This window comes from Euprymna scolopes, chromosome 14 (genome assembly GCF_053919585.1).
Source record: "Euprymna scolopes isolate OS-2025 chromosome 14, ASM5391958v1, whole genome shotgun sequence".
Classification (NCBI taxonomy): Eukaryota; Metazoa; Mollusca; class Cephalopoda; order Sepiida; family Sepiolidae; genus Euprymna; species Euprymna scolopes.
This window is the reverse complement of record NC_136495.1, coordinates 111,430,837-111,498,824: the sequence shown is the minus strand read 5'-3', so window position 1 is coordinate 111,498,824 and position 67,988 is coordinate 111,430,837. Positions and strand designations below refer to the sequence as shown.

At 33.9% G+C, this 67,988-nt stretch overlaps 1 protein-coding gene across 2 annotated transcripts; it reads left to right on the top strand.

The window, feature by feature from the left end:
- The first annotated feature begins 7,265 nt into the window (after window positions 1–7,265).
- LOC145293219 (motile sperm domain-containing protein 1-like) lies at window positions 7,266–43,993 on the top strand. Of its 2 annotated transcripts, none has more exons than XM_080139760.1 (7): window positions 7,266–7,397; window positions 23,269–23,428; window positions 27,933–28,008; window positions 34,174–34,271; window positions 35,186–35,314; window positions 39,285–39,449; window positions 43,226–43,993. In XM_080139760.1, exons 2-7 carry the CDS (start codon window positions 23,287–23,289, stop codon window positions 43,261–43,263), a joined length of 648 nt encoding a protein of 215 aa, XP_079995886.1. In that variant the 5' UTR covers window positions 7,266–7,397; window positions 23,269–23,286; the 3' UTR covers window positions 43,264–43,993. The 2 variants fall into 2 exon arrangements, with proteins under 2 accessions (XP_079995886.1, XP_079995887.1); XM_080139761.1 differs by lacking the exon at window positions 7,266–7,397 and adding an exon at window positions 10,933–10,996.
- The last annotated feature ends 23,995 nt before the right edge of the window (window positions 43,994–67,988 follow it).

The following is a 67,988-nucleotide window of genomic DNA, read 5'->3' as shown; positions in this document are numbered from 1 at the left end:
TAGTGTTCCCAATGATGCTGAGTTAAACAGAGCTGAGAAGGAAAAGATAACGAAACACCAAATTCTTATGTATGACATGAAAAGAAACTGGAATCTTGGGAAGATCTCTATCATTCCAGTAATTATCGGAGCAACTTAATTCAAGCAGAAAATTATATAGATTATGTGAACTTTAGTGTGAATACTGACAAAGCATTTGCCCTTTTTAAAAGCAATTTGGCATTCAAAAATTGGACCTGGCTTTAACCTAATTAGAGTTCCCAATGATGCTTGGTCAAACAGAGCTGAGATGGAAAAGATAACGAAATAATAACGTTTTATGTATGACATGAAAAGAAACTGGAATCTTAGAAAGATCTCTATCATTCTAGTAATTATAGGAACAACTGGACTCATGAAAAAGAATTTCAAATCAACCTAGCGAATATACTCAGTGATTCAAGTGCAAGAGAGATTCAAATAATTGCACTTAAAAGGACAGTCAGAATTTTAAAAAGATCTCTTGGTTGGAATATAACGGGTGAATGTTTGGCATCTGGTAGGATGCCCCATCCCTGGCTTGAATAAAGTGATACAAAAATTTTTAAAAAGTGTTTTTCTTTCACTTTGCTATTTTCTTTTAGATCCGACACACATGTACGCGTCATAATCCAGCTTAGGCTCTTTGAGGATGAAGGTCCTTAACCAACAACAAATATTTACAAACTTGGAACACAACAAACAGCAACAAGCCATGAACAAGTTTATCCACTGCCAAAATTTTGCACAGAATATAAAAGCCAAAATACACAACTTCCTTTTTCTCTTTTCCAGTTTTTCTTCCATTGTCAGTACATGCAAGAATATGCAACAGAGTGCTGACGTGCGTATGCAAATGCGGAGACGTGTGCAAAGTATGTCATGGTAGCGAAAAAGAAAACGACTATAAAAAGAATTGTGTGTACAGACAGACGAGGTTGTTCAGGAGGACAGAGGTCAGGGAGAAGGAGCATGATCACGCTTTATTTAGGAAAGTACCTGGAAATAGATGTTGTTGTTACAAAAAAAAAAAAGTCGAGTTATTACTTGTCTTGTGTTCCTTGCGACATACTCTGTTACAATGTTACAATGTGTTGGATCCCAGGTATCTACATGTTAATGCGTGTGTAAACGTGTATAATGTTACAAATGGCCCTCACAGAAATAGACACTAACTAACAACCATATGCATATTGATTGCATATATACACCGAACTCACATACCCATGCACATACTCTCTCATTGACAAACTAATATGTACACACATTTGCAATGCCTACTGAAGTTTAAAACATGCTCACTCACAATAGAAATTAACACTGAACCCGTGGTGCAGTGGATAGAGGCGTTGAATCTTTATGATTCCAGGTAAGCATTGTCTGAAGATAGCGGTTTCAATCCTACCCAAAGCAGGCCAGAGGATTAGTTGGTTAAAATGTAGTGAGACAACAACTATGGAAGGTAGTAATTACTGGGGATACAGTTACAAGACTCAACATTCCTATACCATTGTGGTTAACCACCTGAAGAAGGCCAGAGGATGAGTTGATCAAACATGGTGAAACAACAACAACTATAAAGATGAGGATAACAGTCTGCACAAAAAAAAAAAAAAAATGAATACACCAATTATTAAGCCTCATCTCTAAGGAAAGTAGAAATTGGATTTTGGGTTTATTTTCGGCAGACTCATAATTCTCGCTTCCCTTCTGAGTGATGTTTCTGACAAGCATCACACCAACCATTCTACATAATGACATAAGTGTTTTTTCGGTTTTTTTTTTTACATAGGGGTCACCACTTCTTAAGGTTCGGAAGCCACTCGAGGATAAAGGTTATTGAGTATACAGTAATCAATGGGATATTGTAGTAATTGTTAGTAGTGGAAATTTGGTAAATTGGATTATATAAAGGGACGGTTCATCAAGAATTTATTTACGTTGGACTTGAAGACTACCAGATTGTAGTCAAATGGAAAACAGGTAAATGGAAGAGAGTTTGTGCCGTCACACACACACACACACACACACACACACACACACACACACACACACACACATACACACACACACACACACATACACACACACACACACACACACACACACACACACACACACACATGCTCGCGTGCAAATAAATGAACCTTTATTCATTTAAATTTTCCCTGTGCATTTTGCAAAAAAATATGTTTTGTCAGCAACGGCACAATTTCAAATACGCCCACACACTTTGCTCAAACAACAAAAGTAAAATGAACATATTTTTGGCGTATGTAGTTGAAAGCATCATCACGTGACACAAGCAACCAATGAGAAAATTAAGAAGATTGTCTTTTTAACGCTTTTCCAAAAACCAAAATATCAGCAGTAGCAATCGTGTTCTGGAGCTGCCCAAAATGTATAAAACAGTCATCTACTGAGAGATTTCAGCTTTTTCTCTCTCAGCCTGCTTCGACGGCGCAACGAGAACATGCCTCTCGTGTTCACAACATCGTCACTGTCAATACCGCCAACACCGCCATACACATGCCACGCGGACCCTCAAAAATCACTTATGCACACACGTATTCATTCCACACATCTTCTAAATTAATAACAACAAATAACTCTCTTCTCGAATTACTTTCCTCATGGGACTCTTTAAGTAAGGCAAACTTCGTCAGATAAACACAAACTTTAAATTAATCTTGTTATTTTCACACAGGACTTTAACCTTCAAAACTCATTAATTCCACGAAGGACTTTCACCTAACATTTTAATGATAATGACTTCGAAAGAACTCTCACCAATTGGACCTTTGTTTATTCACCTTATTGTTTTTGTTAAAAAATAAATATGGTGCACTTAAATCAGAAAGAGGTGTCGTTTTGTTTCATTCCTTTTTTATTATTTTGTTTGGGGCGAGGAAATTTAATTTTACTTAAACTTCGGGACCCCTACAAGTTCCACAGGTGTGCAGTTCTAAGAAAGAAGCTTTGTTCATGGTCATGTGCTACAAAAAAAAAAAAAAAATCCTATCTTTTTCTCTCCTGCTTTCCCTCTCTGTCCTGCTCTAACCAAGTCTGTCGACCTGTTCCACAAATCCCAAATCCTCAACATGAAATATCTCCAGAAAAAAATTACGAATAAACCTAGAACCCCATCCTCCACTGTAGACCCCTACTACCATGTCTCCTTCTCCAACATCAGGGGTTTATGTTCCAACCTTCCAGAGGTTGAAACCCAATTACAGAAGACGAAACCGGACATATTCTTTCTAAGTGAAACTGGAATAGGGCCGACCACTTCCCTAGACGAATTCATAATTAAAGGATACTCTAACTTAACATCTAAATCTGACCCCCAAGATCGCCATGGACATGGAATATGTGCCTACATTAAAGATGGCTTCTCATGTGGTAGGGATATCTCCAGTGAAGACCCTAATTTACCTTATATGTGCTTCCAGGTTGCACTTGCTTACACCACTGCATTTATAGTTGCCCTCTATCGCCCCCACAACAGCAGAGTTACTATCTTTCAGAGCATATCTGAGAAAATTGACCACATCCTCTCTGCTCATCCTTCGGCTAACATCCACATTTGTGGTGACTTCAATGTCCACAATGTGGAATGGCTGACCCACTCGAACAAGACAGATGATGAGGGGAGGTTCTGTCATGATTTTGCCATTGCCTATGACTTCACTCAAATTGTTCACGAACCCACCCGTGTGCCCAATACTTCCGGTCGGTACGCTAGCCTTCTAGACCTTTTTTTCACAACTTCCCCTGGGCTATGTTCATGTTCCGTTCTGTCCCCTCTGGGATCTTCCGATCACTCGGTTGTATCAGTTAAGATAAAAACGAAATGCAATAAGTCTTCAGACATACCTCTCCACTGTACAGTATATCCATACTCTATGGCTGACGTGGATAGCTTCCGTACATTTATATCTGATCTACCCCTACATTCCATGTTTAAAAAGGATGTGTCCTCCATAGTATCAGACCTGACCGAATGGTTAATTGTAGGCATAGACCGATTCATACCATCCAAAAAATTCCAACAAAAACCTAACAGTCAGCCATGGTTCCCCCAAAATGTGCTACTACCATCGCGCACAGAAATCACTTTTTCCATAGCTACCAACGTAATAGATACACTGTGACTAAAGCTGCTTTCAGGACTGCTAGCAACCACTGTAAAAGAGTAATAAAAAATGCAAGAGAGCTATATGCTCAGTCCGTTAAATCCAAAGTTGCTGAGCAGTAGTTTAGTTCCCACCAGTTTTGGCAAATAGCAAACAGGATCCTGAACAGAAGCATGCATTCTATCCCAACCATCATCAATGGACCTAAGGTTATCTCATCAGCATCAGATAAGGCCAAATTATTTGCCAAAAACTTTGCAGCTAATTCTACCCTGCATGACAAAAGCCATCAACTCCCCATATTTCCTCCTATAACAGACAACACACTATGCAACATACAAATATTTGTGCGTGATGCCGCTAAGCTAATCAAGAACCTTGATTCCAGTAAAGCAACTGGCCCTAACGACATTCCAATTATAGTGCTGAAAAAGCTTCAACCAGAACTTGCCCTCATACTTACAAAACTGTTTAAGTGTTGCCTTAAAGAGAAGTGCTTCCCAACACCCTGGAAAATCTCATCAGTATGCCCTGTATATAAGAATTCAGGTGATAAGTAATCCCTCTTTCAGTACAGACCAATAAGTCTCCTGTGTGTCATAAGTAAGTTGCTGGAATCCATATTAAATAGAGAAATAGTCAACCACCTCAGCAGAAATAACCTTCTTAGTGACATACAATATTGTTTCTGTTCTGCTAGATCTACAGCAGATGTGCTAACGGTTATATCTTATAGGATTAGTGAATCTCTTGACAAAGGCTTCTTTTCTAGGGTAATTGCTCTTGACATATCAAAGGCCTTCGATAAAGTATGGCATAAGGGCCTACTTCAAAAGATTTTCAGCTATGGTATAAATGGAAATGTTTTCTCGATCATTAAATCATTTCTCTCTAATAGGCTCATAAGAGTAGTGGTTGATGGGCAGAAATCAGAGGCCCTCAGTATTAATGCTGGAGTCCCTCAGGGGTCCATCCTGGGCCCAACTCTCTTCCTGATCTACATCACTGATCTCCCAAAACACATACTTAAATCATTTGTTGACATCTATGCTGATGACAAAACGATCTATAGCAACACATCGAAGGCTATAAATGACAAAGTTCTCTCTGATTCTGTCTCCTCTGATCTCGAGCGCATGGTATAGTGGGGGAAGAGGTGGCTGGTTACTTTTAATGCATCTAAAACAAATTCCTATCTTTACATCATCAACGCTCTGATCCCCATCTGGCATCAATTGAAATGGATGGCTCTCGACTAGAGGAAACTCCATGCTTTGATAAGCTTCTGAGCTTGACCTTTACTCCCGACCTGAAATGGAACACGTACATCGTCTATTGCGAAGGTCACTGGAAAAATGGTAGGATCCTTCTACCGCTCCAGAAGATATCTCACTGCTGATGCAATTCTATACTTATACAAAAGCCAAGTACATCCAAGGATAGAGTACTGTTGCCACATCTGGGCAGGAGCTGCTAAAAACACTCTATCCTGCCTTGACAGAGTACAAAATAGGCTTTGTGGCTTAGTGGAGGATGCCCTTTTCTCTTCCCTGCAACCTCTCTCCCACAGGAGAGATGTTGCAAGACTGTCTTTGTTTTATCGTTACTTCCACGGAAGGTGCTCGTCTGAAAGCTCCAATCCCTGGTCCCCCCTCGCCGATCTTTCACAAAAAACACCCATCTAGCTGAAATCACTGTCAAAAATTTTCCCCACTCTTTATCTGTGCCAAAACCAAAACATAGATTCCATGAACAAAGCTTCTTTCTTAGAAGTGCACGCCTGTGGAACTCTGTTCCGTCTGCCTGTTTCCCACCTGACTACAACTTGGATGTCTTCAAGTCCAAAATAAACAAATTCCTGATGAACCGCCCCCTTAAGTAGACACTTTATCAAATCTCAACATTAACATACTGTACACGCAATAACCCTTATCCCCGAGTGTCTTCCGGGCCTTGATAAGTGGTGATCACCTTGTAAAAAAAAAAAAAAAAAAATCCACGTTTAGGTTTAGGCACAAATAAAGAGTGGGGAAAATTATTGACAGTGGTTTCAGTTAGACGGGTATTTTTCATGAAAGTTTGATGAGCTGGGACCATAGATTGAAGCTCAGACGAGCACTTGCCATGAAAATAACATACGCAATGACTAATATTTATTATTCCATCCCTCAAACACACAAAATTTATTTCCCTTAAAAAAAAAAATTGCTATAGTTCTTTACAAACACTTCCTGGTCCGGAAGTAGGTGATGATTAATTTGTATATGCGTTCTAAGTTCTAAAATATTTTTTGTTGTATCTTTGCCTCCCATTCTTACAGGCTGTTCTAATGTAATCACCGAAAAAAGTAGAATCTCATTTTTGCCTGATGGGGAGAGAGGATTAGTAGAGAGAGTAAACGTAAGCTACAATTTTACTTTTGTAGCGTGTCATATCTGGTGAATTACCAAATATTACACGTCACATTTCTATCTTTGTAGGCTTAAATTAGGATTAATTAGGTTTAAATCCGGTTTGCTTTATTTCATATATATTTTATAATTATTTACAATGTTTATAGAAAATCCCCATTTAAAAAAAAAAAATGTTAGATTGATTTTAGTTTAGTTAATAATTAATAGGGCTATGGCAACAGAATATTCTTTTTATTGTTTTGACTCTTGAGTATATATCCGACACACGACACAGTTAGACATAGTTAATCAAACGAGAACCACATCATCTATATAAAAGCACATAAGATATCGGTACTAGCGCAGAGAGTGATCCGGACGTAAATAATACCGGTATTATTTAAAAAGCCATTCTTAACATGGGGAGGGTATTTTGTACCTATTCTATACTTCAACCTTACAATTGAATAAAAAACATATCATAAAACTTTAATTAAACTTGGAAATACGATTTTAAAAATAGCGCGGAACACTCTCTGCTGCACTAGCACCAAGATATCAACGGATACACACTCGAGAGTAAAAATAATGAAAAGATTATGCTGTTGTCATAGACCTAATAATTAATTACTAGAAGCAGTTGTTGTTACAAAAAGTGCCACGTAGAACGCATGTTTCCATCCCAAACAAGTGCGAGGATTTCACAAAACACATACTGACGAGTACACGTAAACACGTGACGAAGTACACATTATCGGGAATATCGCCAGATTTTCTATCACAACAACAAATACACGCAACTTATAAAAATAGAAGCTTATTTTTTTTTGTTTACTCCATCCATGAAGAGGTAAGAAGATAGCAAAACAAACAAAAAAATCTACTTGTTGTTAAGGGAATCCACCAAAAAATATGGCGTATTCTAAATAATTACTTAGCAAATGAATTTTATTCATTGTCTCTGCTTTTCTTGTTTTCTTTCTATTGTAAACAAACAGTGAAGTTAATAATATTCATTTTTTTTTTCTAGTTTTATTTATTTATTTATTTATTTTTACGGGCCTAAAAATCCACCCCATTTTTAAACGAGGCTTCTTTGTCTGGGTTGATTCATTTACTGATTGTGGTAAAAAAAAAAAAAAATTTGTTGACTCGTATTTCCATAAAAATAAATATTTTAAGACATCATTTAACCTAAATATTGTCCTATTAATTATCAATTTCGTTATTTTTAATTTATTTTTTCTTTTTCAGGATTGAAATTTAAATCGGTAAATTTGTCCCCCCCCCAATGTAATTCTTTTACTCTAAAAAAAAAAATAACTTGTCGGAAAGAATAAAAACAAATAAATAAAACAAAAACAATTATTTTATTACTTAGAGTGCAAGGGGGGAGGACCAGTTTCGCATATAAATTGGATGTAAATGATCCTCCTTTTTCGAGACATTTTAGCTTTTAGGGACAGTTAACCAGTTGGGAGCACAAAGCTAGTAAAGTAAAAGTTAGCCCCCCCCCTAGAATGCCCTACTCCACCCTAAGTCTGAGTGGCACCCCCTCAAAGCCCACACGTATTCACCTAAAAAGATAGACCCCCCAACTCGAAACGCGCACAGGAAAAAAAAAAAAAGTATTTATGTAGTATACGACGTGCTGAAATAACGTTAAGAAACCCATTTTTAACATGGGTTAGCGCGTATTGTAACTATTCTGTGTTTTCACCTAACAATCTGATAAACAAAAGATATAAAAATTGAAGGTATTGATTTTTATTTATTTATTTATTTTTTTTTTTTTACGACCTGCCCCAGCGACCAGCGTAGTATAAACACCCACAACCCACCCCATGTTAAGGACAGCTTTTGGAATACTCCCCAACCTCATGTTAAGAACGGCTTTCGAGGTTGAGGGTGTTTATTCCGAAAGCCGTTCTTAACATGGAAGTTGGGGCGTTTATAATACGCTGTGGAACGTCGTAAAAATTTACCAGAATTTAATTGAGAAACTCTCTTGTTTCACGAATTATCTCCCTTGTTTGATCTGTCGCCTTTGTACAAGCACCAACTTATGTATGCACTGCCAGCAAAACATAGTTTTTTTTTTATTCATGAGATGAAAATAAATAAATAAAAATTTAGTCTGAGTACTTTTGAACTGAATTTCATTCAAACATTCGTACATAAAATAAATTTCGTCTTTTTTTTTCTTATCAGTAAATTAATAAAACCTTACACGTCGTTAATAAAAAAACAAAACGTAAACAGATTTTTGTTGTTGGGAGATAGACCGTTTTAGTGTTTATTTACTCTAGCCTAAATATTTCAGATGACTTGTTTTTCGTTTTATTAACCACAAGCGCAATCCTTTCTTTAACAAGATTTTATTTTGTCAAGCGTTTTTATTTTTCGTCCGTCTACAAATGACAACAAATATTTTGACATTAAAAATCCGTTTGTTTTTATTTCTATAATTTTCGTTTAATTATTAATTCAGTACAGTAGACAGATCGATTACAAAAAACATGTTTTAAGAAAAAACATTTATCGATTTTCTTTTTTAATATTGTTTTAAGCAAGAGCAATATTACGTATTTGTCATGCCGAAAATAGTAATATATCTAAAAATTACGAAAAATCATTTATTTATAGTTAAAAGTAATTTTTACGGAAAATTGGGGGAAAATTGCATTTTTGTTAGAGTACTACTAAAGTACTACACACGGGACAACGAATATTTTATATTACTCGTGTCATCGCTGCAATATTTGTTGTCTATAGCGATAGACTTTTTTGGTACTATCATGCACTTATTGATCCGTGCTGAAATAATAACGTTATTTAAAAAGCCATTCTTAACATGGGGAGGGTGTTTTGTACCTATTATTCTGTACTTTAATCTTACAATTGAATAAAAAACATAAAACTTTAATTAAACTTGGAAATACGATTTTTAAAATAGCGCGGATCAGTAAGTGCATTTAGCACCTTTTTTTTTTTTTTTTTTTTTTTTTTTTTTTTTTTTTACTAAAGACACAATAGCAGTTATTCTACTCGATGAATTTTCGTAATTTTTGGATATATTACTATTTTCGACATGACAATTAAGTGCGCCATTTTGTTTTTGCTTCAAAACAATATATTTAAAAAATCGATTTGGCGACTATAGCAAACAAAAAAAAACTGTCTGAAGTCACCAGACTACAAGTGAAGTCCATGCATGCTTTGCTCCACTGAAACAGAAGCATGCATGTTCCCCGTGAGCGCCCCCCTCCCTTTAGCCCCCAAAGTCCCCAGGGGACGTCAAATCCGTGTGAAAATGAACAAACGGTGCAGTTTTAGGCCTTAACATATGTAAATTAGAATTCTGCACCGTGCCAAAAAAAAAAAAAAAAAAATTAAAAAAAATGACCAACTCCTTCATTTGCCCCCCCCTCCATTTAGCCTCAAAAGACTCCAAGGCCTTAACATATTTAAATTTGATTTCAGCACCATGCAAAACTGCTAAATAGACATACACAGAAAATTTGGGACAAATATGGTGAAATAATCCCAAAAATGGAGTGTTTTTATTAGCCCTATAAGAGCCCTGGAGCAGTGGGGAGTGCTCACTGCTCCAGTGCTCCACAGCACATCCAAGAGTTATCGCAAAGTATAGACAAACAAAATTATATAGAAATCAGTTAGTTACAACTTTTCAGAAAGTTTTATAAAAATCCAAGGTATCATTTTTTTTTTTTTTTTTAATAAGCACAAAAGTGTCAATTTTAGCCATTTTAACCCGAAAGGCACTGTTACTTTTTTACTCATATTTAATGTTTGTGCAAAATTTCAAAAAATTACAAGACGTAGTTATTGAGAAAAGTGCAGACAGATGAACGGACAAGTGAATTTATAGGTCCACCCTCCTTTTGTCGGGGGGGGGGGGTGACCAAAAATATAGACAGTATAAATGCAAATATTTCACTGTTCTTATTTATTTTCCTCCCCACGAGGGCAAAGTTAGACATATGGTAGCTTTTTTTTTTTTTTTAAATGAGGAGAGAATCCAGTTCCCTTAAAAGAGGCACTCTGGATTGAGACAAAAATAAAAATTGTCTCTGTCTAGAATGATATCTGACTTAGGACAGGAAAGAAGTATACACTTGAAAAACAATGTACTACCTGTACTTTGCATTCTTTATTCTCTATATAATAAAATAATGAAAAATTAGGCACAAGGCTATGAAAAATGGGACAGATTCTCCATTTTGCTTCAAGTCACAAACTGTCTATATTTATTGCCTCTCTACAATGACAAAATTAGACACTTGATCGTTTTTGAAAGGGAGGGGGTACCACCGTGGCTACCGAGAAAGCCGTGGTACCACTAATCACATCGTCATCAGTAAAGTGTGCGTCAGGCAGATTAAAGACGATACAGCCCCGACGGTCCCCGACCTCCACCGAAAAGAGGTAATATCTTACAGGATGTGCCGAGTTATTCTCCCTCCCTAGAGACGCTTTTAATTGAGGGAACCAAAAACTTGCCTCAGTCTAGGCAGATTATTATTTCATCAATAATAATCCACTGAAAAAATTGCACCCCCCCCAAAAAAAACGAAAGCCGTTCTTAATATGGGGAGGTTGAGGGTGTTTATTCCGAAAGCCGTTCTTGGGCGGGGGGGGGGGAAACTCTCGTTTCAGGTCCGCCGGATTTCTGTCCCTCACCCCCGAGGACCGGACAAATTTTCTATTATTACTAATTTAATTAGTCTTTTTTTTTTTTCTTTTTTTTGTGATAAAATGAAAACAAACCAACCCCAATTTTAAACGGTTGCCTTAAAGGTTATTCACATTTTTAAAGCTGAGTATTATTCAACTTAAAAAAAATTCAGAATTGTTTGTTTTGAAAATGATAAAATAAAAATTAATGTAAATAGAATAGCTGACGTGAACAGAAATGTAGAAAAATAAATGCTCCTAGCTTATCATCTAGTCATCATGATAAACATCTATTTCGTTACATATGTTGATTACTTAGATTTAATAATAGTCTACATTGTTTTTGTTATTGTTGCCATGTTGACCTTTTTCTTTTTTTCCTTTTTACTCTAATTTCGTCGAGCCCTCCTGAAGTAAACAACATTTTTTATGTTTTTTTTTTTACAGGAATTAAATGCTCATACAAACGATAATTGTTTCGGTAAATTAAATAATGGTGCTTGTAAAAAAAAAAAAAAAAAAAAAAAAAAATCAAAAAAGGAGATTTTTTTTTTTAAATTGTTAGGTGAAAGTACAGAATAGTTACACTCCTCTTCCCAATGTTAAGAATAGCTCTCAGAATAATAACGTTATTATTTCACCCTCGTACTGTTTGTACCACGCTGAAATAATAACGTTATTCTGAGAGCAATATTTAAAATGTTTACTGCATAAGCAAAAATTGGAAATAATCCAAAATATGCTTTCTAAAATAAGCAATCTTAGTTATGTCTCCTGTTTCTGCAATCTTTTTGTAAAATGGTAGGATCCTTCTTTCCTTCTACCGCTCCAGAAGATATATCACTGCTGATGCAATTCTCTATCTATATAAAAGCCAAGTACGTCCAAGGATGGGGTACTGCTGCCACATCTGGGCATGAAACTGCTAAAAATAGCCTATCCTGCCTTGACAGAGTACAAAATAGGCTTCGTGGCTTAGTGGGGGATGCCCTTTTCTCTTCCCTGCAACCTCTCTTACACAGGAGAGACGTTGCGAGCCTGTCTTTGTTTTATCGTTACTTCCATGGCAAATGCTCGCCTGAGCTACAATCTCTGGTTCCCCCCTCGCCAATCTTTCACGAAAAACACCAGTCTAGCTGAAACTCCCGCCAAAAATTTTCCCCACTCTTTATCTGTGCCAAAACCAAAACGTAGATTCCATGAACAAAGCTTCTTTCTTAGAAGTGCACGCCTGTGGTACTCTGTTCCGTTTGCCTGTTTCCCACCTGACTACAACCTGGATATCTTCAAGTCCAACATAAACAAATTCCTGATGAACCGCCCCTTAAGTGAGACACTTTATCAAATCTCCAATACTAACATACTGTACACACAATAACCCTTATCCCCGAGTGGCTTCCGGCCTTGGTAAGTGGTGACCACCTTGTAAAAAAAAAAAAAGAAAAATCTGTCGTCTGATTTGTACAAGCACCGAAATAACTTGTTTGTGTTCTTGTTTTTCTAAAGGAAACTAAACTAATCAAATCATCGAATTGAAAAAAAAAAAAAAAGAAAAAAAGTGCTTTAAAGAAACATTTAAAATTCAACCAAATTAAAAAAAGAAACAAAAATACAGGAGAATCTTTATGATGTACGTATCCGTCACGAAACGAAGATATCATATTCCAAAAATCATTTAAATTGATCAAATAGTTTTCTTTTTAACGAAGAAAATAAAATTTATGAGTAAGCAGAAGAGGACTGTCTCACGCCACCATCTTAAAGGGAAACAAGATCAAATAAGTCCACAATAATTTAAACTTAAGAGATCAGCCTTGTAATGCTACCAACTTCACATTAATTGCTTTAAATCGTTTAAAAATACTTTATATAAAAGTGTTTTTATTACAATCCACAGATTATGAAAAAGTTGTCAAAGAACAAATATATAACAAATAAATGTTACCAAAGGCACGATAAGTTACTTTTCTACCTAATTGTATACATTTTTAGTGACTTTATTTAATGTAAAATGTTTATTCGGTTAAAAAAAACAAGTAATATTTAGTGCTACCGAAGAACAAGAAAAAATGGCTGTGATGTCTTTGAAGTTTTGACAAAGACTTCAAAATAAGAAATAAAACAAAATGGCAGTAGGAACCCACCCAATAAATGTTAGCATAACATTTATTGGGTGGGCTTCTACCACCGTTTTGTTTTATTTCTTTTTTGAAGTGATTATCAAGACTGTAAAGATGTAAAGAGACATTGAAGCCATTTTTTCTTGTTCTCCGGTAGTGCTCAATATTACTTGTTTTTCGAGCTGAATAAACAAACATTTTACATTAAATAAAAACACTAAAATCTTATCCAGTCAAGTAGAAAAGTAACTTATTAAAATATATTGAGTTACTTATCTTGCCTTTGATAACATTTGTTATATACTTGTTTTTGACAACTTAGTGCAGCAGTGCACCACTGCACCATTGGTCTTTTGGTTAGGAACAACATGTAGTATCTGTTCTGATACTACACTTCACCTTTTCTGTCCTCGGTCAGTGGATGAGAAATCCTTCTTGACTGAGACAATTTTTATTTTTGTTCCTATCCAGAGTGCCCCCTGGATTTTCCCCACATTAAAAACCGACCTTGTGTCTAACTCTGCCCTCGTGGGGAGGCAAGTAAAGAGGAACTTTTTCGTACCGCTTTGGATTGTAATACAAACTCAATTATATATATATATATATATATATATATATATATTTTAGCGGCGAGAGGACAGACATTGGTTCACGTGACGATCGGTACCCCCCCTCCCCCATATATTTTATTTTGTCTTTTTAATTTTTTCAGCAAATTATTATCGAGTGGACACTAATCTACCAGATTATATAAAAAAAAAAAAAAAAAAAAAAAATGAAACAATACAAATATTTGTAGGGGTACTCCGTTTCTAAGGCAACATTTTAATAAATCGATCACCCTTTTAGAATCACTCAATGTTTTCAGGCAAAATTTCGTGAATTTAGTCCTTTTTTTTAAGCAGTTTGACTTTTTTAATTTTGCTTTCTCCGATTATTTTATATACGTATTTATGGTTATCTTCAAGTTTTGTCACCTGACTTACAAAGGTTTTGTTTGGACAAATTTTTTTTTGTTTTTATTTTTATACGCATTTTTCAAGTTTCATCATCTGACATTTACGATCTAATGGCAATAAATGTGGTAGAGTATCAACTAAAGACTTACCTTTAAAAAGATGATTTTTAGTTATCTTCGGGTCTGTATTGCGTATTGTTTTCACTGGTCGCTATGTTTGTTTTCGTGCACGCATTCTTTTTTTTTTTTTTTTTTTTTTTTTTTTGACCAGTGAAATCAGTTCGATATAAAGACACGAATACCCCTAAAATCAACTTTTTAAAGGTAAATATTTAGTTGGTACTCTAGCGCACATGAAAAATCCTTTACGTAAAAGAGGTGTGAACGAGTGGTTCCAATATAGGGGATCGATTTTATGGCATTAGAAACTGTGCACACATTTAAGTATACCAAAGAGTTTTGCTGTTAATTTCAAAATTGTAAATGTCGGGAAACTTGAAAATAACCAAAAATATGTAAATAAAATAATCGGAAAAGGGCAAATTTCAAGCAAAATTCAAAAGGCCAAACTGCTTACAAAGGACCAAAGTTGCGAAATTTGGCCTAAAAACGTCAAGTATTTCTAAAATGGGTGATCGATTTATTAGAACGCTGCTTCAGAAACGGAGCACCCCTTAGAAATATTTAAATATTGACTTTTTTTTTTTTTTTCATTATTTTTGATAATTTTATAGAATAATGTCTATTCAATAATCCATTGAAAAAAAAAAAGACGAAACTAAAAAATATACTATTAGCACCATAGATAATATGTATATATATATATTTTTTGGGGCCCCCGACAAAAGGAGGGTGGGCCTGTAAATTCACCCTTGTCTGTTTGCACTTTTCTCAATATCTACGCCTTGGAATTTTTTGTAAATTTTACTCCAACATTAAACATATGAATAAAAAAAGTAACAGAATGGATTTTCCGGGAAAACTCTGACTGCCCCCTTAGAAGTGCCTTTCAGGTTAAAATGGCTAAAGTTTTGTGCTTATTAAAAAAAAATTGTCTTTAATTTTTATAAAACTTTCTTAAAAGTTGTAACTAACTGATTTCTATATAATTTTGTTTGTCTATACTTCGTGATAACTCTTGGGTGTGCACCAGCAACTCTTTTAGGGCTAATAAAAACACTCCATTTTTGGGACTATTTTACCATATTTGTACAAAATTTTCTGTGTTTGTCTATTTAGCAGTATTGTATGGTGCTGAACTTAAATTTAAATATGTTAAGGCCTTGGGGACTTTTGGAGCTAAATGGGGTAGGTGGGTGCAAATGATGGACTTATAATTTTTTTTTTTTTTTTTTTTTTTTTTTTGCATGGTGCAGAACTCAAATTTACATGTTAAGGCCTAAAACTGCACTGTTTGTCCATTTTCACCAGGATTTGACGTCCCCTGGGAACTTTTAGGGCTAAATGGAGGTGGGGGGAGGAGCAAATGCTGAAATGCTGAACTTAGACATTTTTTTATGCCTTGTTCACTGTGCACCCATGAGGGGCCATGCATGCTTCACTTGTTTTTTTTTTTGTTTTTTTTTATATATAATTTGATAGAGTAATGTCCATTTGATAATAATCCATTGAAAAAATTGAATAAAAGATGAAACTAAAAAAATATATGAGGGGGGGGTACACGTTAACCAATCTTTAGTTAAAAATGATGACAAGAAAAGAAGTTACATTCTAAGATTTAAAAGTAACAATTGGTTATCTTCGTTAGTAAGAATAAAGTGTAAGGAAACGAGTTGTATAGAAAAAGGGTTAAATGTTGAAAGCGTTCCTGTGTGGAAATCTAGATTAAATATTAGACATGCCTGTTGAAAGGGAGAAGAGTTTAGTGGACACATGTTGAAGTTGGTAGTAGGAGCATTCGTCCATGTATGGGCGGGGGAAAAAGATTAAAGAGTCCTGGGGTAAAAAAGAGTGTGTGTGTGTGTACCACATGTGGAAGTCCGTGTTTGGGAGATAGCTATGTTGACTTGTTTGTATTAATGCTAGCCCAGGACCCAGTCTGCTGCCAGCAAGAGCTGGGAAGAGAGAAAAAGAGTGTTGCCGGTTAAACGTTTTATACACTCAGTCATGTGACTGAGAGCTGACTTCTGATTAGATAAGCCAGGAAGAAAGTGGACTCAAAATCTCCAGCCATGAGAATTCGCTCCTGCTTTTGTTTGTTGCAATTTTCGTCTGCTACAAATCTCTGTCCTTTCTCTGCTATTAGCACCATATAAAATATATATATATATATATATATATATATATATATATATTTTTATTTTTTTATTTAAATCATTAAAAAATGGCTTTAAAAAATCAAAACGGTGTATTTAAAATATATACCATCCCCAAAAGTATTAAAAGATTTTTTTAAATAATTAAATATGGTATAATAGAATAAAATTAAAAATTGTATTTAAAAAAAAAAAATAAATAAACGGTAGAGCCTTATGCAGATGGACCTACCATTTCTTTTTTTTTCTTTTAGAAAGGACTTTCAAGTTATATTCGGTATCTTTTGTTTATGAAATTGTTAGATGAAAGTATAGAATAGTTACAAAACGTCCCTCTCTTTCCATGTGAAGAATGGACTTCTCAATAGTAACATTATTTCAACACGGTCCATATTTAGCATAGGTATTTTGAAAATATAAAAAAAAATAAATGAAAACGGTATTAAAAAAAAAAAAAATCAGAAATGGTAAGGATGTTTACAAAAAATATATCTCTAAGGCACTTTGTGTGAATTTGTTTGTTCCCTGTTTACTCCGGAAAAAAAAAAAAAAAAAAAAAAAATATATATATATATATATATATATATATATATATATATATAAGAAAGAAAAGAGCTAGATACCGAGAGAAAGGTAAAATTTAAAGTTTGGAAAAGTCGAAATATTCAGATTATAATGTGATAAAAACTTATATTAAAAAAAATATTGAAAAATTTATGTGCGGAGTTTGAACCTACAGATCATGTCATGCAAAAAAAAAAAAAAATGTAAATTTTCAAGTCTTATAAAATTCTTTGAAGTTAACGAAAAAAATTAAGAAATTTACATGCAGAGTTTGAACCTACAGTCCACGTCATGCAAAAACAAAAAAAACCCACAGTAGAATTTTCACGACCTGTTGTTCTATCATTGCTGCTAAACGACATGAAAAAATGGCTTTACCGCTGATAGATGCATTAAAATAACGGTTTCGATTATTGGTTATCTGTAATTATCGGGGGTATTTTGAGACAAAACTTCACTAAGATCATTCCCAGACTTATACACTAAAGTTCTGTAAATTTTAAAGAAAATCTGTTCAGCTATTTCGGAGTCTATAAGGAACGAACTCGCACACACAAAGTTGCAATTATATAATTCTAGAGATACTAGCAGGCTGCTTGGCATTGCCTGGTCATAAAATATGCATAAATATTATATTTTAAGAAACTGAGACATGTGCATGCGAGTATTATGTTTTTTCTAAACAGTTCACTTCTTGCAAGTAGAAAAAAAAATACTCGAGCTGAGATCGAAACGAAAACCTAAAGACAGTGAGTAAAGTACGATAAACATTAGGCCAGTTTGACACTGTTTAAAAAATGTTTTTAAACCTACTTATTCTTAGCATAAGGAATCAGTCACGTGAACCATTCACACATTCCTGAAACGGTTCATAAACTGATAAAAATCAGATGACCCTTCCCTCACACACATACCAATTTTTCAGTTTGGACCTCTTACTGGCCCTTTTTTCCGGGTGAAAACCAATTAAAGTTTTCCACATGTCTGAATATCCTACATACCAAATTTCAAGTCTGTAGATGAAAAATTCGTTGAGTATATAGGTTGAGAAGTGGCTTCACACACACATTCTAATTTTATAGATATATAGATAGATTATATATTGATTGATGTTACTATTAATATTTTTGGCCATTTAACTCCTTATATCAATTTCTATAACTGACAAGCCAACAAATAAATTTCCTCTTTTAAAGTACAATAATGAATGTTTCTGTTTTGAGCACAATTGAACCATGATACTTGACCTTTGCATTTTAAACTTTAATTGAAGTTATAGAAAAATAATTTTATAAAATCAACAGTAGGTTCTCTACAGTGCAATGTAGACTACAATGTATTATGGACTGTCATTGCGGGAAAGCATGTGAAGCTTCTTCTTGGTGCACTGCAGTGGGTCCCCGACTAGACCAAGCAATCAATCGATTTGATTGAAAAATAATCGATTTCACCGAGTTTGATGATAAAAGTAATAGGAGTGTTGGAACATTTGCTGATTCTCATTCAATCCCGGGCAACGTCGGGTCTCTCTGCTAGTAGTAAAATAAAATGATAAATGTATTCTAGGTGAGGGGGAATAAAGATGTTTTGTGGTTGGTGGGGGAACAAATAAAGAGTTATTGTAGAGAAATAATTACAGCCATTGTGCCGTGAAAAAATGTATTGTAAAAAAAAACAACAAAAAAAACTATTTGGACATATTTTTTTAATCCTTTTTTTGTTTCTTTATAACTGGACATTTTTTTTTCTTTTTGGCACTGATATTTAATCAAAGAATTTATCCGTATTTTTATTTATGAAAAATAGTCTGTCAAGTAATCCTTTGTTGTAGATATTTAGCTTAGCCAAGTTAACAATGGTACCCTTTCACGCATGGCCGGCTGTACTGGGTAGGGGCAAAACTAAACCAAACTGCCTTTTATGGCAGAGGGGGCTCAGACGTCACCACCAAGAGACGTGGCCTGTTAACTGAATCATAGATCAGTTAATCGGCGTTGTCTCTTGGTGGTGACAGCTCAGACATCAGGGACTGACTTTGGCTTGTCTCCTTTTGTTTCTATTAATGGGAAGGTGATACTTGGGAGAACTTCTCCTCTGGGACTGGCATAATACCTAAAAGGTAAGCAGCCTGAATTTTCCAAAGCAGATCTGGCACAAAAGTTTAGAAACAAAAGCGAATGTGTATGTTTATTTGGTTGGGTGTTTGCCAGGTCCAAGTTATCCCTTAAACAAAATAAGCAGATGTTTAGGGCATCAAGAAAATAGGAGGTTTTCCATCATTGGGGTTTACTATTGATCTTATAATGTAGCTGGTGTACTTGTATTATATGGTACAGTCATGCTAACACACCAGTTTTGGTTAGATCACGGAAGTTAAGCAATATTGACTCTGGTCTTGCGGTGATCATTTTGCAATACTAGGTGCTGTATGTAGGAGTTTAACAGTCATAAATAAAGACATTGATTATAGTCTGCTAACGTACTTCCTAACTTTTGACGCAGCACCACAGGAAGCGGTGACAAAGCAAATCAGTTACTTCACTTTTATTGTTCTTCAGTATTTCTATTGTGAAGCGATTTATTGAAATAAAATATAAGGAAAGGACATTATTAGAAAAAGTATACAATAAAAATTAACAAAATTATATGCATATAAATAACATAATTAGTCTTCATTTGCACTTTTAATAACAAATTTAAAAAACAAGTTTTTATTTCATATGAAATTTTATAAGAAATATGTTTATAAGCTTCCCAAAATAGTTTTACATGATTTTAAAATGTATTTTCAATAATTCTTTAAAAAAAAAAAAAAAATCAACTAATTTCAATAATTCTTAATTAAAATAAGACCAAAAAAACTTTTCAAAGATTATTAAATAAAAAAACAATGATCAGAACAAACGTAATAATAAAAAAGTACATGCAGAGGGGAGATGTAGGCGTGAGAGAAAAAAGGGAAGAAAAAAAAAATCACTCTTTCTGTAGTACTAAATTTTGATATGGAAGGCGAGAAAAAAAAAACAAATAAAAAAAAAACCAGATGGGGTTTGTATTACTGTACACATAGATTTGAAAAAGTTGTCAAAAAACAAATATATAACAAATAAATGTTATCAAAGGCATGATAAGTTACTTTTCTACCTAACTGGATATGTTTTCAGTGTTTTTATTTAATGTAACATGTTTATTCAGCTCGAAAAACATACTGTGTTTACCGATGTATTGGAAAATTCAAAATGCCGCCCGACTCTCTTTTACACGGTAAGTTTGGGAAAAGGTGCTATAAATATAAAACTAGACAAAATACTGTTAGAAACTCGCTCAATATATATTACCGTGACATAGGTTGACATATATTCGGTGTTTCTTTTTAATAGTATTTTGTCTAGTTTATTATTTATAATACCTTTTCCCGAACTTACCTTGTTAAAGAGAGTCGGGCGCCATTTTGAATTTTCCAATACATCAGTAAACAATGTATGTTTTTCGAGCTGAATAAACATGTTACATTGAATAAAAACACGAAAAATATATCCAGTTTGGTAGAAAAGTAACTTATCTTGCTTTTGATAACATTTATTTGTTATATATTTGTTTTGTGATAACTTTTTCGAATATATGTGTACAGTAATACAAACCCAACAGATGTTTACCTGTCCATAATAATTCTATAAAAACCCGGTAGTGGGTGCACATTTTAAATTAAATTTATATAGAAAACTGAACTTCCACTGTAAAGCTTGAAATGCAAATTTCTTTTTTTTTCATTAATATGGTTTTTATTTAAAATTCAATCATCGGTGACGCTCGGCATAGTCTGGCAGTTGGCATCATGTTCTGAGCAAGACTGAGTGAACTCTTAGATATGTCCGGTTCAAAATCTGCATACGTACCGAAATACCCACTAGAATCTTCATATAGGCAAAGATCCAGATGCCTATGGAAAGAACCATAGTGGAGTTAAGTTTGGAACCAGAAACACTGAAAAGGAAAGAATACTGAAATATGCGTTGGTCAATACTTTAGTAATTGTTAACTCTTGGTTCAGGAAGAGTGAGGTCACATGATCTCATAGGATAATAAAGGAGTAAAAACACAGGTTGAGGAGATCATGTTTGATGACTTATACACATAAAGAAGGTCGGAGGTTACATCGACCAAGACGTTGTGCAAATAACATTCAAGATGAGAACATTAGACCGATTAATCCAAATAGTACAAACAAAAATTGATTTGTTTAAATTTGAGATTGGTCAGAACGGTTTAAGTTATGGAACGTTATAAGATTTGTATAATAACTTTAAGATGATAAAAATAATGTTCAATATTATACAAATCAGAATGTACATCCTCTGCTATAAATTACAAAAGAAAAATTCTTTGTTAGCGTTTGCACTAATATTATTTGTTGATGCGTAGGAATACAAAATGTCTTTTTAAAATAAAATCTTTTATTTATTTATTTTTTATTTTTTATTTTTTTTGAAAGAAATAAATTTCTGTTCATTCCTATGCCCTTACTCGGTATATTGAGAGGTGTGTGCATGGGTGGGTGGGGGGAGAGGGTGATAACAAAGGGTAACGAAATACAGTCAATGAGATGAAGAAATATTTACATTTAACTCTTGTGTGTGCATCACAGCATCTTTACACTCAAAGATATCAGTAATGTGAGTTTTGTTGTGGCCTTTTTCCAAAACAGGAGTGGGGCCATAAAATGTTATAAAATGTATAAAAAGAAAAAAAAAAAAGGCTGAAGAATGGCCAAAAATTTTGTTCTTTCATAAAAACCAGTTATTGCCCTCCCCCCTCCCTCCAACAAAGGAGGAATTGGACCTAGTAATGCACTCCTGTTCGTCCATTTGCATATTTCTCAATAACCACACCTTCGATTTTTTTTTTTTTTTTTTTTTTTTTTTATATTTTGCACATGGTGAATGTCAATTTTTGATAGAACGAATTTCCCGGGATAACTCTGGTTGTCCTTCTCCCCCAGGGGGCATTATAGGAGTAAAATTACCCCCAGATCGTTCCCTCATGGAGGGAGACTCCACATACTCAACTTCTTTAAAAAATTTAAGGCATTTTGTATTACTATATGTCAGCAAATAAGAAATAGAGAAAAGATGTAAAAATTTATATATTCTTCATATTAATTTTTAATACATACACATGCATCCAGGGAACTCTACAGTGAAAAGGGTGGGATTTTGCTGTTGGTCAGGTGGGTTGGGAGTACTTCTGTTGGACAGGAAATCCAGATGTAAATACATGCATTAATGAAGTGTGCAATCAATTGCAAGTAATTAAGAGGTAATTAGAGGCAGGATGCAGATTCTAAGATCAGTTTAATATACACTTTATATGGGTGTAGTTTATTTATTCTTTAACATGAATCAATTGTACAAATATAAGCCTAGAAACAAATGCATAGGCTTTGAGATTTATAGACCATCTAAAATATAAAGTCCAATTGTCTGTATGTTTGCATGTCCGACTGTATTTCAGTAGAGGATCCAGTCATTCTCGTAGACAGGTATCTTTTATGTCTCTAAGCTGATGGACTGTGTTTGGTTGGGCTCAGCGTTTGTATTGCAAGCCTGTCATTGTTGATTTATCACTATGGAAGCCTCTGTTCAGTCTCTAAAGATAATGGATAACCCCTGTAAATTACGAGGCAAGGCTTGCACGATCCACAACCACACCTCTCCTGAATTGGCACTGCTTGGTTCCGGTGGCAAGGAGAGGTCCAGGATGAGTGGAAACAATGTTGAGATAAGCAGAGAGAGGACATATAAAGGTCACCCATTTTAGTACTGACTAGGCTCAATGTTGCTTAACTTTGGTGATCTAACGGGAACAGGTGTGTCAACATGATTAAGCCATATCATTATAACTGCTAGAAATAAAGCATTTCTATTTGTTAGATATATTGCTGGATACTATCATAAACTATGGAGAAAGTATACAAACAATATGTAATTATAAGTCTGCTTTTCATAGATAAATACTTGGAAGTAAACTTCAGTGTGATCCAATACTTTTTTCATGCTTATTTAAATCGAAATCAATAATTTCCTGATTTTTTACTTTTGTTTGCAGAATTTCCATTCCGAACAGATGTTTCGATTGGCCTTGGACGAAGGCAACCTTCCTGTTTTTGTCTTCCCACAATCTGTTGCATTTTACCTAGACGACCACATCTCGCACAAACAAGTGTTAACCCTCTACAATCCGTATGACTTTCCCTTTAGATTCAAAGGTAAGATCAAAACCAAAATGTCACTTTTTAAAAAATTATTTTATTACAAAAAATTAAAAAAAAAAGAAAGATCTATTGTTCCTATTTACAATGCCTCCCCACGGGACAGTTAGACACCAGGGTCGTTTTTTAACGTGGAGAAAAGGAACAAAAATAAAAATTGTCTCAGTCGTGAAGGATTTCTTCTCCACTGACAGAGAACAAGAAATTGAAGTGCAGCATCTGAAGAACAGATACTACACTTTGAGGTATTTATTTGCTCCCCCACTGAGCAAATTAGGCACAAGGCTGATTTTTAAAGTGAGGAGTGAAGGGGAAATGGGGACCAACTCCCCGGGGAGCAGGGGAGCTGGACAGCGACAATTGGTATTAAGGGCCGCCCCCACACTGACCAAGGTCTCATCTGTGGGGCTGCCCCCACATAGAGTCTCTGCTTGCAGCATCTGTCGTAACAGATACTACACTTTGATCTTGTCCCGAAGGCCAAGTTTGTTACTCAAGAACAATAACTACAAATTTAAAAAAAAATTTATAAAATGTTTCCCTCTCGTGTTTTTTGCTTCCAAGTATTTATGAAAAGCAAACTTAATCATGTTGACACACCTGTTCCCGTTAGATCACCAAAGTTAAGCAACATTGAACCTGGTCAGTACTAAAATGGGTGACCTCTATATGTCCTCTCTCTGCTTATCTCAACATTGTTTCCACTCATCCTGGCCCCCTCCCTGTCACCGGAATCAAGCGGTGCCAATTCAGGAGAGGTGTGGTTGTGGATTGTGCAAGCCTTGCCTCATAATTTACATGTGCATCTACCCTTACAGGGGTTATCCATTGTGTTTAGAGACTGAACAGAGGCTTCCTTAGTGATAAATCAACGATGACAGGCTTGCAATACAAACGCTGAGCCCAACCAAACACAGTCCATCAGCTAAGAGACATAAAAGATACCTGTCTGCGAGAATTTTATTTCTTTTTCCAAGCATCAATATTAAAACTATAATAATGAGAACCATACGATAGATGTGCAATGGTAATGTGTGTATTAAAGATAGGTTTTGATCTCATTGATATGTAATCTATCCCAGGTTACGCTGGCATGTTGAAAATTGTGATTTCGCTGTGAAGGTTGGCTAGTACAAAATAAGTTCCAGGGTTAAATTGCTGATGTATGTCAAACTATGCAGTTGAGGTCGATGATAACACCTGAAATAGGTCATTCGGTTCGTGTGAAAAAAAAAACACATAGAAAGAAAGAAAGAAAGAGGGAGCGCATGGCATGAATGCAAGTTCAGTCTGGTTTCCGATTTTGAGTGGAACAGACGCATTGAATTGGTGCAAAAAAAAATGGCGTATAAAAAAGAAATGCAAAAAAAGCTTGAGTCAACAATGTGAGAGGTTCTCCCAAGTTTTTGCATGGATGAAATAAAGTAATCTGTGCCAGAAAATCAGCGTCATGTTTTCATCTTAGATGTTCTTCACGGCTCCTCGACCAGTGAAAGAGAAGACCAAGATAACAGAAAAAAAAATGTATGGTAAACTTTATCGCATTTACAGCACGATTACATACATTCAAAGATACACACGTAATGCATGCAACAGACAATATATGCAACAGACAATTTCTTTGATTGCAATTGTTTGTATTTCTCTTGCATGGTTCACCGGGTATATTCAACAGGTAGTGTTTGAAATTCTTTTTCATGAATCCGGTTGCTCCTATAATTACTGAAATGATGGAGACCTTCCTAAGATTCCAGTTTCTTTTCATATCGTACATAAGACCTTGGTATGTCGTTACCTTCTCCATCTCAGCTCTGTTAAGGCCAACATCATTAGGGACACTTACTTCAACTAGGGTTGTTACTTTCTCTTTCTTGTCCAATGTCACTATATCAGGCTTAACAGCTCCATTTTCGAGGTATGTAGCTGTAGGAATTTCATGATCATAATCATTGGTGTATGACTTATTTTCAACTATTGTTTCTTGTATATGTTCCCACAATTAGTTGCTACACTGGATATACAGTGTTTTATACAGATTTTCCAGTGGGGATATTTGCACACTTCATTGTCTCGCATTGTGTGTGTGTGTGTGTGTGTGTGTGTGTGTGTGTGTGTGTATATATATATATATACTAGCAAAAGTACCCGTCGTTGACTGGGTTCAAAAACAGCCTACAGAAAATGGACTCTGATTCATGAAAGTATAATAGTTTATGAAAAGGAAGGGTTGTAAAGCGATAGCTTTGAATTTGGGGGTATCAAAACCAAAGCAAAATATGATGAAAGTAAAAATAAAATAGATAAATCCCATAATTTATTACACCATACCTGTTCACACTGAAACACTTCTCACAATATTCTGTGGATCTATATTAAAAAACCTTGTTAAACTTTGTGACATATTTCCATTCTATGGAGGTTAGGATGGAATGAACACCCCCATAATTTTTTTATACTATATTTCTTCAAACTGAAACATAATTATCAAAGTATACTTACGCAGATAGATATGAAAAGTCTTTATTAAAATTTGTGCCTATTTCCATTCTATGGGGACCAGGCGCGAACACAGACCCCACAATTTTATTATACCATCCATATTCAAGTTAAAACATACTTATCAAAGTATTCTTATGTACATCTATGTCAAAAACACTTGCAAACTTTTTTTTTTTTTAATTTTAAAATTTTTTATTTCCATACTTTGTGGACCAGGCGCGAACGCAGACCTCACAATTTTAATGAACTACCATTTTGCCAGATAAAACATACCCATTCCTGTGTCTCGATATATCTATCGTTATATGTAATCAGTTTTTTAAAATAGTCAACCATATAGGAGCCTATTCGTGACCACACACACACACACACACACAGACATTCAGCTTTATATTATATATATATGTATATATGCTTTAAGGTATTGAAATGAATTTGATTATAAGGAAATATTCGTATAAGACAATCCCAGCGAAATAAAATTGCTCAGTATACTAGACAGAGCAAATAAAAATTAGAGTTTATATGTATATTTTTTTCAAGGATTAATTCTGTATTTTGATACCAATTATCATATCCTTTTTTTACTTCCAGTATTAATTCCCTTTCTCTATGTCCCTTAAAGGTATTTCATCTTTAATATTTTCTCTGTATGTACTATTTAACTAAATAATTGCAAACCAATATTAGTATTTTGCTAGAATTTTTCTTCTGAGATGTACTTCCATTGAAAATCCATGGATTAAGGACATTGATTTAAACATTGTATTCTTTGGTTCAAATAATAAACTTTATTTTGAAAAGTGATTCTTTTTAAATGAAATTTGTACATATGAACTTAATTTATTAATATATATATATATATATATATATTCAATTTTCTTATCAGTTTGTTCAAGCTGAGGATGGAGCATCCTACCGGATGTCAAACATTCATTCCGCTATCTTATATATCCCAACGGAGAGCTCTTAAGATTCTGACTGTTTCATTTGAGTGAAATTTGTACATGCATGTGTCTTTTTAAAAATTTTCTTTGCCAGAATATGCATCATCATCTCTCTTGTAGATTGATTTAGTCTTGCACCCCCTCCTCTCACACTTCTCATTTTATTTGAAGAATTTTGATTGGACCAGAGGCAACTGTTTTATAATGAACTCAGCATGTAGAAAGGCTGTTTGTAAAGTTAGATGTCTCAGAATGGGGATTCACATGCCCGAAACTTGCATAAATTTTTTTTTTTTTTTAAATCCAAGTTGAAAGATTGAACTTCAGATGTATTTAATTCTTACTTTGATTATGTAAATTCTTTAGAGTTGCAAAAAAAAAAAAAACAGAAAAACAAAATCACACACATACACACTAGAGTCGGATTGTTTTGTGGGGGGGGTTTTCCCCCCTACAACAAAGACACTCACTCTTCACATAAGCAACAGCAGTAGCAATCCTCCTTTTCTTCCTTTCTTTTCTAACCAACAACAAAATCACTTACACAAACGAGGCATCATGGGAAAACCAAAAGACTTCTGTCAGGCAAAAAACCCATCTTTCATTTTGCATAATCATATTATTCTTGGATCTGAAGGATTCTAGGTTTCTCGTGGCATGGCTTTCCTTCAGCAGGCACATGCCAATCATGGCCATTTATTTCTATGCCTCTCCACACCCAAGTGGATACTAAAATGTGGGTGTGATATCCACTTGCTTGTGATATCCAAGTGGACACCAAAACATGTATCCATCCACGATGTGTATATTTGGTAAATGTAAAGAAAGACCACAATCATCTTGTACCTAATTAAACTAAATCATCAGAAAACTACCTGATCATCTGTGTCTGCAGGTCGATCACACCGAATTACTCTGCAAGTTGTATGTAATATCCGGAAGTTGCAACAAATACATTTAAGTTTTTCCAGAAAAATGTTTTGTTTGCGAATCGGTTTTATTGATTTATTTTTATTAATTTATTTATTTTTATTTTTATTTTTTTATCTTTTCAGTTCTGGGTACTTCTCCACAAAAATATCATGTTGATTCGCCAGAGGGAAGTGTCAAGTCTAAGTGTTGTGTTGATATGTAAGTAACTTTGCAAAGGTATTTATTGATTTCATAAGTTTTAGAATTTGTTTTAAAAAAAAAAAAAAAAAAAAAAAAAATTGTTCCTTGTTCAGAATTGCCCCTTATATTAAAAAAAATCAAAATAAAGAAAAAATCTGTACATACCTGTTGCGGAAAAAAAAATCACGTCAATTGATCATAAAACTAGTAAAATATGTTTAAATATATTTTAATTCATGCAGATTTTGTATATATATATATATATATATTTTTTTTTTTTTACAAGATGGTCACCACTTATCAAGGCCCGGAAGCCACTCAGGGATAAGGGTTATTGCAAGTACAGTACGTTAGTGTGGAGATTTAATAAAGTGTCTACTTAAGGGGACGGTTCATCAGGAATTTGTTTACGTTGGACTTGTATTTATTATTACAGAGCTAATTCTCTATTGAATATATATATATATATATATATATATATAGTACTGATTTTAAAAGTTAAAAAAAAAAAATGACCTGGGCGCCATCAGCTAGAACCAAAACATTTAGTGTTCTAGCCACATTCCTTACCATTTTAGCTATCGACAGGTAGATAAAAAAAGATTTAAAATTAAACCACTTCAAGCTATGAATGAATTTGTGCATGCACACAAGCATTAGAAATATGTTGGCAAGTTCAAATGACCATTTTGCATTTCAACTTATTGACATATTTCTGCATGCATTATTCATCCATCCAAACAAAGATTTTCCTCATTATAAACCATCCTTGGTGTATGATTACTATTTCTGTTAATCTCAGTGTTAGGTGGCCAGTAGTTTAAGAGTTTAAATATTTACAGATGCACACATACATACATTTACTGTTTAGATAATACCAAATTTTATGATTAAACTATACTACAAGAGACATCTTGCAAGGCTGTCTTAAAATCCAGAAGGGAGATAACTCCAAATAATGAAGCAATTCTTAATAAGGGGAAGGGAGGCATTGGAAAAACTCAAATTTGCTTAAACATGACTTTCTTTTTAAAAAATAAAACTACTTGATCAGTTTACATGATTTTTGGTGTATGATATTTTCGTTCTGTGATTGGGTATGTGCATCATAGATTTTTTCTTTATTTTGATTTTTTTTTAATATAGGTAAAATTCTGGTCTAAGACCAAACATTTTTAATGGGAGTTTCTCCAGACAAGGCATGGAGCCACTTGATGTAAGAAGCTTAAAAGAGCACAAGATAATTCATACAAAGGAAGGAGATGCCTATTGACCTTAGTCTTGAAACTGAAAACAAGGAAGGAGGAAAACAGTCAGCAGAGATTTCCACATGCCTACAATTTTTGAAAAGAAGCTACTGGAATAGGAAGATGTATTATAATGAGGTATGTGAACAGTGAATTGATGAAACCTGCTAGACCAGCAAGTCAAATGAACTTGAGGAAAAGAAACAGAATGAATTAAATTTCAAGCCGCCTTCTCTTCTATTTGGATGATTAGAAAAAAATGTTTTTATGGAAGTCTCTCCAAACAAGATTTGAAGAACCAAATACGATTAAGTTGTGTTATAACAAAAGATGGAATCACTTTAAAACAAGATTGTCCTTTAACTGACCATGATAAATTCAGAGGCAAAATAATTGAACCTAAAACTGAAACATTTGCCTGGCAGTTACAGACCCAGTCATTGATGTCGGAAATATCTCAGTGGCACACACAACCATGCACAACACACAACAAGAAACATGAAGCAAACCTGGTAGAAGTTAGTGTCCGCAATGATGTTGGGCTAAACAGAGTTACTCATAAGAGAGAAAAGATAACAAAACATCAAGGTCTTATATTACGACATGAAAAAAAAAAATTGGAATTTTAGGAAGATCTCCATCGTTCCAGCAATTATTGGAGCAACCGGACTCCTAAAAAATGAATTTTAAAAAATACCTGGCAAATATACCTGGTGAACCAAGTATAAGAGAGTTTCAAGGAATTGTACTTGAAGGGACGGTATAATCTTTAAAAAAAATCTCTTTGTTAGAATGTATAAGATAGCTGGTGAATGTCCGGAATCCGATAGGATGCCCCATCCCCAGCTAGAACCAAATGATGAGAAAATTAAAAAAAAAAAAAAAGAATGGTATTTAAGAATTCCCTAACATTTTAACAAGTGTTGATAATGAAGTTTGTGATGGAGCTACTCTTGAGTTTGTGATGGAGCTACTCCTCCTATACTATCATGTGAACATGTGCTGATCAGAAATGTATTGAAGAATGATCGAAAATGTGGAGTGTATATTGTTGCATTTCTTTTATAAAAAGAACCATAGCTGACCTGCCTGGTTTTAGGATTTAATCATTGCTTATAGGGAAGGAGAAATTGTATCAGTGTCCAGACAAACCGATTGTCTCTTCATCAGCATCCTTTCATTTTATTTGCATTAAATTTGTTCAGTAATAAACCAAAACTTAGTTTTACAATATATATATATATATATATATATATATATATATATATATATAATGTGTGTGTGTATATTAGTGTTGGGATGGTTAATCAGAATAAAAAAATCAACTTTTTAAAGTATCAGTTTTGGACTTGGATAAAATGTTTTTATTTTCCGATGCCGAAAACGATTCTTTTAATTGTTCTTATTTCTTTGCTTTTGTTTAGGACTTAATTTTTTCATGGCTTAAATGATGATAAAATGATAAATATTTATTGATTTTTTAACTATCTGTAAAACTAAAATGTACATATTACTCTTACATTTTTATGTTTGCGAAGGTATATGCATGTATAATATGGGTTTTTACAGTGATCCCCCCCCCTCAAATCAACTCTATATTATTATTATCTTATATTATTATTAAATATATTATATATATAGATATATATATATCTATATATATAAAAGCGAAAATGTGTGTATGTATGTATGTTCGCTTTTTGTGTATGTCCGAAAAAGGATTTTTTTTTTTTTGGCGGCTTCTTGAGGCCGTCGCTTATTTTAAAAACTTTTTATATCACGTCGAAATCATAATATCTACGAGTTACGAACTGGGGTCGCATGTGTATTTAATTTGCCTGACTTTCGAAAGCTAAATATTCAACATTTTTCGATCAGTGCGTGTAAATTCGCCTTTTTCGTATAATAAAAGCGAAACTAATATGAAGGTTGTTGCATCGTTCCTAGCACGATTCGCCAGGAACATCCAAAAGCAATCAGTTTTGATCAGTGCGTTTTTTTCCTTATATCAGACAATTGCTATTCAATTCGGATAATCCCCTTTCAATGGGGAACTGGTTTCCCCCCCTCCCATCATCTTGGGGAAGCCCAAACTGCCCCGCAGTAAATGAAAAAATGATCCCGCAGTGAAACAAAGTAAACAAACGCCAAAAAACTGTCCTGTCATCTTAACGCTCCCACGATGACCTCATTAAGTGGCAACCTGTCAATCAAACCTCCTTGACTTTACTCACTTTAATTGCTCTTACATTAACATTGTCGCCGTAGCGCAGGTGTTCAGGCTCAGTCTATAGGCCTCAAGGCTCCGAGTTCGAGCCAACATGCCACCAACCCCTCATCTTTTTTTTTTTTTTTTTTTTTTTTTTTAAATCGCCATCATTGTTGTTTCCTTTTTGTTCTGATTTACCCCACCCCCAACAAACACATACACCTACAAATACCTGGGCAACACTGGGTACCCCCCCTCCCATTAGTCTATCTATATATATAAAAGCGAAAATGTATGTATGTATTTGTGTCTGCTAAAAACTTTCGACAGACACAACAAAAATTCACAAACTCGGTATCATATTGAAGCTCCATCCTTCGCTCAAAAAATATCGAAAAGTTGGCCAAAAACGTTAATTTTTTTTCACCCCGAAATCGACAATTTTCGACAGGGGGGAGGGGTCAACAAAAACGGCCCTCTCGACCGGTTCTACGCATGCGTCAGATGACGTCATTACCTGATTTACTTTAAATAGTTGAAAAACTGAACAAATTTCGTGTACGTTGCATTAGGTCAGTTAATTAGCACGTTGGTTCATTATCTAAATGTTTTGGGTTCGAATCGTGGTGTGAGATGTCTTTTTTTTTCTTCGATTTTTTAAAATTTAAATATTGAACCAGTGTTATTTAAGCCATTTTTCACGTAATGTTCGTTTTTCTGTTTTTTTTTTTTTTTACTTCGTTTATCCACCCCCGACTACACACCCAAAAACACCCGGGTACCCACCGATTTTTTAAATTTTAATATCGAAACAGGCTTATTTAAGCCATTTTCACATTTTCGTTTTTCTGTTTTCATTGTTCGTTTGCCTTATGTTAGTTTTTTTGTGTTTTTTCTCCGCTGAAGTGTTAATGTTGTTTTCTTTTTTTACTTCGCTTATAGCAAACAAATCTATGTCGTCATCGTAACGCTCGATGACTTCCGGGCGCACACCTGTCAATTTCGTTCTTAAATAAATTCAAACAATTTTCACTAAATCATTCTGGCTGGCCGATTTTATTTTCAAACTTCGTCTCAGGGCTTCCGGTTCGATCCTACCCCCCCCCCCCCACTTTTTTTTCACACTTTAATTTACAATTTTGCCTCAAGGGTTCTGGTTCGATCCTCATACTTAGCTACCTAATCATTTTTTTTTTTAATTTTACCCCCCCCCCCCCCGGGTTCTTTTTTTATTTAACACCACACACACCTACAAACACCCGGGCAACGCCGGGTACCCCCGCTAGTGAAAAATAAAAGGAAAACTTTCAAATTTTACTTAAAATAAGAATTTGATTGTGAAATTTAATCCACCATAATGCATTTTTATTTATTCATAAACAAGGTAGCCAAAGTTTTTTTTTTTTTTTTTTTTTTTTTTTTTTTTTACTTTTGTTAATAGTTAAAAAAAAATAATTTAATTAATTTGTCACCCAATCTGATTTGAAAAGAATTTGTGAACATTTAAACTGTTGAATATGTAATCTTGAAAAGAAAACTGACAGAGCTCCTTTTCACTAATGCCGTAATTCGTGTCAACAAATCTCTGTAATCCTAAAAGGGAAACTGACAAAACTCCTCACAACAACTCTCAACTTTGAAATTTTTTCTCAGCTGTCAAACATTCAACTGTCTGTCTTCCTCAATCTGTCCTGCTTAAAGCAGCTATTCCCTTTGTATGCAAATCTACAAACACGTGTTTTTTTTTTTTTTATTTAAAAAATTTTTTAAACTTTTCTTTCCCTGATTGTATATTTGATTTTTTACCACTTTTCGAATTGCTGTGGATTGTAAAACAAACCCCAAATTTTGTTTTGGAAACTTGAATTTTGTCTGGAGAAGGCCTTGAAAAACTTTGAAAAGTCCTTGAAAATAGGCAGTGAAAATCTGTCCGAACCCTGTAATATATTTGTCTTTAATATTATTTTAACTTAATTTTAGTCTGCAGTTTACATGTAACGTCTATATAATTTCCAGTTGCACCTTTGTCAAATGCGTGCAAAATCATGTATATGGTGTTAGTTCCAATATGACAGCAGATGAACAAATAACATAAACGACTTAGCTTTATTTACAAATCAACAGATAGCAGTGAAGTTACGTGTGGTCAGCACTAAGGTGTGCAGGGCAGGGCAGTGCAGAAATGTTTTCACTGTTTGATCGTTGTTGATTTTTTCCCTTGTTCTTTGTTAACAGCCTTTTATTTACATTTCATAAATTGGAATTCGATTGTTTTTTTTTTTGTTTTGCATTTTACGCAATTTTAATCCAGTTAGAAGGCAGGACGTCCCATTGTTTTCATTTTTAGGTAATTTTCTAAGACCTCAACTTTCGATCGGAACATAGGTTGATATCATTGCTCAGCAAGCTGTCAATCTCTGGCATTGCATGTGTGCACCTACATTCAATATTTTTTGATGTTGCTCATCACCTATCCAACATGTGGACTGTGCAGGAATACTGTTATTCAGGAACCCATTTATAACATGGAGAGGAAAGGGCGTCGTTAACTATTTTGTATTTTTTGCTTAACTATAATAATAAACAAAAAGTACTGTAAAAATTTAACTTTAAAATTCTATTTAAAAAATCGCATGGGTTTTAAACTGCAGAAATACCTTTTTTTAATGTTGTTGCATTTCTTGTTTCAATCTGATTTTCTTTTGAATTGTGTTGTTCTCTTTCTAGTGTAGTCAAGCATCGGCAACCGAACAGAACAAATGAAGGAGTTAAAGATAAATTTCTTATACGACTTTACCAACAGGGACATGGCAAGAAGATTTTGGGTATGTAAATTGGGTACTATTTTGATTAGTTAAAACGGATCTTGTACAGTATAGTGGGAATTCCAAAATTGTATTTTAAAATTACTATTAAGTACTTACATGTTATGTTGAAATTAGTAAAAATTCTAAACAATGATACAGTAGAAGATATGCTAAAACTATTTAAAAAAAAAAAAAAAAAAGTAGATATTAGTTGTCCGCCATTTTATTTTGAATTGGCGGATTGCAATTATTTTGTCAAAATTATAGACTGCAGTTACTTCCCCTGGATGTTAAATTTTATTTTTACTTGTAATTATTTTCTACTCAATCATTTTTTTGTCATTTTTACTAATTTTGAAATGACCCGTGAGTACATAATGGTGTTTATTTAATTTTTTTACTGCAAATGCATCTATTTGAATTTCAATTATACTGCACAATTAAAACATTCATGCAATAAAAAAAATCTTTTAGTGTATCTCCTATATAAACTGAAGTCGGTATCTTTATCATTTTTTGTTATCGATAGTTTTCTTCCTACAAAATCAAAATTAAAAGAAATAAAATGTACTTTGAATTCCTTCCAAAAAAATAATTTATCTTAAAATTATTTTTATATAACTGCCATTGTTTTTCTTAGTAATTATCCGAAATTTTCCATATATTAAAAAACAAAAATACAAAAAAAATCTTTGTATTAATTATGGAATGAAATTGTCATGTTCCAATGACAAAAAAATGAAAAAAAAAAATAGGGCACAACTCTGTATTTGTCCAACTAACTTCACTTTGTCCAAAACAAAAAATAAACAGCATAGTTTAAAAAGAAAAACAAAAACAAATTTTAAGTAAATACTACTGGGCAATGCTGAGTAGGGATAGCTAGCATGTTATAAAATTTTATATTCATCTTTATAAATTTTATTTTCAAGGAAAAAGGGAAGTGACTGCTGTCCTCTATGCATCACGGAGGTCTGCCCCAACCTCTCGACCAGAAGATGATTTTCAAACATTGCCTGTTGGTGAAAAAGCAGATTTACGACAAAGGCCTGTCTCTGATGGTTAGTATTGTTATTGGGCATGCACTTCTGTTTTGACTTGCTTTCTACAATTTTTTTTTCTGAACACAATAGTGATTATCAGTGCTTTTTCAATTTCACTAACTTTGGAGCCTCCCCCCTAGTTTCGCTCCATGCTCATTAAAATATGGCCACTCTGGTTTTTTTCCAGATAAAAAAAGAAAAGCTGCTCATTTTCCTGTTTATATTTAAATAATTTATTTAAAATTTCCACAAACATTCGACTGTATTTGGAAACAAGTTGCACACATAGTTCCAACATTTTCATCAATCATAGAATGCATTTTTAAAATTTTTTTTGGTGGTTGTCCAGAATCTCTCCATATATTAAAAAACAAAATTACAGAAAACTCTTTATGAATTACATGCCCATCATAGTGTTGTATTGTGGGTGTATATAACGTGTGTGTATATATATATATATATATATATATATATATACGTATTCATGCCCATCTAGTCTATATGTGTGTATAAAACTGATCACGTGTCATCTAGTGGTTATAAATATTCGTTATGCCCCCGCATCAAAATGGATATGTGATATAAAGAGGTTTTGAAATGGCACCAAACAGTTATGTTGTATACTAGGGTTGTTATAAACAGTGTAGCTGTATAACAAGTATATATGTTTGTCTTGTAGATATATACACACACACACACACGGGTTTATATATATAACAGATGAGTGTTTCTATAATGAGTCTTAACTTATGAGTGTAAGCGTTCTGATATGCGATTCTTCTAGTGTATTCTCTATTGGGTGTTGATGTGTGTATACATAAATTAAGTTTATAGATATCGTCGGTTGGAACACCAGCGAAACATACCTCAAATCTTCCTTCCATGCATCCTGAGATTAAAGGCACTTCTCTTTGAAAGTGAAAACACTCAGATAGGAATTATATTTTGATATAATCATTTGTTCTTTGCAGGGTTTTTTTCCAGAGTTGGCATGCTTTGTATAAGATTACACTTTTCTAAGTCACCCATTTATGACTTCCATGGGCAACCAGTCATAAAACCCCATCTGTCTGCTAACGCATAGCGTGTCAAACTGATCTCTCTCATAATTACCTCTACATCTCAAAATCTATATTTTTGTTACGTCATCACTGCACGTAGCCTAAAGATCCTTGCTGGGTTTTTGTCACATATATTTGCTTATATTATGGTTAGCTTAAATCTCATGTATCAAATTAGCATCAAATTAGCATCAAATTAATATTCTTGACAACTATTAAATGTAAATATTTCAACTTAACATAACTTTTCACATCCATAAAATATTTCTATTTTAACAATATACGTTTACCAATCATAATAATAAACTATTATAATTTCATGAAAATAACCGATCATTTTAATAGTTTCTGGGGTTTTCCGGTAAACTCAGAACAGAATAGAATGATCATATTTCCAAAAAATCATGTACATTGATTAAGTAGCTTTTTTTTTTTTATAGAAAATCATTTTGTTACAAATTTAAGTGATTAATGGTCAATCGTAGCTATTACAAGGCTGGAAATCAGAGAAAAAAAAATCTTGGGAATTCGAATTGTGTTATCTCTTTGCTTATTCAAGTTGGCGGAGCAAGACACACTGTCCTCGTTTCCTCATAACATTTGATTTTCTTAGTTAAAAAATTAAAAAAAAACCTACCTGATTAATTCACATGATTTTTAGAATATGACATTTTTGTTCTGTCACAGGTATGTATAACATACATATTTTTCTTTATTTTTGGTTTTAATATAGAAGGAGATTCTAGACAAGAACCCTTTGTTCTGAATAAAAGATTTTGGGAAAAATTGGACAAGGTTAAAAAATGGAAGATAAATTAACAGAAAATGTTATGGAATTTACTGATCTAATATGAGGGGGGGGGGTTCCAAAAGTAATGCTTTCTAGTCCGAATGGATCAGTGGGGATTGCAGATTGCATTGTTATGATGACAGAATTAATGCAGTTTCATCTCTCTGTTGCAGATATTGACGGTGTGGGACTCTAAGAAAGCAATCCTTGTCATGGACGTGCATCAGAAGCAGAGATATGTCATTAAATTCTTGGCAAGAGTTCTTTGAGAATGATGATGGCCATGTAGAAAAATAAATTCGGGAGTACAAAAGGTTGCTTGTTTTAATGGTACCACTTCAGTCTTCATACCTCTTCAACTATTTGAGTAAAAAAAAAAAAATAGGAGGCTTTACCTTTGAAACGATCCTCGTACAATCCAAATACATGAAAAATATAATTTATAAAATTATTTTTAAATTATAGAAGTGTTAGTTTTTCAAGAAAATTTTTTTCTGGTTTTATTTGTTTTATATCAAATCAGTTCTTTTTTAATCAATGCCAAAACAAAATTCATATTTCCTAGAACTGCCTATCTATGGAACTCTATACTGCAGGGTTGCTTGCTGGCTAACTATGACTACAACATGGTTGCTTTCAAATTCAATGTAAACAACTCCTTGTAGAGCTGCCCTCCTAAATATTCAAATTCTACCAAATTTCTTTGCTGACACTCATTAACCCTTCTCCTTGAATGGCTTATGGGCTTTGATAAGTGGTGACTCCCTTGTAAAAAAAAAAAAAAAAAATGGACACAGCATTATTCATAACATCTGATAAACACATCCAAAAACTTGCATATAAGAAACTAGCTGAAATACCCGTCTCTGCTGAGTTTCTCAAATCTTCCTTTTCTGCAAATCAACCTAATTGACCACAAATGTAAATAGTCATATATAATGACAAATAACAAAATTGTACATCTAGAAACAAAAGTTTTAAGGATCCCAAAATTCATGCTAGAATTGTTCGAAAGGACCTATGGCGTAGTGGATAAAGTACAGTAGAACCCCAGGTTACAGCATTAAGAATTAGTAACAAAATATAGTACAGTATATAATACACATGTATATCATCAAATAACATAAATAACACCATAAGGTGGGGAAAATACTGTAACTAGGAGCCGGAAAAACATTGTATTCCACATTGTAACTTGAAAAAAAAACGTATCCTAGGGGTTTTACTGTACTTGGTAAAATCCAGTTGTAAAGTAAAGGTTGAAGGTTCAATTGTCAGTGTGGGCAATACTCAGAATACAATTGCAAATTACTTAGAAGCATACTACCCCATCCCATGGATTAAATAAAGGGTTCTGTTTGAATGAAATTCCATGCAGATTCCCGAGTTTAACAGAAAGATACTGGAGGTTACATTGACCAAAACATTGGGAAAACAAAAATTGGACAAATCCAAATAATATGAATAATCTTATTTAATAATTAAAAATAGTAACACTAATCTAATATATATATGTATGTATATTTTATTTTACTGAGTAAAAATAAAATAAAAATACAAGCAATTTATAGAATCTGCCTAGAATGGGAAGGACTTTAGGATTTTTTCCTTTTTAACTCACATGTGGTCTGTAATTGTTTTTGTTCTACATTTTTCCTACAAAATCCTGATGATGTCCCCTGAAATAGGGATGAAACGTTGATTACTATTCTATTAATTCTCAGTTTTCCTTCTTGAATAACACACACACACATATATATATATATATATATATTCCCATTTGAGGAATATCTTCCTCATAACATGTTTAAGAATACCTATCAATGCCTCCGTTCAATCTCGAAAGACAAAGGATACTCCCTGTAAGGGCAGCTGCGTATGTAATTGTGAGGCAAGTGTTGTGTAATCACCAACCACACCTCTCCTGAATCGGCACTGCTTGAGTTCAGTGGCAGGGAGAAGTCCAGGACGACTGGAAACGATGCTGAGATAAGCGGAGAGCACATACAGCACTTGGAAGTCCCAAATGGTCACCCATTTAGTACTGACCAGGTTCAACGTTGCTTAACTTTGTAAAATTCTTGCTGATTATTGCAAATCTTGAAGTCTGTTTTTTTTTCTTCTTTCTTTTGCCCAGATCAACACACGGTTACAAAATGGCCGAGTATGTTTCTCATTTGTCTGGGAATGCTTTGCATTTCTGTCCTGATGTTGCCAAATGAGGGTTCGGATATTGAATCCGTTTTGCCATCCTTTCTTAACGTAAGCGTCAATCAAAAATGTGTGGCTGCATATATTCTTGGTAAGATCATTGTTGGTTTTCTATTTTCTTTTTTTTCTTTTTTCTTTTCTTAAATTATACATACTTATGATGTGACCGTCTTTGGGAGCGGTAGGGCTCCCTATTGGGAGGAGGTTGAGACTCCCGACACATTGGAGAATGCTGGGCGGATTGTATGCCCGGGCATTGGCATCCAACCCTACTGAGGATTGTGAATTTTATTATTTTTATGAAACCGACATATAAATTTTATTGTTTGGTGGAAAACTGGCAACACATGTTACCTTGAGAATAGGTAACGGAAATTGAGGTTATGAGCTTAAGCTTTTGGGGGCTTGAGAAATCGGCAGACCACAGGCACATACACAGGAAATCGAGAATTCCCCTGAGATGACGTACTTACTGGTGATGTTACTACCCCTGACCTGACTACATAAACGAGTCCCCACGCTAAAATCGGCAGTTGGAACTAAGATTTGAGCGAATCTAATACTAATTGAAGAGTTGTTGGCAACCCTCTCTTCCCGACCATCACCACCACACAACTGAGAGTAATTAAATCTAATTGGGACTCAGTAGGGTTTTGTCAAAATCAACATCTGAACAATTGTATATATTTTGTATATCTAACTTGAATTAACTAGTAGAATAGATATATCTGAGTCTTTCTTTTGTGTGCATGAAAATCGACTCTTTTCCAGTGTGACAGACTGACAAAGCAGCAACCTACCAACCCGAAGGTGAAGTGATTCCGACCAGATCGACTGAGTCCCCTGCGAAGAACTAGCACAGGTCACATTGAGGTCGGTGACCGAAGTTTGACTTGTATGTGATAAAGGAGATCCCTATTAGGTGATCGCTGAGAGTTCACATACTGACTGTATATATCCGACATTGTCAGCTCAAATCGTATTGCTGCGCAGAAGGTTTAGTCACATACTATTTAAGATACACCAAATCTCCTCGCTCTGAATCCTGTTACTATTTTTCTGAAAGTGGACCACATGTTGGATTTATGTAACAGTCACAGACATCTATGTAGCAGCAATGGCCTTCACATATGCAAATGGCCAAGCCATGGTACAAGGTGATATCACAGCGGAGAGAAAGAAAAAAAGGAAACAAAGAAGCATGTGTTGGCACAAGGGAATTGTTTTAACCATGTGCCAGCATGATAGACTTTTAACCATGTGGTAATATCACAGGACTTTTAAGTACATGTCGATATAACAGGAACCTTTAAAAATAAGATACAAGATGTGCTAATCCTCCGGACTTTTGCTAGATTTCTGGGTGGCCATAAGCTGTTAAACAAACTATATGTATAACAAACTGTTAAATGACCCAGAGAGCGAAAGAGCAAGAATGTTATGTGCTGATGGTTTGGTGGTGAGACGACCATTAAAAAATGCGTTTTCTTTCAACTGAAAAAAAAAGCAAAAAAATTCAGTCGAATTTCATTTCTTTGTTTTTTTTGCGAGACTTTCATATACAACACTGGGTCTGTGTTAACATGTAACTACTATGTTACATATATAGAAGCATAAAGCACATTAAGTTTCATCTATGAAAATCAAACGATCAAGGAGAAATAACTCTCATCGCTCAGATAAATAAAGCTTACTTCAATTTTTAAATGGAACTGATGTCGTCTTTAGTAAATAATTAAAAATAGATTAAACTCGGCATTACCCTGTCATAAAATATGCTTAAACATGATATTTTAATTTATGCAGACTTTGTATTTATTATAGTTAATCCTTTATTAATTATTATATTGTACCCAATATATAGTAATGATTTTAAAAGTTGACTTCTGGTTCTACCAGATCAGACAAAATGCATCTAACATTGATGCTTTTTGTTTTTTTTGTTTTTCTACTTCCTTTTGCAAAACTTAATTATGTTCTATAAAAAACAACAACCTACCTTTTCCCCCTTTTCCTTCTTCCCATTTCCCCTTTCTCTTTCTATATCCCTCACTTCCTGATTGGTTTCCCAACTTAAAGTCTACTAAACATTAATACTGTAACCTTTTTTCCTGTCCCATTGCAAAACTCATTCCTGTTATGCAGGGCAGGGAACAAAAACGATAAAATCCACTATAAAACAACCAAACCAAACACTACAAACTAGCGATTGAAGATACAAAAAGATTGAAGAACAAAAACCTTCTACAAAATAACTGGATGCAATATGAATACTATTTCCCCAATAATGGATTAGGCATTAAATAACCCAAAAAGGGTTATGCCGTAAAACAAAGCAACCAAACCATACACTACAAATAAATATTTGAAGATAAGACATTCCAGCCCATATCATCCAGCCCTGATCCCCCCCCCCCGATTTATTTTCTTATGAACACCTCATAAAATTTAAGTAAAAACTAAGAAAAATCTGCATTTTCAGCTTTATTTGAATAAAAGAACACATTTTTTCAGAGGGTTGAAAAAAAATAACAACTTTATGGTAAAATATTTAAAGATTTAAAAAAAATCAGAATCGGGGATTTAGTATGAAATCAGTAATTGTATCAGAATTGGGGAGGGGGAATATTGGAATCGTCTCATGACTAATATATATGCTAGTGATGGGACGATTCCAATATTTATCCTGATTCAGAATCTTTATAAATCTCTAAATATTTAACCATAAAGTTATTTTTTCCTGATTATGGTAAAATCACATGTTAAATGTGCAGATAATTTCTCAAACGTGTGGAGGGTGGGTGGGGATCTATAGATTTGAGGGGAAAACAAATGAACACATATCCAAGGAAATGGCAGAAACACTAGAGGATGACCTCCAATCTGTAGTGGAATGGGGACAAAAATGGTTGGTCACATTCAATGTTGCTAAGACTAAGCTTGTTTCCTTCAATAACTACAAGAAACCTTCTCTACCACCAATAGCAATGGCCAAGAACACATTGCCTGAAAGTACTTCTTTTAAACTCCTCGGCCTAACATTTACAGGGAATATGAACTGGAATAGATACATTGAGAGCATTGCCAAGGCTGCTGCAAGGAAGGTTGGCTCCTACCGTGCTAGAAAACTACTTATGCCTGACAGTATCCTATACCTCTATAAGGCCACCATTCGCCCATGTATGGAGTACTGTTGTTACATCTGGACTGGTGCATCTGCTGCTTGTCTCTCGCTCCTGGACAGGGTTCAAAAAAGAGTCGCCAACCTGATAGGTCCTGAACTGTCATCTAGGCTTCAGCCTCTGTCCCATCGACGAGATGTTGCATCCCTCTGCCTGTTCTACAAATACTTTAATGGTGAATGCTCTGACGAACTGCAAACACGTGTACCTCCCCGACGTAACTACCCCCGACAAACCCGACAAGCTACTAAGTCTCATCCCTTTACAGTAGAGATCCCTAGGTGCAAGAAAGCCTTTTACTCCAATAGTTTCTTCCCCAGAACTGCGGGTCTTTGGAACTCCTTTCCGGGATTCTGCTTTCTCAACTGCACTGATATGCAGAAGTTCAAGTGTAATGTTAACAAACATCTTTCTACTCATCTCCCTTCATAATGACCCCGCTAATTAAGTCCCTGATAGTAGCCCCCTGCTTCAAAGTGGCACTGTGCCTTGTTTGGGGTGAAAATTGAATTAAAAAAAAAAAAAAAAAGTTGCAGGTTCCATTAGCCGAAACATTGTAAAAATAACAACTCGGATGAGAATAGTCTTATAATTAAAATGATACATGTTATATATATATGTGTATATATATTTTTTCTTTTGTATAACACTAACATTTTAATTGATTTTCTTTCTTTTTTTTCAGGGGCGATAACAATGATATTAGTCAAGTCTTATTCATAACCCTGGATGAGTTGCCTCCCTTCTTGCATTGCGAGATTGGAAGGTGTTTATAAAGAATTTTTTTTAATAATTTTATTGACTGCTGTAATATAAATTATTGTATATTTTATATTTATTTATGTGACAAACGAAAAAAAATCCATAAAACACGCGGTGATAATCTGATTGCTTTTTTAATTTATAAGCAATTTTAGTGCAAGACCAGAATTCAATCTATTTAAAAACAAAAATACAGAAAAATCTTTGATATACGTATCCGTCAGAGAATAAAAATGTCCTATTAAAAAAATCACATAAATTGATGAAGTAAATTTTTTTTTTTTTTTTTTTTTTTTTTTTGAACTGATATCAAATTTTATAAAAAAGCGAGAATGGTGTCTCATTCTACCATATTTCCGAGAAGGTAAAAATTAATCACTGGTTACTTCCCCTTAATGACCTCTCTAGAACTAGAGATCAGCTACGATTTTTTATTAAATCACTAAAAAATCTATTAAAAAAGAAAAAAAAAAAAGCCCTACTTGATCAATTTTTGTAAGTTTTGGAATAGCTTCTTTTCTAGCCATGATGGATTTTTCTTTTTTAATATAAATTGAATTCTGGACGTGCACTGAAAACCGCCATTTGCAAAAATGGACTAGAAAGAAAAACAAAGAAAAATTAAAAAGAAAATGTTAAAAAAACAAACAAACAAACCAAAAATAAAAAAAAAATTTCTGAATATTTTAAAGATTCATTCATCTTAAATTTGTATTATTTGGTCAAAATAACCATCCTCATGTTTACTTTATTTATATGAATATAATTTAAGTCTTAAAGCTGCCTTGCTTAGAAAAAAAAAGTCAGACGTAATGATATATATATATATATATATATATATATATATATATATATATATATATATATTATGCAACAACTTCGGGTGTAAAGAGATCCAAAATCAATAAAAGTACAAAAAAGTTAACACTCAAGAACTTGTAAACCACACACACACATCACACACACACTGATAACAATTTATATAAAACATATTAAAAATGAAATTCTTTATTGAACCCACATAATTTTAATATGTGGAAACGATTTGTAATTAAAAAAAAAACACATGAATCGTGTTCATACATTAAAAACTATGTGAATTTGCTAGACAGTTTAATTTGAATATGTTTTATATAATTAAACAATTTTTTGTGAGGTTTGTTAACTATTTTCTACTTTTATTCCAAAATAAAAAAAAAAAAACTAAAAATTACATTTTTTTTGATTTTGCTCTATTTGCTTTATTGATATTTATTTCTGAAAAAAACAAAAACAAACACAAAAAATAACTAATCTTTGAAATGCTCCAATGACGTTATTAAAGTGTTTGTGTTGGTTGTTCAGCATGAGATGAACTTTCAAGTAATAATCATTAATTTTTTTGTAGGCAATCGCAACTACCATATATGAATTGAATAAACAGAAAAATTAGCGATTGTGCAGTATAGTTAACAAGAAAAAAAAATGTGAAAAATAAAAATGACAAAAAAACAACAACAAAAGAAGAAAACAATTTATAACAAATAACTTTTACCAAACCCAAGAAAATGTAATCCATCAACCTGCTTAGTTTTTCACTTTTTGGAACCTTTTTTTTTTTTTTTTTTACAAATTAAATCATCAAAATTATCATCCATCTTGAAAAGTATGTTGGCGTGGCTAAGTAAACGTGATGCCAACAAATGCATAGATTGTAAATCTTACAATGAGTAAACACGCATGAAAATTATTTAGATAATTTAGAAAAGTAAATTGTCTTGCATTTGGTAACATTTATTTGTTTTTGTTTTCAGCACTTTTTCTTGTTAATCATCAAAAAAAAAAAAAAAAAAAAAATCAGTGTTTCTTTTGTTTAGCTAACAGGAAAGAGCACATTGTATGTGTTTATTAGGTACGGGCAAAATGAATGCCGATGCTCAAAATGTATAAACATTTTGACCCCTCCCTTCACTTAAAAATTCACCAAAAATCAGGAAATTAACCAATTTTAATGAAATTTTCAGTATTTATCAAATAATGTTCACGGAATATAATGAGGGCATTATTTTTATTTAAATCTTATTGGAAATGTATTATTTTATTTAAACAAAAAATACCTTTACTAAAGTTATGGTTTTCAGTAATAATAAAATAAAAAAATGAATGAATTTATCAAAATAAAGCATCAGAAATTATAAAATTAAAAAAAATATTATTGAATTTTTACAGGAACATTATGAAAAAAGCCCCTAAAATCTGTATTAATGAATTCGATATAACTTGAAGAAAAATTAATTTCTCGAACCACCAATATTATCATTGAATTAAGCATTGTTTATTTAATATTTTCACATAAAAAAAATTATAATTGCGAAAAATTTTACTTTTTTTTTAAATTACAGGTTTCACATAATTTTTATTTTAAGATTTTAATGTTTTCCTTGCTTGCATGAATGTGAAACTTTCGGCATAACATAATTTTTATATAATCTTGAACAATAATTAAAAAAAAATTAATTTAAAAACAGGAACATAGAAAATAATTAAGTTAAAAAATGGTAAAAATGGTACAAATGTTCAGGGTAGGAATGTATGGATGCACGTCTGGGGGGGGGGGAAGAAAACTAGCTCCTCCTTCCTCCTTTGAATTACATGACGTCATTTTTAGAGCCTTTCAACTGGCTGAAATTTTGAGCTTCCTTGTATCTGTGTTTACAAAACAAAATCCGTGTTTGTTGCGATTTTGTGAAAAGCAGAATCCCTCGTGTGTTTTTTTTTTTTTTTTTTTTTTAGTTAATTAAGCTATTTTTTGTACAGACAAGATGTTTTCTTTTAAATTATATATTTAATTCAATATCTTAGGACTTTGCTTTAATAATTATCTTTAAAATAGACCCAGAAAACTAATATTTATCTTTTTAAGGGATTTTCATAATGAATTTATTTAATATCAAAATTTAGCTGAATTGGTTGCTTGCCATGAAAACATTTTTCATAACTTTTTTTTTTTTTTTTTTCGCGAGTACAAATATTTTTTCCTTTTGGAAATTAACTTTAGTCTTTAATCTTTCAAATACAATAAAAAAATTAGTCGTAACCTACAAAAAAAATTATGATAAATCGGCTTTCAAAACTAGATCTCTCTATCTTTATTTTCCATTTTTGCCCGTACCTAGTGTTTATAGAAAAGTCTAAAAAAGGAAATCATTTTTGTCCTCTGGTGTTTACAAAAATACAATATACGGTAAGAACGAACACAGGCCTATACACCCAAGATTACAGTCTCTCAATACACATCATCTCTAGATTTGTTGTCAAAGTGAAGCAGGTGTTAGTCTAGTCTGGCTTTGAAAGTATTGAGTGACTCTGCAGCTACCATTTCTTTTGGTAGTTGGTTCCACACGTTCACCACATCTTGGGAGAAGTGTGCTCAAACAGATCCAGTTGCCCCCTTCCAATGTCGCTGATTATCCAAACAAGGAATGCCCATGGGTAGACATGTCTAGAGTGACTATGGATTGTCTCCCTTGAATTAGTTTTGGTTTAGTGCTCTGACTAAAGTCTTGTTGTTAATCCAAAGATTCTTTCAAGTTTCCATATTGGAAAGTTTTTGTTCAGTATTTGTTTCTACTGTTGTTTTCGTCTTCCGTCCCTCGTCTCTGTTTCTCACTCATAAAAATGACTTAATTAAAAAAAAAAAAAAAAGCGTTGGCTTTACTGTTTGTTGACTTGATGCTGTCTGTTTTTATATTTTAATAGAGAATGTTTTGCCATAGACCTTATGTTTTGCATAACTTTATAGGATTTGAGATTTCAAAAAAATTATTTATAAATTAAAAATTTTTTTGGCGTTTCTACACTATCAGAACTAAATTTTGTACTCGATAAGTGTAGTTGTCAGATGACAATGGTTTCTACTGATTTTTTTTTTTTTAATTCTAATAAATTACAATGTTAGCTTCCAAATTATGCAGTCAAAATTACCTGAATATTACTGGATTAAGAAAAAAAAACAAAAAAAACTTTAATCGTGTTAGCAGGTGAAAAATTGCTGCCATCTTGTTTTTATAAAATCAATCGAAATGGAAAATTACCTCCCTTTTGAACTCTCCTGTGTCTTACATTAGCAAATGCGATCATTTTCTTCCAATTCCACTTCCTATTTTCTTTAATAAATAATTTTCTACCTTATCGTAATTTTTGGATATAATCATCTTAAAAATACGTAGATACCATTGTTTTTCATGTGAAATTCAGTAATACGATTTCCGAAATTTTGTTCTGATAGTGTACAAGTGCCATTTTTTTTTTTTTTTTTTTTAATAAAATTAAAAAAAAAATCTTTTCTTTCCTAAGACCAGCTCTTATGACGATCATATTTAAAAAAATATTATTTATAAATAAGTTTAACAGTTGTCTTTTAAAAAACTTGGATTTATTTCAATTATTTGTCTGAATCTTTTGAATATGTTATTTATATTATCATCAGATGGAAGAATAGTTAACATACATAAATGATAGGCAATTCGGAAGCTTAACTCATTGTTCTAAGGGAGGCAACTCTGTTTTAATAAGAATTTTAAGAAAAATTTTTTTTTTCAAGTACTTTATTAATGTAACAGTTTCATAACCTCAATAACAAAAAAAATGTAAGATGCGATAACAAGGCATTACATTAGCAAAATAGTTATATCCCTTAGAACAATGAGCTAAGCCTCCGAATTGTTAGATAATAAATAGCAATCATATTTAAATACATGTGAAAATTATTACCGATTTGAATCCAGAGTTCAACCTAATCAAAATAAAAATATAGAAAAAATTTTTTGTCATGAAATGCAGATGCCATATTTTAAAAATCACGTAACTTGATAATTTTTTTTTTTTTTTTTTTTTTCAAACAATTAAATCAAATTTTAAAAAGAAGCGAGACGTGTTTTAATTGGCCATGTTTAAATAAAGGGAGATAACTCAATTCAAACTACCTAGATCAAAATCAACATTGTAATAACCACAATTTACTATTAAAATCGCTAAAAATAGTAAAAAATGATTCTCTCTCTCAATATTTTACCTACATCTATTCTTTCCAACATTTTTTTTGTTTTTAAAAAAACCTTGGAAAGAAGAAATGTAGGTAAAATATTTTCTCATAGTTTTTCCTTAAAAGAGAAATGGATTCCATATTGTTTATTGTAAAAGTTTTTTTTTTTTTTTTTTTTTTTCAAAACGTGTGATGATAGCCGTTCTTGTGAAAATTTTCGAACGATATAGGGTTTGAATTTGTCTGAATGGTCTTGAAACAATTGTAACGAACGATGAAATACACTATTTGTTGCTATTAATACATTCTTTGATGTCTTGATTTTGTTAAAACAATATATGGTAATTTTGAAGCTTACAATTTAAGTCATCTCATTCTGACTTAAAATTTATTGGTATATGAACGGTTATTGAATTATCAATTATATAAACCCAATAAAATTTGGAATACTATAAATAAGATATATATATTTATATAAAATAACTACTTGATTAATTTACATGATTTTTGGACTATGACATTTTTGTTCCGTGATGGGCACAGAACTGGGATTAAATAATGAGAAAAGAAAAAAAAAATTACCAAAAAATTATTAGATAAAAAAATAAAATTAGTAATAATGTTGTAGTGATAGATAAATTAGAGAAAGATATAATCTACCTATCTATATAAGAGCCAGGTACGTCCAAGGATGGAATACTGTTGCCACATCTGGACAGGAGCTGCTAGAAAGGACTTGTCCTGCCTTGATAGAGTTCAAAATAGACTTCGTAGCCTCGTAGGAGACGTCCTTTTCTCTTCCCTGCAACCTTTAACTCACAGAAGAGATGTTGCGAGTTTGTCTCTAATGTATCGTTACTTTCATGGAAAGTGTTTGACTGAGCTTAAGTCTATGGTCCCCCCTCGCCAAACTTTCACAAGAAACACTCGTCTAGCTGAAAACACTATCAATAATTCCCCCCACTCTTTATCTGTGCCTAAACCTAAACGTAGATTCCATGAACAAAGCTTCTTTCTTAGAACTGCACGCCTGTGGAATTGTCTTCCGTTTTCCTGCTTTCCGGCTGACTACAATATGGTTGTGTTCAAGTCTAACGTAAATAAGTTCTTGATGAGCCGTTCCATATAAGTTATCAAATTTACCGAATTTTCATTACTAATGATTACTAAAAAAAAAATTGATTAAAAAAAAAAAGAAAAAATACAGGTAAATTTTTTTTTTTTACACAGGAATCCCCTTGATAATGTGGTGATTCCTGTGTAAAAAAAAAAAAAAAATTTACCTGTATTTTTAAAAAATTTTTTTTTTTAATGTATGTTTTATTAAAAGGTTTCTTTCAGCTACATAAAATATGCTCACTACTGGTATAATCTGAAAAAAAAAAAATTCTTATTTTCATGATTTAAATAATATATATTGAGCCCCCTCCCTAATCATTTTGACCCCATTTCCACCATGGACTGCTTTTTTTTTTTTTTTTGTCACCACTTATCAAGGCCCGGAAGCCACTAGGGGATAAGGGTTATTGTGTGTACAGTAATCCATGGGATAGTATCGTAGTAATCGTGTTGCTATTACGCTGCTGTCTTAGTGACTACCATATACTCATTAATCCTTATTCTCGAGTGGTCTTCGGGTTTTGATAAATGGTGATTCCCATATATATATATATAAGAAAAAATGTAAATGATTTCATTCATAAAATATTAAGTCATATTTTTAATGCAAAACAAATAATAGTTGCTTATCTTTCTCCTCTCGAATATTTGTAACTACTCTGTCTCCATTTTTTTTTTTTTTTTTTTTTTTTTCGAACTGTATATTCTTTGAAACAGAAGGTCGCAGACCGGTGTGAGGCAAGTCAAATGATTGCATTTTTTTTTTTTTTTTTTTTTTTTTTTTTTTTAGGACAGTGTTTTTATGGGTCTGTACCCTGTTAAAATAGTAGCTAAGGCGTCAAAATAATTGCTCAGGGGTCAAAATGGAAAGAAATTTGAACTTAGCAAGCCTAAGTTGACTTAAACTTTTCTTCTATGCATGCGCAAATATATATACATTTGTGCATTAATATTAGTTTATTTTTAGCTATTTCTTTTCTGATTAACGATGGCTCGTATGGGAATGTCTTCTGCTGGAATGCTATAATTTTGCTTTTGGTTTCAATTCTAGCTGATGACCTCTAAGTCATATTTTTTTTTTAGTTGTGACTATACATTAGGTATAATATAATATGAAATAATCGATAGAGAATTGACTTTATAGTAATATATACAAAATCTGGATAAATTAGAATATATTTAAGTGTATTTTATTACCAGACAATGTCAGGTCCCACTGCTCGTTCAATATGAAAAGTAGATATGGTAATTACATGTATTAACAAAAATATTCAACCAGAGGGAGCATATTTTTGCTCACCTGGGTACATGGTATCATGATACATACACTACACCTTCCCCCCCCCCCAAAAAAAAAACCCCAAAAGAATGTAATTCCTGGGAGGATAGTTTCATTACAAAACAACAGATACTACACTACTTCCTGAATTGAGCAATAAAAGCTATTACAATTAATAGAAGTAATTGTATAGTTTTTGGCTTCAGACTAACAGATACCATATCTTCATTCGCAATAAATTATATGTACATTAGCGGGACTATGAAAAATCCATTGCTTTCTGCATCAGTATAATTTACTGCTAATAATAAATTTTCTGTTTCTGTTTGTTTTTATCTTCTGTAAAAATAATTATCATTGACAGCTAAATATATAAAACTAGCAGGACCCGTGTACCGACATTGCACAATGGAAGTATAACACAAAAGCCAGAACAGAATCTGTAAAGGATCCCCAAAAACCAAATAAAACTATGGTTGGTATTGGGGACTCTGGAAAATAGCGGGCACTGACAGCCGTGGACCAAATAAAATCATCTGACTTCCACAGTCGGGCATTATCTAGCAGTGGCAGCTAGCATCACTGTTTACTGGTATTTAGTGCTAGCAGGTACTGGTTGTTTTTGCGACTGGAACTCACTGGTGGCCATGATCAGCGTCGACCTCCATTAGATGCTATCTATCTTCAACTGTCAGGCACTGGCATCCACTGAATAGGAATGGTCCCTTTGGTTTCTTATAGATTCAATAGTTAAAGGGGGGGGATGTCGTTTTATTGTATATATAGTTGACTGTATCTTTTCTTTATTTATGAATTTAAAATTGTAACAATTTAATTTTTTATTTTAAACAATAAATATCAGTTTTCTTACGATAAAAATAATTGTCAGCTATAAATATTCCTCAAATCAATAAAGCGGATGTCACACTTCGAAAATGTATTTATTCAAAATTGTATTGTTTTAATTGATAGAACCACATAATTTGATTTGGAAACAATTCATTTTAAAATGAGTGAAGTCTTTGTTTATTGGAAAAACTTTTTAATTTATTTATTTTTTTTTCAATGTGTGTGAAAGGTGGTAACATGTGTATGAACGTGAAATGTAACATGTATAGATAACATTGTCAGAAACATATTCTACCGTTTACTTATAAGTTCTCTCAATTTATATTTTTGCTGTTGACATATATTGAAAAGTTCTCTTTTTGTAGGAAACGGTTTTGATCTGAGTTTTCCCTCTTTGTGGATTTTCTACATTTTCTATTCCCTTAGAATGCTGTATCATTTCATTTAATAATAGTATTATTTATGTAAACATATGTGTCTATCAGAAAGCAGTATTATATCTATCTATCTATCTATCTATATATATATATATATACTAGCAAGCTACCTGGCTTTGCTTGGTCATAAGATACGCTTAAATATAATGTTTTACTTCATGCAGATTGTGTATTCATTATTATAAAGTTAATTCTCTAGTGATTATTATATTGTACCTAATGTATAGTAGTGATATCAAAAAAAAAAAAAGAAAAACTTATGTGCCATTAGCTAAAACCGGAACCTACAACTCTCCAACCTCATTCCTTAACCTCTGAGCCACAAACATCAGCATATAAATAGTTAAAAAATAATGTTGTTTAACATATGAATGCAGGTTTGTGCATGTAAACATGTTTAGTCAAAGTCAACTGTTTTGTTTTAAATTTTAACTCCTTAGCAGCAATTTTTGCTAAAAACCAAATTGAAAGTTTGCTACAGGTCCAAATACCTTATATATATCAAATTTTTACTCTATAAACCAAATATTCAGAGTTGAGTTTGGTATAGACTTTTTACACACACACACACACCAACAAGGTCACTTTTATTTAATAAATATATATATATATATATATATATAATTTCTTTGTGCACAAATATTTTCATCTTACATTCTATGCAATTATGTAGAATTTAGGAACTATGCATCTATAGAATTCAGTGTAATTACAGATTGAACAATTTTTTTGTAAATATGTTTGTAATTTTTCTTTTTTCATATTCGTGTAGTAAAAATAAGTGATATCATTTAAATATAATCGTATATAAGACTGTCACTTAAAATTTATTATTTAGTGTTTAAGTCTTCTAATTGAATAATGGCTGATACAATGTGAATAAGATATCTCCGGAGATTAGATAAAGGGTTCTGTTTGAAATTCAATAGAGATTTCTGAGTCTGGCATAAGGATTCATGAGTTCAGTGAGACACACCTGAAGAAGGTCAGAGGTTGCATTGGTTAAAATCCTCCAAGATTAGAATAGTATTCTGCGTGATGCAGTAAATTCAAATTTAAGATGCAGTATCTACAGACATAGTTAAACTTCCATAGAATAATGAGTCGCCGCCATTTATTTGGCCACTTTTCAAGGCCTATAGACCACTTGAACAAAAGGATTAGTGAGCTTGTTAGTAGTGTGATACTATAGGAGCCCCCATCCCAAGTGTTAGGAAATAGGAGAAAAGAGGGGAAAAATATAACAAAAGAAATAGGAAATTTATTAGTAGACAATACTACTAGACAAGAGATAATAATTTCTTCCTTAACGTAGACAAAGGTGGGGTAGAGTTGAAATTAAGATGACGGGAACAAAAGAACACGGGGGACTATTAAGTTAAATAGGCTTATTGGGGTAGACAAAAGAAACTTGATATGGGGATTGTTGTCAGAACTGTAACAGAAGGACTGAACAATGGATAGAGATATATTTAGTTTTATGATGGTAGAGGGGACAGTTTACAGTCGGTCTGGTGTTTTAATTAACAGTCATGAGCCGGACTTGATGACAGTTGAACACTTAACAACAGTTTTGAGCTGGACTCAGCTGAGGGTAGTTGGTCCTTGAGAGAGATTGGAATCAAAAAGGGGGGAGGCTATGGTGCAGTTGCAATTCAGATGATGAGAACAAAGGAACAAGGGGACTGTTAAGTTAAATAGACTTATTGAGGAGGTAGACAAAAGAAACTTGACAAAGGACTGAACAATGGATAGAGATATATTTAGTTTTATGACGGGGAATCGTTTATAGACGGTGTAGAGTTTTAATGACTTGTTAGACTTGACAACAGTTGTGAGCTGGACACAGCCAACGGCAGTTGGTCGCTCAGAGGTCCTTGAGAGAGATTTTAATCGAAGCTGAGTGAGAATAGATTGGGTAGAGAAGAAAATCACTAGCGACTGACACGACCAGACAGATCGACAGACAACATGAGGATTCCTACTTCTAGGTTACGTGGTAGGACAGTGAAACAACGTGACTATTAGTAACAATGGTTGAGACTGGTCCGAATTAGATTGGAAAGCAGCCCCATGGTATCATGTTCCATAGATGGGTAGTTCTTGCAAAGAAACGTTTCTCATTGAATTTCTGTTCAATTTTAGGTACAGAATGAGAGAAAGGAAAATTATTTACAGTGGTTGTAGCTAGACGAGTTCTTGTAAATGTTTACAGAGGGCAGCCATAAAACAAAGAGCATATACCATGAAAATAATAATAGAGTAGAAAAAAACTAGCAGTCTTTTTTCTCTAAGAAATCGGTTGTAGGGGAGAGAAGACATCTCCACTAGATTTCAAAGTCGGTTTTGTACCCTGTCAAAGCAAGAAAGAGTGGTCTGAGTGGTGCCTCCGCAGACTTGCAATTGAACCCTATTAGGGAAAAGTATCAACTTGTGTTTAATGAATCTATATGTATATATAAAGTAATAGCGCGTGTGTGTGTGTGTAAAACTTTCCTACAGCCCACATTAGTGGACTAATCATGACCAAACCTGGCATGATGATGGTCTTCCACCTAGGAATTTTCAATGTTAAGGTCAAAGGTCAAGGTTGTAGCCTATGTATGTATACTCTCCTACAGGCTACACCACTGGACCGATCATGACCAAACCTGGTATGTTGATGTTCTCCGACCTAGGTATGGTGCACACCATTTTCAAAGTCAAGATCGAAGGTTAAGGTCAGATTTGGTGCAACTCTTCATAAACTCCTCAATCTAGGGATGGTGCACACCAAGTTTGGGTTCGTCACTATCCCCGGGGGCTACCATCATGGCGCCGGTCAACTTCTTTGTAAATTTGAATCAAATCACCCTCATCCACCGCCATCCCCACCCCATCAACCGATTAAACAAATGTTAACCATTGTGATTCTTTGTAATTGTTTCAATTTTTATATGTAACAATATTAGTGTCAACTTTGATATAATCTATTTGCTTTAAAGTTCATGGTTGGATATCAGTCACTTCAGGAGGTAAAAAATTTGAAACACCTTAAGAAATAGTTGCTCTTACAGCATCCATTTACTGCAAGGGTGTCCACGAAACGAATACCCGAGCATACAATAAAGTCCTGCTTGATTATCTTTTCTAGTCGTATATAATGATATTTTTTGTTTACTATGTATTTTGTTGATATTAAAACTAAAAAATGGTTGTCAACCAGACAAACGGAACCGAGTGTAAACAGAAATTTTTTTTATATAAAACAAGAATTAATGATTCCCCATTCCGGATCATTTTAACTTTTTAGGGCAGTTAACCGAAGAAATTTACCACTAACCCTGCATCTGAGTGGCAAGATCATTAAACCACATGTAATCGCCTAAAAAAAAACAAAAAAAAAACATCCATCTGTGATGTAAATAAACACTTGAAAGCAATTTCATTGGAGAATTGAATTTGGTTACAAGTACGTTAACTCTCAACAACTAAAAAGGGAAAAACAAAGAAAAAACATAATTTATATCAAATGCATTAGTATGAAATTCTCAAACTCACTAGCCAAGTTTTAATGTCTATAGCACGTTATTTCACACTTCTATAAAATTTGTCCTATTGACATTAATGGCTCCCAAGATGTGTAGACCTATTAAGGTTGCCATTGAAAATCAACCGTTGAAATGACAGATTTTATAGAAGTGACGTGAAGTGTTATAAACGTTAAAACTTAACTAGTTAGCGAATTTCATTGTAATGTATTTGATATAAATTATGTGATGTCTTTTTATGGTGTGGGGGGGATACGAGTTATTGAGTGTTAACTAATCTGGACTTTTATCCAAGTATGTATATGAAAGTTTTGTGAAAGTTTTTTTTTTGTTTTCTCTTCTAATGTAGAAATTTCACTTTGTTGTATATTTAAATCCAATTCGTATTTTTATTCATTCATATATTTTTTTCCAGAGTGTGAGAGATGATGTAATTATTTCCAGTCAAGCAACGTTACAATTCAGTTTTGGGTTTCGAATCCTGAATTCGGATGTGTCTAACTGATGAGCCGAAATGAGAACAGAACTTGAGTCTTGTTGAACTTTTAGTTTGTTGGCTTTCATGGCTCTTGTGAGCTGCGACGTGTTTGCCTATGGAAATAATTACATATATATAATCCTGGCTTGAAGTAGTTGCTAGTCTAACCACACTGAAGAGTTGTGATAGTGAAACAGTCTGTCTGTGAATACCGTGTGTGTGTGTGTGTGTGTGTGTGTGTATATATATATATATTTTTGGGGTGATTTTTTTCAAATTTTGTCATTTTTGTTAGCTCCGTAAATTTTTTTCAGTTTGGTTAGAAACCATGAATTAAACTGATTCTTATAGTATTCTATGGACATAATTGAAAGCAGTTTATCCAGACCTTTTTAAATACAACAATTTCTGAAAATTGGCTTCCAAAATTGAGAAAATCCTCAGTGTCGAAAAAATTTCAGTGATATGAAAATTTTCAAAAGGCCATAAAATTTGAACGGAAAAAGGAATTGAGCTGAAATTTTCAGGATTTACTCCTTTCAATGGTACTAAAAGAATCTGAAAGTTTCAGGAGATTTGGAGAACATCAATTCCAAGCCCTCACTGAGATTGGCTGGACTGACCCATATATGCATGTGTGAAAAATAAAGATGAACAAGGTCTTTATTTGTTATCAACATTTCACTTATTTTGAACTGTCTCTGTGTCATCTCCTTCATTTCACCTCTCTTTTCCACGTCATATGTTGATTTCACGTTAACCATAATGGCACAAAATGATTTTTTTCTATAAAATTCTGTCATTTACTTTGGTATTTGATGTGTGTGTGTGTGTACACAACTTTCCTACAGCCCACGCTTGCTTGATCTCACCTTTGACCGAGTTACTCCAGGTCTTTTTTAGCAGCATCTTTTCCTCAGTTACCCTCAACTGAGATGTGCGGACATTTATTTATCCAATCAGAGCTTTGTTCAACATGTTCATACGAGCGTAAGTGGTGGCAACTCTAAGCTGGTTACTGTCTTGGCATCTTCAGCCCCAATAGCAGGGAGTTGGAACTAATTATATACCACAAATCCACCGAACCATAGCCATATCATTTCTCTGCATTCTCAGAAAGACAATGATAGTAGGAGTGCAGGTTCATTTGCAATTAACATTGCATTATGGACACAACCGTATCAAAATCAACTCCAGGTGAAATATAGAAATACTTGCCGCTGTTCAGGATGTGAAAAGTTTGAACAAATTAGACCTTTCTTCTGAAATGACAAATTTTCATTTTTCATTGAAACTTTCATAAGATCTTTGTATTGTTTTTCATATAATGAAAAAAAAAAAATTAATTATCTTCGGTGCTCAGTGAGCAAAAAAAAAAAAAATCTTTTTCATAATTCAAAGATATATTTAATTTGTGTGTATATTTATATTATTTTGCTGGTAAATTATTCTTCCTATATGGAACAAGTAAAAAAAAAATACTGTTATTTTTTAGTAAAAAATTCCATGATTACATTTTTTATATTTTGAATGAAACTTTGCTATCGTCTAAAAATTAAAAAAGAAAAAAAAACATTTTTGCATCTGCCATCTGTGAAACATTAAAAAAAAAAAAACATCCAAAATACAAATGATTTCATGAGTTTATTTTATTTACTTGTGTCACGTTAGTTTTCTTAACAGTTGTAGTCATTTCCCAGTTAATGTCTTTGTGACAATATGTGTTATAGTTATTAAAACTTTCAGCTGAAAGTTATATGGAAAGCTGCTCTCTCGGAACAGACCAAGAAAACTTTTTTTTAGAGCCGTAGTGGAGACGGTACTGCTTTATAGTTCATCATAAACGCTCAGTAAAAAAACTTGAATGTAAGTTAGATGGAACTAATACTAAAACTAGTTTGGGTGCCCGGCATTACCTGCGTGTTCGGAGGTGTGTGTTGAGCAAAAAAAAAAGTGGTAGTATGCAGGCCGTGACGCAAAGGAGAAAAAGAACGGGGGTAAGGAGTAAAACCCTGACGCCTTTGCTGTTGCACTCATCACCAAACCAGAAGTGATGTAGGTTTAAATTAAGGCTAGTCAATCGAACAGAGGGGATGGCTTTCGAAAATATCGGCGAAAAAAGTGACCCCTCCCTGTAGAAAAGTGCTCAGTTGAAGGTAAAGGAATTAATATTTTTTGAAAATTTTTTTTTGATATTTGTCATCCGAAGGGCCGAGTTTCAAAATGATACTGATCTCATGAAAATCCATTGCTGCTGTTGAAAGTTTTAGGCAGACATACATATATTTAAACAGACAGGTGAGATTTACATTATAGATGCTCCGGGCAGTGTTAAACTTAAATTGGAAAACACACTCATCTGTATGGTCGGTTGCCCAGGATCTCTTTAGTAATAAGAAAAAGAACAAGATATGCTGGACGTTGCTACAGAAGAAAAGATGAGATCGTCAGTGATATATTACTGTGGGATCTCAAACACGGAGGACCTGCCAAGAAGTACACAAAATTATTGACAGAAGACACTGATTTACAACTTGAAGATCTTCCTAAGGCTATGGAAGATAGATCTGTGAAGGGAAAGAGTCAATTTGGTCTAGGCAACCCGCCTGATAGATGATATTATTAAAAAGTATCAGTAATTTGATACTTTTTAATACCATGTCTTTTAAAATAACTCTAAAAGGTGTTTGAGGCAAATTCGATATGATTTTTGATATTCTTTTCTTACAAAACCATTTAGAGTATTTAAGAGCAGCAATGCGCACTGGATAGTTGTTTCTGTTTAATGTGGGTTTGAGAGTTGGAGACCATGGATGATAGCAATGCAATATTGGAAGAGATTCGCTGTTGCAATATTTTTGGCATATTAAAAGGTTACAGTCAAAGATTTGGATGATTCTATTTATATTCATAAGGGATAAGAACAAACTAATCGGATGCCAGACTTACTTTATAAAATAGTAGCTGGACACCTGGCATTGCTCTGTCATGAAATACGGTTAAACATGATATTTTAATTTTTTTGTTTTTTTAATTTTCTTCCTTTGAAGATTATAATACTGGGTATGGGGTAGCCAAACCAGCTGCCAACATTGCCCTGCTTTTTATTAAAACCAACCGAGAGCTCTTTTTAGTATCCTCGTTCCCTTAAGTGCAATTGTCTGGATCTCTTTTGCACTTGGTTCACCAGGAATATTAGTTAGGTAGGACTTCAGGTTCTTCTTCATAAGCCCTATGGCACATATAATAACTAGTATGATTAATATCTCCCTAAGATTCCAGTTTCTTTTCATATCATACATGAGATTTTGATATTTGGTCTGTTTCTCCCTTTTGCATATGTATTATTATAAAATTAATCCTCTATTGAATTATATATTGTGTGGAATAATTTGCCCGGTAGACTAAATCGCAAAAAAAAAAAAAAAGAATTAAAAAATAATAATGATAATGTCATTCATCAAATTCTGTCTGTGTTTGTTTACGACATCATGTCAGCTGATATTTAGGTTTAACGATCTCAAAAATAGCCTTTCTTCTGTTATAGATAAAAAAAAGAAGAATATTTGCAGGGAAATATTTTATGTTACACAAGCCAAGGTTACACCGGTGTAACATAAAATATTCCCCTGTAAACATTTTTTTTTTATCTATAAGAGAAGAGAAACTATTTTTAAGATTGGATTTGTTCGATTTTCGATGCTTATTGGATGAATTTCTATACAAAACATATCTAAGAACATTGCCAGACATAAATTACCTTTGTGTGAAATTTGCAAAAGATAGGTTCCAAAACTGCTGAGCCTATGAGGAACGCACACACACACACACACACACACACACACACAGTTTTATATAATAGTAGAGATACTGAATCTCTTTAAATTCTTCAGTGATCACTTTCCGTCTAGACACAAGAAGGCCACAACACTGTTGATCCTGACTGGATTAATTCTTTACTTAGAAAAGCTTTTCTGACTAGATTTATACTGCCATTTTTTATTTTATTTTATTTATTTATTTATTTTTTTGGTCCCCTGACAAAAGGAGGATATACCTGTAAATTCACCCTTGTCTGTTCGTCTGTTTGTTTGTCTGCACTTTTCTCAATAACTATGCCTTGGAATTTTTTGAAATTTTGCACAAACATTAAACATGATATAGTAAAAAAGTAACAGAACGGATTTTCCGGGAAAAGTCCGGTTGCCCCCCCCCCACCCCTGGGGGAACTTTTCGGGTTAAAATAGCTAAAATTGACACTTTTGTGCTTATTAAAAAAAATTGATTCCTTGGATTTTTATAAAACTTTCTGAAAAGTTGTAACTAACCGATTTCTATATAATTTTGTTTGTCTATATTTCACGATAACTCTTGGGTGTGCCTCATGGGCTCTTTTAGGGATAATAAAAGCTCAATTTTTGGGACTATTTCACCATATTTGTCCCAAATTTTCTGTGTATGTCTATTTAGCAGTTTTGCATGGTGCTGACCTCAAATTTAAATATGTTAAGACCTTGGAGTCTTTTGAGGCTAAATGTGGTGGGGAGGGCTAATGATGGACTTAGTCATTTATTTTTTTGCATAATGCAGAACTCAAATTTACATGTATTAAGGCCTAAAACTGCACCGTTTGTTCATTTTCACTAGGATTTGATATCCCCTGGGGACTTTTAGAGCTAAATGGGGAGGGGACAAATGCTGAACTTAGTCATTTTTTTATGCCTCGTTCACTGTGCACTCACAGGGGATCATGCCTGCTTCATTTTTTTTTTTTTTTTTTTTTTTTCTTGAAACAACTACATTTTTCTATTATCTACATATTGATAGGGTAGCATGTGTGTTATTTATTTTGTGTGTCACGCTTACATCCAAGTGACTCTCATTTAATTGTTATGGACTTCCATTTCTTGTAATAAATAATTTTATCAATAATTCTTCATAAGTTTCGATTATAGCGGAAGGAACTCAAGTTATATATATTTTTCATAAGTTTTGGTTTTGGTTTCAATTCAAGCTGTTACATCCAAGTCATACTGATATTTTTTTTATTTTTGAAATCGCAACTTTATAACATATAAAAATCGGTAGAACATTAACTCTATAATAATATATATGAAATCGGCAAGGATTAAAAGATCATATTTAAGTGTACTTTATGACTGGGCTACGCCAGGTGTCCTTGCTAGCTTAGATAAATACTTTTGCAGTTTTAACAAAAGACGTACATTAATGTCAGAGCGTCTCCATTTACACTGAACATCTATAGAATGCCAACATCATATGAATGAGTCCCCTGTGGAATTTCCACAGGTCCTGCTAGTGAGAATGCTTCTACATTTGAGAGATACCTTCATCATGATTATTTGTGGCAGATTATAAAAAAAAAAAAAAAAATGGAAATCTTAGCTTCTTGAATACCTTAGAACTGGAGAATTGCATTGGCCAGCAGAAAGGATCATAGAAAAAATTCTGATTGTGTGCACACAATAAAATTTGACAAATTTGAAAAAAAAAAAAAAAAAAAAAAAATTCAGATAAAGCAATGCAGACTTTGCAAAAGAGATGGTTATTGAATTAGCAATCATGAAGAATGTGCTGAATGAGGCTCTTTTCCTATTGCTCATACAAAAGTTATAACTAGTCTACTCACCTCCATGTCCCAAGAGAACTGTCTTACGAAAGACAAAACTGCAGAGATAAAAAGACACAAAAGTTTGGAGAAGTGGTATTTGGCAAAGCAGGGGTTTGGAGAAAGGTGTTTGAGATGTGATGAGAGAAACACGTGTTGGAGTCATGTGAGTAACGTTATAACAGAAATGAAAGTCACATGCGGCTGGAGAAGAAGAAATGAACTGTTTAAATATTTAGAAAAAAAAAATGTTATTGGAAATACCTGATATAAAGACTTTTGTAAAAAAAAAAAAAAGAAGGAAATGAATTGAGTTTCTTTCCTGTCCTCTATTTACATACTTATTCATATTTTTTCCTTTTAATATGAATTTTCAAAATTCCATAGATTAAAATAAAAAAGCCATTGCTGTATTCTGGGTTTTGAACATTTAATTTTGTATATCATTTTAGATCACTTAAATCCTTTCATATGTTGATGCTCTATCTCAAATATTGAGCAATTCTTTTTGGATTGAATCTGTAACAGACCCACTGACGCTGGTAGCAGCAGTGTTTTGTTTAAAATCAATACCAAAATGTACCTGGATGTGCTGAAGAGTGTGGTGATCCCCTGGTGCAATCAGGTGGCTGTTGGCAGACCTTATGTGGGGAAGCAGGACTCGGTGTCGGCCCACAAGTTCAAAGAGACCCACTGTTTTCTTATTGCAGCTTTGACTTAAAAACCCGTAACTTAATTTTATCTATCTTGTCATGCTTTTTTGTTTTTTTCTCTTTATTGTTCTGAACTCTTTTTTGTCAAATATGCTATTAACCAATATTGTCTTGTTACATGTAAAACGAAAAGAAAAAAAAAAGTCACCCATGAAAACGAGAACCTTCCAAATTAAAACCTTGAACTATTATCTAAACTCAAATGTAAATTACAAAATTAAGCCGACTTCACAAATTGATAAAAGTTCATTATTGGATTATAAGGTGAAGCTCGAATGATTCAAACTCGAGATAGATAATGCCAAAACATCCCCACATTAATATGGGAGGGGAGATTATCTTCAAACAGCGTCCTAAATTGATAATTGAGCACCGGACTAATTAAATATTAATAAGTCCCTCGTACATATTCCCCCTTTTTTTTTTTAAATGGAGAATAGATAATGCAGTGGATGTGTTATCGGCAGCTCCAGTAACTCTTGCTTCTCCTTTTCTGGTTCCTCAGTCCTCGTTCAAATGAGTGATTTTTCTGACAAAGGGTGAAGAAAAAGCTGCTTTCCAGGTCGGTAGTACTTGGTGAACAGTAGTCTGAGATGTCGGAAATTTTTCTATCTCTATGTCTATCCTTGTGGCCATGTCACTAGTAAGGGTGCTTGAGGTAAACCTTTTGTCTGGGCTGACGTTATCCGCCTGATAGGGACCCGAACCTTGGATTAACCACTAAGGAGGCTGTCCTATTAGCAGGTGCAAAGTACTGGGGCTGCTGTATTGCCATTTGGTGAATGGATTCTGGACCATGCAGTAGTCTCTTGTGGAGCCTCTCGATGCCATACTAGTGGGTAATTGTTACGGCTTTACCTTATCATGTGCTATATAAAAAAAAAAATTTTCCTGTCCTTTTCTCTCTTACTTTCCCTCTCTATTCTGCTCTAACCAAGTATGCCGACCTGTTCCACAAATCCCAAAACCTCAACATGAAATATCTCCAGACAAAAAAACTTGAATAAACCTAGAACCTCATCTTCCAACGTGGACCCCTACTACAATGTCTCCTTCTCCAACATCAGGGGTCTATGTTCCAACCTTCCAGAGGTTGAAACCCAATTACAGGAGATGAAACTGGACATATTCTTTCTAAGCAAAATTGGAATAGGGCCGACCAATTCCCTAAATGAGTTCATAATTAATGGATATTCTAATTTAACATCTAAATCTGACCCCCAAGACCGCCATGGACATAGAATATGTGCCTACATTAAAGATGGCTTCCCATGTGGCAGGGATATCTCTAGAGAAGATTCTAATTTAGCTTATATGTGCTTCCGGGTTGCACTTGCTTACACCACTGCATTTATATTTGCCCTAATATCGGCCCCATAACAGTGGAGTCACTATCTTTAAGAGTATATCTGAGAAAATAGACCACATCCTGTCTGCACATCCCTTGGCTAACATTCACATCTGTGGTGACTTCAACGTCCATAACGTGGAATGGCTGACCCACTCAAATAAGACAGATGATGAGGGGAGGTTCTGTCATGATTTTGCCATTGCTTATGACCTCACTCAGATTGTTCGCGAGCCCACCCGTGTGCCCGATATTACAGGTCAGTATGCAAGTCTTCTAGACTTTTTTCTCTCCACTTCGCCTGAGCTATGTTCATTTCTGTTCTTTCTCCTCTAGGATCCTCCGACCACTCCATCGTATCAGTTAAGATAAACATGAAATGTAATAAGTCCCCAGACGTTCCCTTCCACTGTACTGTATACCGATACTCCATGGCTGACTGGGATAGCTTCCATACATTCATATCTGATCTACCTCTGCATTCCATGTTTAAAAAGGATGTGTCCTCTATAGTATCAGACCTGACCGAATGGTTAATTATAGGCATAGGCCGATTCATACAATCTAAAATATTCCAACAAAAACCTAACAGCCAGCCATGGTTCTTCCCAGAATGTGCTGCTGCCATTGCGCACAGAAATCACTTTTTCCATAGCTACCAACGTAATAGATGCACTGAGACTAAAGCTGCCTTTAGAACTGCCAGCAACCACTGCAAAAGAGTAATAAAAAATCCAAGAGAGCTATATGTTCAGTCTGTTAAATCCAAAGTAGCTGAGCAGTGGCTTGGTTCCCACCAGTTTTGGCAAATAACAAATAGGATCCTGAACAGAAATGTGCATTCTATCCCAACCATTATCAATGGACCTGAGGTCATCTCATCAGCATCAGACAAGGCCAAACTATTTGCCAAGAACTTTTCAGCTAATTCTACCATATGCGACGAAGGCAATCAACTCCCCATATTTCCTCCTCTAACACAGAATGCGCTAGATAACATACAAATATCTGTGCATGAAGTCGCCAAGCTAATCAAGAACCTTGATTCCAGTAAAGCAACTGGCTCTGACGGCATTCCAATTATAGTGTTAAAAAAGCTTCAACCAGAACTTGCTCCCATACTTACAAAACTGTTTAAGCGTTGCCTTAAGGAGAAGTGCTTTCCAACATCCTGGAAAACCTCATCAGTATGCCCTGTATTTAAGAATTCAGGTGATAAGTCATCTCCCTCTCAGTACAGACCAATAAGTCTCCTGTGTGTCAGTAGTAAGTTGCTGGAATCCATATTAAATAGAGAAATAGTCAACCACCTCAGCAGAAATAACCTTCTTAGTGACATGCAATATGGTTTCCGTTCTGCAAGATCTACAGCAGATGTGCTATATCTCATAGGATTAGTGAATCTCTTGACAAAGGCTTCCTTTCTAGGACAATTGCTCTTGACATATCAAAGGCCTTCGACAAGGTATGGCATAAAGGCCTACTTCACAAGATTTCCATCTATGGTATAACTGGAAATGTTTTCTCGATAATTAAATCATTTCTCTCTGATAAGCTCATAAGAGTAGTGGTCGATGGACAAACATCAGAGGCTCACAGTATTAATGCTGGAGCCCCTTAGGGTCCATCCTGGGTCCAACTCTCTTCCTGATCTACATCAATGATCTCCCTAAACACATACTTAAATCATTCGTTGACATCTATGCTGATGACAAAACCATCTACGGCAACACATCAAAGGTCGTAAATGACAAAGTTCTCTCTGATTCGCTCTTCTCTGATCTCAAGCACGTGGTTCAGTGGGGGAAGACGTGGCTGGTTACCTTTAATGCATCTAAAACCAAACTCCTATCTTTCCATCATCAACGCTCTGATCCCCATCTGGCATCAATTGAAATGGATAGCTCTCGTCTAGGAGAAGCCCCATGTTTTGACAAGCTTCTGGGTTTGACCTTTACTCCTGATCTGAAATAGAACACGTACATCAAGTCTGTTGCCAAGGTCGCTGGAAAGATGGTGGGATCCTTCTACTGCTCCAGAAGATATCTCACTGCTAATACAAATTCTCTATCTATATAAAAGCCAAGTACGTCCAAGGATGGAGTACTGCTGCCATATCTGGGCAGGAGCTTCTAAAAACAGCCTATCCTGCCTTGACAGAGTACAAAATAGACTTTGTGGCTTAGTGGGGGATGCCCTTTTCTCTTCCCTGCCACCTCTCTCCCACAGAAGAGACGTTGCGAGCCTGTCTTTGTTTTATCATTATTTCCATGGCAGGTGCTCGTCCAAGCTCCAATCTCTGGTCGACCCTCGCCAATCTTTTACGAAAAACACCCGTCTAGCTAAAACCACTGTCAAAAATTTTCCCCACTCTTTATCTGTGCCTAAATCAAAACGTAGATTCCATGAACAAAGCTTCTTTCTGAGAAGTGCATGCCTGTGGAACTTTGAGAACATCACCAACATGACCTCCAACAACACCAAAGCCAGCCTAATTGCCACCATCTGGCGAGTATTCGCCGGCACTTGTGGAAAAGGCAAGCTCCCAGTTCCAGACCCGTATTGAGATGGAGTTACTTAAGTTGATTTTTTTCAGTAAAAATTTTAAAATAAAGCTGTAGTGTTGTTTTCTTTAGGGTGACAACTTTATCATTCCACCCTGTAGTTAGCATTGGTTTCTCCGATAGTTTTTCTAGTTAGAATTCTTTCTAGAAAGAAATTCGATATTTACAGGAAGGATCACACGTAGCTTGGTGACATCCTAAGTGAAAGTGTTTCTGTGGAACAAACTGGATTCGAATTTCGCACACCTAGGTTGTTGGTATGTATCGTTAATCACTTAAGTCACTATTACCTCCCAGGCTGCCATCTTGAAACTCTTAAAATACACAAACTCCAGAAAACATTTTCCAACCAGTTTCTGTTGTGACTAAAAGAGTTCTTAATCTGAAAATAATTGTTTCTGTGTGACCTTGATTGGAGGGCTGCCATCTTGAAAAGGGATGATAGTGTGAATGGCTGCTCCAGCGGATTACTCTGGTTATTTTTCTGGATAAATAGAAACGTCTTTCTCTTCTCCAAGCTAAAAATACTAATTTTCCTAAAACTATTAAAACAAGTCTTTCACCGGTCGTTCATTAATTATTTAACAGGCTTCCTTAATGGCGCCCGTCTGTAGTTGAAAAATATTCCCACAGTGATTTTGTGGCATAATGAATAACCTGATTAATAAATTTGCTTCTTGTACGACTTCCATGTGAGAGAGGAGGAGGAGAATGAGTCTGCCTTCATTTTTGTTGGCCTTGTTTATATTCTTTCTCTCTAAACCCATTATTGATATTAACCACCGTATGTATTGAGTACCAATTCCAGAGCTTCATTAATGACTGAATCTCTGACTCTTGTCAAACATCATATTTATTTACTCCTTAGTAACTCCTTTTACAGACACCCGGTCTTAACTAAACCTCCATCTTGGTTTTCCAGTCAAATGAACTACAACAACAAGCAAGGGAGATCACTCTAAGAACAGAACTCCTTTTATCTAGAGACATGGGGAGACAATATTGTTTGTGTCTTCTTTTGAAGACTGGAGTTCTCCACAAAAAAACAAAGACAAAAAACAAAAACAAAAAAGGAAAACAAGTCTTCACTGCAACAAGTCTCTCAGAATTTCAGAAGAGGCTCCCAGCTTTGTCAGACAATCTGCAACTTGTCCTCGTCCCCTTGTGGCACTATATTGTAGTGCCATGGTTGGTAATTGCTTATGCACCCCCCCCCCCTGAATGGCCTGGTGGTAATTTGGCTGTAGGCGGAAGGATACACAGAAGTGCAGCCCCATAATTCCCTTTGATCTATCGACCTCTTTTTGTCCAGACAGCATGGGGTAAGCATGCATATTTCTGTCGCTCCATAAACAAGAGAGGGGCACCTTCTCCCCATTAACACTAGTTAAGGGTAGTTAGTTTAAATAATGGTGAAAAATCAATTGTAGGATATGTAAATTGTAAAAGTATTGTAATATATATTGAATACATAATATAAAATAAAATAGGTTATTATATTTCATATATATTACAATTGTGTCGTGTTGTGTGATTTTTTTTCCCTCAACCAAGTAAGTCTCCCCGGGGAAGTGATAGTACCATACCCTCATTCATTCAGTATGAATTTCCTTACTTCACCACCATTTCCTTAAGTTCGGTTACATCAACTTTCAGACGCCAGTTACTTAACAAGATTTGGTGACTTTAAAGATGCATTGTCTGTTTCACACAGAAC

Bases quoted from the DNA above. Each gene is read 5' to 3' on its own strand.
- LOC145293219 (XM_080139760.1), top strand. From the start codon at position 23,287: ATGTTTCGATTGGCCTTGGACGAAGGCAACCTTCCTGTTTTTGTCTTC. The intron at 23,429-27,932 runs GTAAGATCAAAA...TTATCTTTTCAG, and splicing joins CTTTCCCTTTAGATTCAAAG to TTCTGGGTACTTCTCCACAA. The intron at 34,272-35,185 runs GTATGTAAATTG...TTTATTTTCAAG, and splicing joins ACATGGCAAGAAGATTTTGG to GAAAAAGGGAAGTGACTGCT.